At 38.3% G+C, this 69,467-nt stretch overlaps 8 protein-coding genes, 1 long non-coding RNA gene and 2 pseudogenes across 12 annotated transcripts in view; 7 read left to right on the top strand and 4 right to left on the bottom strand.

The window, feature by feature from the left end:
• Positions 1-1,743, bottom strand: part of LOC103405820 (DNA repair protein RAD4) — a 7,156-nt gene extending 5,413 nt beyond the window's left edge. The window contains exons 1-3 of the mRNA XM_008344830.4: positions 1,444-1,743; positions 364-476; positions 1-275 (exon numbers count right to left, since the gene is read on the bottom strand). The exon at positions 1-275 is cut by the window's left edge and continues 25 nt beyond it. Coding sequence (XP_008343052.2) covers positions 1-275; positions 364-476; positions 1,444-1,489 — 434 coding nt within the window. The 5' untranslated portion in view covers positions 1,490-1,743. The remainder of the gene's footprint in view (positions 276-363; positions 477-1,443) is intronic.
• A 1,939-nt stretch (positions 1,744-3,682) lies between these two features.
• LOC103405819 (THO complex subunit 4D-like) lies at positions 3,683-11,573 on the top strand. The gene is made up of 8 exons (XM_029097352.2): positions 3,683-3,979; positions 4,253-4,567; positions 4,891-5,034; positions 5,128-5,196; positions 5,947-6,134; positions 7,442-7,498; positions 10,693-10,868; positions 11,203-11,573. The coding sequence occupies exons 2-8, from the start codon at positions 4,304-4,306 to the stop codon at positions 11,214-11,216; spliced, it is 912 nt and encodes a 303-aa protein (XP_028953185.1). The 5' UTR covers positions 3,683-3,979; positions 4,253-4,303; the 3' UTR covers positions 11,217-11,573.
• A 592-nt stretch (positions 11,574-12,165) lies between these two features.
• Positions 12,166-15,946, top strand: LOC103405816 (protein OPI10 homolog). 3 transcript variants are annotated; one of them, XM_029097354.2, is made up of 3 exons: positions 12,166-12,309; positions 12,518-12,982; positions 15,716-15,946. In XM_029097354.2, the coding sequence occupies exons 1-2, from the start codon at positions 12,207-12,209 to the stop codon at positions 12,976-12,978; spliced, it is 564 nt and encodes a 187-aa protein (XP_028953187.1). In that variant the 5' UTR covers positions 12,166-12,206; the 3' UTR covers positions 12,979-12,982; positions 15,716-15,946. The 3 variants fall into 3 exon arrangements, with proteins under 3 accessions (XP_028953187.1, XP_008343049.2, XP_008343048.2); XM_008344827.4 differs by lacking the exon at positions 15,716-15,946 and adding an exon at positions 13,382-13,940; XM_008344826.4 differs by lacking the exon at positions 15,716-15,946 and having other exon boundaries at positions 12,518-13,096.
• A 10,125-nt stretch (positions 15,947-26,071) lies between these two features.
• On the bottom strand, positions 26,072-26,829 carry LOC103441209 (probable calcium-binding protein CML23). Its single transcript, XM_008379908.4, has one exon. It carries the CDS (start codon positions 26,733-26,735, stop codon positions 26,271-26,273), a length of 465 nt encoding a protein of 154 aa, XP_008378130.1. The 5' UTR covers positions 26,736-26,829; the 3' UTR covers positions 26,072-26,270.
• A 7,172-nt stretch (positions 26,830-34,001) lies between these two features.
• Positions 34,002-36,291, top strand: LOC103441206 (uncharacterized). 2 transcript variants are annotated; one of them, XR_011578339.1, is made up of 3 exons: positions 34,002-34,630; positions 34,817-35,858; positions 35,975-36,291. It is a non-coding gene; the product is annotated as an uncharacterized lncRNA (long non-coding RNA). The 2 variants fall into 2 exon arrangements; XR_011578338.1 differs by having other exon boundaries at positions 35,938-36,291.
• A 2,423-nt stretch (positions 36,292-38,714) lies between these two features.
• On the top strand, positions 38,715-44,308 carry LOC103441205 (probable fructokinase-6, chloroplastic). The gene is made up of 7 exons (XM_008379907.3): positions 38,715-39,153; positions 40,821-41,029; positions 41,375-41,587; positions 42,191-42,388; positions 42,517-42,654; positions 43,052-43,168; positions 43,954-44,308. The coding sequence occupies exons 1-7, from the start codon at positions 39,003-39,005 to the stop codon at positions 44,086-44,088; spliced, it is 1,161 nt and encodes a 386-aa protein (XP_008378129.2). The 5' UTR covers positions 38,715-39,002; the 3' UTR covers positions 44,089-44,308.
• Positions 44,309-45,708: 1,400 nt separating this feature from the next.
• On the top strand, positions 45,709-46,344 carry LOC103441204 (polcalcin Bet v 4-like). Its single transcript, XM_008379906.4, has one exon. The coding sequence runs from the start codon at positions 45,830-45,832 to the stop codon at positions 46,085-46,087; it is 258 nt and encodes an 85-aa protein (XP_008378128.1). The 5' UTR covers positions 45,709-45,829; the 3' UTR covers positions 46,088-46,344.
• Positions 46,345-47,466: 1,122 nt separating this feature from the next.
• Positions 47,467-50,517, bottom strand: LOC103441203 (probable serine/threonine-protein kinase PBL7). Its single transcript, XM_008379905.4, has 6 exons — positions 49,570-50,517; positions 49,228-49,485; positions 48,966-49,138; positions 48,797-48,876; positions 48,543-48,690; positions 47,467-48,047 (listed from the first exon to the last, which is right to left on the bottom strand). Exons 1-6 carry the CDS (start codon positions 50,159-50,161, stop codon positions 47,694-47,696), a joined length of 1,605 nt encoding a protein of 534 aa, XP_008378127.2. The 5' UTR covers positions 50,162-50,517; the 3' UTR covers positions 47,467-47,693.
• Positions 50,518-52,954: 2,437 nt separating this feature from the next.
• LOC103426244 (uridine 5'-monophosphate synthase-like) lies at positions 52,955-55,464 on the top strand (annotated as a pseudogene).
• A 304-nt stretch (positions 55,465-55,768) lies between these two features.
• On the bottom strand, positions 55,769-57,864 carry LOC103426245 (pentatricopeptide repeat-containing protein At1g77360, mitochondrial-like; annotated as a pseudogene).
• A 2,425-nt stretch (positions 57,865-60,289) lies between these two features.
• Positions 60,290-68,358, top strand: LOC114822701 (double-stranded RNA-binding protein 4-like). Its single transcript, XM_029097672.2, has 5 exons — positions 60,290-60,538; positions 60,958-61,235; positions 61,467-61,677; positions 61,797-62,241; positions 67,873-68,358. Exons 1-5 carry the CDS (start codon positions 60,388-60,390, stop codon positions 67,928-67,930), a joined length of 1,143 nt encoding a protein of 380 aa, XP_028953505.1. The 5' UTR covers positions 60,290-60,387; the 3' UTR covers positions 67,931-68,358.
• The last annotated feature ends 1,109 nt before the right edge of the window (positions 68,359-69,467 follow it).

Raw genomic sequence — 69,467 nt, 5'->3', positions numbered from 1 at the left:
ATACGTTTCTTTCTTGTAGAATCTGGTGTCTCATTTAATTCAATAGTCACTTCATGATCGCCAGCGGAATTAGAAATGGGTATTGAACCCTCTTCCCAATCTGAGTCATCCAGTTCTTCCCTAATGTTTGTGGAAGTGCATCCAAAGCCTTCCCCATCAACTTTCTCTTCTGCAGAGACCTTTCGATTTGCATCTTTACTACAACCCTCAGATTCCAAAATATTCCCTCTGACTCTTGAATCGACATCTTTGTCACTTTTTGGCTCGCTCTCAGGCTGAAATATAAACAGCATAAGACAAACCCTCCACTTTTCTAAGTATTTGATTTTCCGAAGTATATGTGCTCATATAAAGGGGACAAACCTTTCCGATTGAATCACATGGACGCAGACTATTGTTAGATTTCCTTTTCCCAGTTTTATTGGCACGCCCCAGAAGTTTGCTGACAGCCTCATGTGATATGTCGGCAAGAGTTCCTGAAATCAAGATTAAGTGCTAACTACAAATCCATGACATAATTTGTTGAGGCTCCCTAAGCAGAGCACAGTTTTAACCAACAATAGCATTAATTCACGGATCTGCATTGCCATTAAATGACTCTAAATGTCTTCTGATGCTTGAACAAGATAGAAATTCCATTGCATTTTCTTTCAACGTGCAATGCAACAAATATACAGGCAGTCACACACACAGCAAAAAACGCAAATAAGAAAAAAGAAAACCAAAAAAAAGGCAACCGGAAGCATGTGCTCATCTCAATGCATATGCACCGCAGAAGTGCAAATGTACTTCAATGCATATGGATCTCTGCCTCCTAAAATCCATTTTCGTACATGTGCTTTATCTCTAGACTCTAATCAATTAATTAGCTTTCTGAAAAACTAAGATAACAACACTCAGCTGAACTCAAACAGGAAGTAGACACTAATGTTTAATTCAATTCCATCTCACTCAAATTCATAAAGTCTTCAAATTTCAATTTCTCCTCCTTTCCGGAGGCATGGGTTAAGCCAAGTTGGTTAGAGCAGTGCGCTTCACTCTCTTCACCCAAGTTCGAATCCCCCACATAGTTCAGAAGAATTTAGTGTAATTATCCTATCATTTGTCAAAAAAAATAAAAAATTCTCCTCCTTTCCTCCCCCACAAATCCTCAGCAACCCAAATAAGCAAAGATTCTATTAAAAAAATAGAAACACCAACGAGCACTCCATAACGAAATCAACCAACCCAGAAGTTTCTTGTGGATTATCTTTCCTCCACAATGCAATACACTGTAATTAAGTATAAAACGACAGCCATTCTAATCGTTGCATCGTTGGTTAACCCCAAATTGAAGTTTATGGCTTTTTCATTTTTCTGCTTATTTTCTCGCAAACCAAACAGAACCAGAAAAGAAAACAGAACAACGAGTTTGTAGGAGCGGAGAAAGCAATGAGAATCTACCTGATGACGATTGTTTGGAACGGTTCGTCTTGTTTTCGCTTCGCATTTTTTGCAGCTTCAACTGTTGAGAGAGAGAGAGAGTGCTCGCGCGCAAAACTGTTGAAGAAAAGGGGGAAATCCTATGAACCCTACTAAATTGGTCCTTTGTCTGGTTAACTGTATTTTTATTTTTCGATATAAAATTTTTGGATAAAAGAATATAAAATTTTAAAATACCAATAACAACTCAATTTATTCATATTATTATTAATTTCTTTCTCACGCTATCTGAATCCGAGTCCGATATGAAGCGGTGATGGTAGAATTCCCGGTAGAAAAAGATTTCGCTAACAAAACAAACTTTAAATATTGCCCTAAATCTCTTAATTTTCCAAATATTTTTACGAATATGGTTTTTTTTTTTTTTCAGGAAATAGAGGTGTGCTTCCTTGGAAGTGCCATTAAAATGTTATAATAGGGTTTTTGGCTTGACTTGAAAGACATCTATTCTTCAAAATCAATTGTTCTTTACTATTTTCTTATCTATTTTTTTTCTCTAATTTAGACTTCAAAAAAGAGAGAGCGGGGTGTTAAAAATCACATAAAATATTAGTAAGAAGGATAAGGTACAATATGCCAAATAGATTGAAGTTGATAAAATAAAAAAAAATATAATACAAACAAAAACGAAAGATTGTCCATCATTTTCTTCATTTTTTTGCCGTGTTACATTTATACATATAATAAAAAAATCTAAAAATTTAATAACCCAACCCTATCAACCACTCGGCCATCTTTCCAAAAGATAATTTCTCTTTTATTTTTATCCCGTATTTTATTTGTATTCCACCCCTAGAACACAGACATGAGTTGATACCATCCTCTAGTCCAAACTTGAACCCGATCAAATACATATACTAAATTATTAATACAATTTTTAAAATCTAGGTTTGTGAGTCCTCTTTATTGGTCTTGTAGTGTCTCATATTTTCTTGCTATTACAATTGTGTGGAATTTAAAAAAAAAAAGAAAAAAAGAAGAAGTTATTTTCTTTGTTATTAGGTTTGTTTTGTTTACATACTTACCTAATTGTTTATTGATTAACTTGGGTTGCATAATCAAATCTTAGAGGTACTATCCCTTGCGGAGGTGGGGATGGAAATCCTCTAATGAAAAATGTTTGAAAACTTTGAGTTTTAATGATAAAGACAAAATAAAGGGTAAAGTGAATAGTACCAGGATTAACTTTTTAGTGTAAAAATGTGGTTTTTCGTTACAATGAACAGTACCAGATGCTTTTCGTTAAATTTCCCTTATAAAAAATGGTTATGGACAACACCTCCCAACCCGCCTCCCGTTGCCATCCCTATTTAAAAGTAACATTAGGATTTTCTTTCAACAACTGAAATTGATTAAAACGCATATTTTTTACAAATTTTAAAATGTATGTCAACATTTAACTTAAAAATTATAAAACTAAAAAACTTATTAAACCAAATACAAGACTGAAGATAGTAATGATCAAGAATAACAACCTGCAGTTGTTACATTTGCTTTCTTATATACCACTAGCATATGGCTGCACAAATTTTATTTTTTATTCACCTCTCCCAGACCCTGCGTAAAGCGGGAACCTTGTGCACTGGGTACGACCTTTTTATTTTAAAAGAAGGATAGAGAAGAGAATGAGGAGAGAGGTTTGTTTTTGTTTTTATTTTAATTAAAAATATGTTAGAGTCACAAGTAAGTGATGCGTTAAAAAAAAGGACAAAATTTTGATCTTGTGAAACTACATTATTACCTATGTTATTTTGTTTATATTCAATTTTGATTAGAGAGAGTTTTTTATTTTATTTAATTTTAATTTTTTTCTTTTAACAAATGATATTATTAAGGGGATGAGATATGGTGGTCTAAGCACGGGTTCACATTCGCCTTTTGACGATTATCAAACCTAAGACTTTTCACTTACAAGTGAAGATGAATACCACTAGATTGTAGTACTAAATGATTGTTTGATTAAAGAGTCGGAATGATAATTTTATGAGGTTTTGGTTGACAATGAATGTTGTTTATATGCCCAAATAGAAAAAGAAAAAAAAAGAAATATAACAAAAAATTGTACAAGAAATAAATAAGGAATAGTGCTATTCACACATTTATTTTTACCTCTTATATACTCTTGCTAATTTTTTATATTAATCTTTTTTAATTTATCTAATCGACGATCGAAATTAGGACAAGTGATGATCTGTGTCCCAATCCAACAGCGTACGAAACAGCGTTTCCCCCTCCAAAATAAGTCAAACACCGCCTTTCCCAGAGCTTACCACAAAACAAGTGAAAATCCCAATTGCCTTTCCCAGAACTTACCCAAAAAAGGGCCTTGGGAAACCCTAATTCCTGTCCTCTGTGTTATAATAAACCTAACCCACTCGTCTTCGTCCCCATCTCACACTTCCCTTTCTCACAGCGCCCAATCTCTCTTCCTCTCGCACTTTCCTCCTCGATCGTTTCTTCGGTTCGTCGGAACCGTCTCTTCTCTAATCGTTCTCTGGTATGTTTCCTTCTCTCTTTCTTTCTGTGCCCTAATTATTTGTTACCGTACACCTTTTAGGGTTTCTGATTTGAAATCTTTGCAATTTTGTAGATTTATTTCTTTGTTCTCGTCGATGCGAAAATTCGCTTTGATTTTAGGCTTTTGCTGATCCGATTTGCCCCTTTTTTGACCTAAATGAGTAATCTTTGATTGCTGTGTGTATAATATGATTCACGAGTTAGATGTTATCGTTATTGATATAATTTTTGTTCTATTTTTTGGTAATTGCAGGTTTAGATCTCATTCGTAGCAAAAGGATTTCAATTGTAATATCTTGATTCGATGTCGACTGCTTTGGATATGTCGCTTGATGACATGATTAAGAACAGCAGGGGTAACCGTGAGAGAAATAGAGAACAACGTGGTAGGGGTTCTCGTGGCCGTGGAGGACCACGTGGCTCCTTTAATGCTGGAAGGATGGCCGCCGGAAGAATTCCAGCTGGAAGGATGGCCAGTGGAAGAATTCCAGCTGGAAGAATGACAGGAGGAGTTCGTAGAGGTCCTCTCACGGTGAATGCTCGGCCATCCTCGTATACCATTGCCAAGGCAAGCTAAAAACTGTAGATGTTTAATGATTTGAGAAATGATTTTAAATCCCAAATACATGAGGATCTCTTAAACACTTAGAAAGTCAATTACGAGAGGATCTGTGACGTATGTTGTTCATGGAGAAGCTCATTTTGGCTCATCTTCTAAAGCGCTATCAACACCCACTGCATATGTACCGTTATCTTCAAGATTTATCTGTACTTGTGGGTTGTTGGGTTATTTTTCTGGGGACTTTGAGGAATGGCGAATTATCTTGTTATCTATTCATAAGCTGACATTTATTTCCCCCATCTGGATCTTTTTCTGCATGCTTTCATCAGTCTACCCGCAGAACCAAGCGTTTCCCATGGCAGCCTGATTTGTTTGAAGACAGCCTTAGAGCTGCAGGGATATCAGGGATTGAGATTGGCACAAAGTTATATGTTTCCAACTTGGACTATGGAGTGACAAATGAGGATATAAGGGTACAACTTGAGCCATGTACTTTCATCTTATGCGCTTTCTTATCGAATTTCTTGTAACGTTCTCCTGAAACATCAACTGCAACTGCAACTCAGGAACTTTTCTCTGAGATCGGAGAGCTGAAGCGATATGCAGTACATTTTGACAAAAATGGTCGCCCAAGTGTGAGTTTTTTTGCTCAGTATTTAAAGTTCTTCCCTCTTATATTCTATCCTAATAGTAATAACAGTTTTGCTTATATTGGGCACTGATTTTTGGTTTAAGATCTTGATATTTGGTATAGATTCTACAAAGTAGTCAAATAAATGAAACTTGTATTTGAAGTCATGGTATTCATTTTAAAATCCTGATATTTGAACAGATTTGAAACTAGCGTGGTTCAATTGAGTTCATCCCTATACAGTTTCCATGTTAGCACGAGTAGACATTTTGGAAAGCATTGCTCTTGTTAGTTTTCTCTTAATAGTTCTAATCCAAACGAGTTCCAACAAACTCTGTATATATCTACACCCCTAACTTCATTTGTTTTTACATTGTTTGAGAGACATTGTGCTATGCTTGTCCATTAGACATTTGATGTTTAATATAGTCTACCCTTCGGGCTGGATGGTTCTGCAAAAGCCAGCTGAGGTGCTATTTCCTCTTGTCATGATGTGTCTAATCAACATTGGTATATGTGATACTCTGATATTTGAGCTCGATTTGTATTTTGATGTAGTTTATTTATGTTTTGACTATTGACATGGTTTGTCCATTAAGGATTGTTGGTATTGTTCGGGTCTCTTGTCTGTGGTTATATGTTTTGCATTATTCTTAACCAGAGTATAATTGTATATGTCCTTTTTACTATTTCATAGACAGGTTACCTTGGTTATCAAGTTTCATTGAGGGAAAATTTCTTCTTGTGTTATCAGGGTTCAGCTGAAGTGGTTTATACTAGAAGAAGTGATGCATTTGCAGCATTGAAGCGGTATAATAATGTTCTATTGGACGGGAAGCCTATGAAGATTGAGATTGTTGGTGCTAATGCAGGGATGCCTATTTCAGCTCGTGTGAATGTGACTGGCATGCATGGAAGGAAGAAAAGGACTGTTGTAATGACGTATGCTTTCTTTTTCCCCTTTCAGATTCTGTTTCTATTATAACTTTTAAGCAGCTAAGGCAATCATGAGCATGTACCCTGTTATGCATAAAACCAGATATTATTAATTGATTAAATTACACTAGAGATATATCAAGTTGTCGACATGCTTGCATCTTTAGGCTACAGGATACAGGACGTTGGAGATGCCCATCACTAATTGTATCAGTATTAGTGTAAATTCTACCAGTTTTTTTGTCTGCAATTATGGACAATGCCCATCTTCCGTTTACATTATCTAATATCTTACGACGACACCAGGAACATTGTCATTTGTTATTTTCTTTTAGATGTTTTGGTTGAATGTGAATATATTAATATTACCAACAAATTTATTTTACTTGGTATGAGTTGATGCGTTCCATTGTGATATCAGTATGTTCCTTTGTCTCCAGTGGGTGGGATTCTCATGTTGTGGGGAGAGGTTCTATCCGAAATCCTCAGAAGTAGAGTCTCAATGTTACCATCTATTCTCCCTTTTGTGAAAGTAGGGGGTGGGGAATCGGAAGAGTGCACCTTTGGGTAGATGGTGGGGGTGTCATCTTTTGATCTTTTTTTCCTTCCTCATTTAGTTTTGAATTGCACTGACTTTGGAAACTTAGATAGTTCCAGTTGTGCAAACTCCTGTTTTCTTATATACCTTTGCATTCAAGTTGCATTCAACTTGTGCAAATCATTTTTTTCTCCAATGGTCACCAGTCAACTGGATCCTCCCTAGGTTGATTTGGCAGGTGGTATCCTGACTTCCAACCAAGGCAAAAATTCTCTATTGGTTGGTTGCACATGGAAAAAAGACCTGTTGCATGTTAATTTCTACGTTGGAGTGTTTTCATCAAGGAGGGGAGCAAGTGGGCCATTTATTTTTTCCTTGCAGATACACTAGACCAATTTAGAACAGATTGTTGCAGGGAATTGGTTGGGTGTGGGTGTGCCAGAAGAAATGTTACTGGGGATTAACTGGGTTATGGTGGTCTGACTGTTGGTTTAGGTGTTTTCTGCGTTTGGTGCTATGAGATGTACTGCTTGTTCATGGTTCTTGTAGTTCCTTTTATATCTTCTTAGTATAGTTCATATTTATGATGACAAATATGTTGCATGTCTCCTGATAATTGGTTGTTTACTTTCCTGGATGTCAGTCTGCATAAAAAGTTTCTGATACTCCATTATTAGTTAGGCTTTTTGTATGTTGTGAGGTGCTGTTACTGTTCGATGAGATAAAGTAAGGATATTTATATCTTTGTTCTCCACTTACACAATTTTTAATGCAGGCCCGGACCTGGTAATGCTGGTGGCTATGCTATGCCTATGGTTAATCGTGGTCCTAGGTAAGATCTTATCTTTTACCCTGTGACGATGCAATTGTGTCTTTTTGAACTATCACTGTCTTATTTTAGTGACGTAATATGTTAGAATTCCAATGTTTGGTGCATTTCTTAAAAAAGAACTATAAACTAAAAATATTAGATGTATATGTTCAGACATCTTAGTTAGATGATGTATTAAATTGTTGGGTAAAAATCTAATTGGCCTCTGAGCAACTATACAGATAAAGTTGGAAGAGTATTAGCATGCTCGTCCATGCGCAAGGATAGTACGCATAATAATTCAATATAAATCTGAAGGCCGGTTTATAGGACAACAGTTTAGGTCATACAAGTAAATTATGTGTTCTATTAACTGTTGAGTTTTATTCAACAGCTTAAAAGTTAGAGCATGGTAATTACTCTATTAAAAGTAGGGTAAAACTTAGGTTTGAAGTGTTTTTTAAGATGGGTGATGAGGTTTCAATTTTCTCATTTTTTTTTTTTTTTGAGAAGAAACAAAACATTTTAAAGAAGAAATGAGAAATACACTGGAGTGGATAAGAAATCCATCATTAACAAGAAACAAGAAAAAACTCTCACTAGGATTTGGCTACACCAACATTAGCTAGACCTAACTCACTTTACTGCTGCTAACAAATCCCACAGTAATTGAGAAATAGAGTAATTATTAAAAACATTTGAGACTGAAGCCCAAAGGGCTGCCCAATATTTTACTCTTCCCCAAAGTACTTCTACCCCCACACCTGTATAATCCTCAAAAATTCTTTTGTTACGCTCCAGCCAAATGTTCCAAAAAACTGCCGAGACCAGACAACCCCACAAAGCTTTAGCTTTCCTCCCACTTCCTAGGGCCTGAAACTTGGTGCTTAGAAGCTCGAAACAACCCTTTGAAATGACCCAACTAGCTCTAACCTCCTGAAACAGTTTCCACCACAGCTGAATCGTGTAAGAGCAATGGAGAAAAATGTGGTTTACACTCTCCTCCTTTGCTTTGCACAAACTGCACCATTGTGGGGATAAGCAAATAAAAGGGCTTCTCCTTTGAATTTGGTCACAAGTGTTGAGCTTCCCTTTGGCCGCCAGCCATACAAGAATCTTAACCTTCGGAGGAACTTTTGATTTCCAAATCTGTGAATGGGATTGGAAGTATTGCATCATCCCTTTGTTACTCAAGAAGGAACAATAGGATTTGCATGTGAACAATCCTGATGCTTCCATTTTCCATCTTCTGTTATCCGTTCTTGATTGAGACAATCGGACCTCTTCCACTTTCTGTAATAATCTAGCCGCCTCTTCTATCTCCGCCTCATTCAAATTTCTCCTGAAATCAAAATTCCAACTTAAAGAATTGGTAGAAAGATCTACAAAGCTTGAAATGTTCTGATTGTGCTTCCTCGATAGCAAGAATAATCTAGGAAATTGCTCTTTCAATGGTCCTCCATCTAACCACCCATCCTCCCAAAACCTCACCCTCTCCCCGTTGCCCACCTCGAACTTACAGCAGTGAAGAAACAATTGGGAACCAATCGATATATCTTTCCATGGGCTACGGCTTGAACCCCTTATCGGAGGAAATGCGTTCCATCCGTTATTCTGTAGCCCATATTTGCTTCTTATCACTTTGTGCCAGAGAGAATGAGGTTCCTTTGGGAATCTCCACAACCACTTAGCAAGTAATGCTTCATTCCGATTCCTCAAATTCCCCACCCCTAAACCTCCTTCCTCTTTACTTTTATAACTATCTCCCATTTTACCAGGTTGTTTTTCTTTCCTTCCTCCACACCTTCCCACAAAAATCCTTTCATTAGTTTTTCTAGGCGTCCAATCACCCCGCAAGGCATTTTGAACAGAGACATGTAGTAGGTCGGCAAGCTTCCCAAAACAGATTGAATCAGAGTTAATCTACCTCCTCTGGATAAGAAGGCCTTCTTCCAACTTTGAAGTCTTTTTTCCATCTTATCTACCACTGGATCCCAAAACTTGAGTGCTCTTGGCCTACCCCCAAGAGGGAGTCCCAAATACTTTATAGGCCAGCTACCTACCTCACAACCCCAAGAATCCGCCAACCTATTTAATTTCTCACAATCTGAATTTATTCCAGCCAAATAACACTTAGCTTTGTTGATTTTCAACCCTGAAACAGAACAGAATAATTTGAGCAGCTCTAATAGATTGTTCCAACCTCTCAATTTTCTCATATTGCACCCTAAGGTTTTGTAATTGTATCATTTTACACCTTTTGTCTATTTGAATGTTTAATTCTCCATTAAATTAATGAGAATTTTAGTCAAATTAGTACAGATGTGGCTTATATTATATCCCAATTACGGCTTCCATGCTCACTGTGTCATCAATTTGATGAAGATTCATTTATTTTGTTAGACAAAAGGCATAAATTGATACAATTTTAAAACCTCAGGATGTAATGTGAAATATTTAAAACCTCATGGCCCAATTTGAAATTCCTAAACCTAAAGGGTGTTAATTGAGTTAGTGCTTTAAAGTGTTATAAGGTCTCAAGTTTTGTAGCATGCACACACGTAAAAGGGTATGGACTGCAGTCATATTTTCTCTACTGCTATCTCTGTATGATGTTCCATGGCTACCTGGTTGCCAAATTGATATTGCTAATTGGGTATTTTTGGGATGTCAATGAGATGACAAGTAGGTGGTGTGGGATCATTAAAGATGGACAAGGCTTCAAATGTTGCATTTTTTTGGGGCTGTTGATGGCGTGCTTAATTGCTGTTTTGTTAATTAACTTTGGAAAACTTATGAGTTGAAAGTTGCAACTCAATAATGACTGCAGTAGCCTGCCTTAGCTTAGAAATGTATGTCACTTAACCACGTAAGAGCAAATCTGTATGATGAATTGAGTTTAGATGGTCGAATTCTTGTTTCTCTGTTTGGAAGAACTCAGTAGACATATATTTTAGGTACTATGAACTGATTTAGTTGTTTATTAGGGACCTAATTATAGTTTTGTCAAGCTGCATTTCAACTTATTTGTCATATCAGAACACGTCTTTCCCTGATTAGACAGTATAGAAATTTCATTGTACAAACTATTCCAATCATTTCTGAATTGTTTGAAGTCTACTTTGAAATCCCATTTTAACCAGAATCTTTTCAATTATCCTCGTGACTGCTATTTCAAGCCGTGATTACAATTACAATGATTTTGGATTTTGTAGTAGGAGCAGTCGTGGAGGGAACAGAAATGGTCGCGGCAAACCGCGTGGGAATGGCAGCGGCAGTGGTCGTGGACGCGGGCGTGGTCGTGGTGGAGAAGGGAGGAAGAAGCCTGTGGAGAAGTCGGTTGATGAACTTGACAAGGAACTCGATAGCTATCACGCAGATAACATGCAGGGTTAGTTCAAAACTGGAGCTGTGGAACTTTGCTTGCTGGTATCAGTCAGTGTTTTAGCTATGGTAGCTGTACAAAATGACGGTTATGATTTTCGGGATATAGACTAATTTCCGCTTGGATGATGTTCTCAAATGCTTTTCATCATAGGCCAGCAAATTTAGAGGAAACGAAGATGTTGGGTTCATTTGGAAGTTGTGTTGTTGGTTGGTAGCATTTTATTTTGTGTAAAACGATGCTTTAATGTTCCTATGATTTTGCTAAATGAGATAAATTAGGTGTGTGTATTGTTTTTGCTAGATCGCACCAATCACCCAACTTTTCGTTTGCATCTTAGACCCAGTTTTATGAGCTACATTATGAATTTACCCAATGCGGGAAATGCATCTGCCGTTCCAAAGAGCTGTGGTATGTCGTCGGAGGAATTTCTTCCCGGTGCGGATGGGTGTGGCCTGATAACCGGTTTAAGGCGTGACGAAAGAGATGAATATTACGAATGGAGAAGAACGGGAGTAAATAAATAATTGTTTTCGTCAAGTTAATGGAGGGCAGAAAGTTGAATGTAAAGAAAACCACTTAGTTTTGATGACACTGGTTAGTGGTTGGCACACTATTCTCCGCAATTTGTCAAAGAACAATACTTGGTTGCTCCTACTTAAAATTTTTCAAAATTATTTATTGTAAATTTATAGAATTTCGTGTTCATAATTAGAATTGTTCATATTATAAATTGCCTTATAAAGATCGTTTCTGTAAAAAATCAATTAAAACTAAAGTCATTTAGTCATCAAATTGTTTAAAACCAAATAAACGATATTGGTAAAAGTATAACGAACCGCTTATGTATTTGCTATAATAGATTGACTAAACGATCTTAGTTTTAATTTATATTTTGCAGATGATCTTTACAATATGATTCATAGTATGAACAATTCTGATCATAAGTATAAAACTGTGATTAAAACACTAATAGTTTTGAGTAGAAATTTCTACTTATCTTTGAGTAGTCAAGTATTGTTCTTTGTCAAAAGAATCTTGCTGTAGGCTACGGATCCCATCCTATAATTTTTCAGTCCATGAAAGGGGGCCCACTCAATTCTTCCAGATTGTACTGGATGCTTCTCTTCTCTTCCCTTCTAATCCCCACCGTTGAACACAAAAGCGCACTCAAATATTCAAACCTCCTCAGCCTTTCCCAGCTCTCTATCCGTCTCCGCCACTCTGCTCCGCTCTCCGCTCTCCACTCTCCTCTTCATCCCAACAAAAGTAAAAAAAAAAAAAAAAAAAAAAACCCTAAGAACACAAATTAAACATTCCAGAAAATAATTTTAAGAAAAAAAAATGTTTGGGGTCGTCTTCCCGAATCGCAGCTTCCCAATGGACATCTCCTCCTTCTCCCAAATCGACACCTTCCACTGGATTCTCGACATGAACACCTTCGTTGGTAAGTTTTCCAAATTTCCCCTTTTGTTTTTATTACGAGCGATATTACTATTCTAATCTAAACTATGGCGATGGAGGGTTGAGCCGGGACGAAGATGAAGACCCATCACCACGGCAATCCACCGCTTTTCTTACCTTTTTTTTTTACTTCCAATATTTTCATCGGCGCAGTTTATCAATCTAACGTATGGTTTTTCTAATGTGCGCAGGGGAGGCGTACGATCAAGTCTGCGAGCTCTGCATATTCCTCTTAAACAACTTCACACTCCCGCCGGACAAAGCCCTAGCCGTCTACATCCAGTCCCCGGGCTCCGCCTTCTTCTTCTGCGGCGCCGTCACCGTGGCGAGGCCTTCGGCGGTGCTTTCTCTGCCCTGGCCCGAGCCCGGCGGCCAGCTCCAGCTCACAGCCGACGCGACGCCGCTGTCGGCCAAAATCGGCGTGTCGGTGGAGGACCTGGCGACGCTTCCGTCGCTGGACGTCACCGCCGAGAAGCGAATCGAGCGGCTGGCGATGAAGGTTGGGGAGAACCTGTTCAATTTCATGCAGTCGTTTTGCGGCGTGGATGGGAGCAAGCTGGTGGTGCCTATGGATATATTGGACCGGTGGTTCAAGAAGTTTCAGGAGAGGGCTAAGCGCGATCCTGAGTACTTGAAAGGCTTCGCTTTGTAATTTTGTAAGCTCTACTCTCTTTTTGGTTTTTCCTTTTTCGAAAGGTTGAATTTTTCGGTTTGTAATTGTAGTGTGTTTTTATGAAAATTACAGCTTGATTTGGGGGGTTTTTGCTCAATCCAATTCCTTCCGATGTGTTAAATGTTAGGTAGAACATAATTTTCGAATGCGAAATCAGTCTGCTGTGATGTTTAATTCCTATGATTTGAATTTGATGGACATATTAGAAACTGTTTATAGCGAAAAATAGACCGCTTTTTTCTTACTTGAAATATGTGTTGTGTGTTGGTGTTTAAGGAATTTAGGCTTTGTTGAAGGAGTAAGTTATGAAACTTATCCCAATTAGTACACTATAAACCGTATTTCCTCACGAATTGAATAGATGGTTATTTTCGGGTGTTAGGCGGTAGAAGAATAGATCACTTTTGGGTTCTGAATTAGAGGCAAGGCAAATTTGTACCAGAATTCGGGCATGGTGTGCGGATGGAGTTGAATGCTGGTGACAACAATGGTAGCTTTTGTTCGAGTGGTGGTTCGGCATGTTGACTGCTAGTGCTGAAAAGTACGGCATTGTAGATGGTGTATACTAGTTAGTTTGAATTTTATTGCGAGAAATCGCCTAATCAGAGATCTGTGCCAGAATTGTTACTTAGGTGGTTTATATTAGTTGGTTTGAATTTGATTGCGAGAAACCGCCAATCAGAGATCTGTGCCGGAGTTGTTAGTCAGAGCTCCGTGCCGGAATTGTTACTTTTATGTTTCATTTAGAATTTACTCAGTCATGTCATGTAATGACAACCATGTTTTGATAAGAAGCTCAGGCAAAAACCCAATGGGATGGAACGGAGTAGAGCTCAGCCAGATTTTAGGATTAGGACTATAATATGGTTGATTTAGGAGACACCAACTGCTTTCAATGTTGTACTACCTGGAGATGAAACCAGTTTTCGATTTGCTTGAAAGGTTTTATTAAACAACGGTCCTGTTTGGTGTCTAGGATTGGATTGGAATGGATGACCCTATAAATTCGAGGTATATTGAAGGTAGAGTTGAGGGGATTAACCATGAAAGAAATTTCTCCTATGTCCTACCGTTTTGGGGAGGAGTGGAATGAACAAGTTTTCTTCTTGAGCATTCAATTCCCTACCTCCAAGTCGCCGCAATTTTTTTTCCCCTTCAACATAATTGCGACTTATCCCATCTAATCCAATCCTCATTTTCCCTGCATTGACGGGAAATGTAACAAATCGATGAACTAGTGGTGCGAATTGGTTGAATTGAAAGAACACATGAACTGAAAGAAAACTAATGGTGTTGGTAAATCGTGGATAATTTCAGAGACTATTTTTCCAAAGACCCATTTGGTGAATTTGCAGAGAAAGTTTCAACTGTTCGTATCAATGTCCAATAAAGGATTATAAACAATTATTAAAGCAATGAGTTTGGTGCTGTGAGTGGAGCTTATATAAGACGCTATCAATATCGCGTAGGGTTTAGTTTTTATCTCACGGGTCAACCATTGTTGTCCGTACAAAGCATTGGTGATGGGAGGAGGGTTTAGTTTTAATCCCAGGTTGACCATTGTTGCCTGCATGAAACATTGGTGTTGATGGTGGGCATTTATAGGCTGTTATCAATAAGGGTAGAGTTTAGTTTTAATCTCAGGGTCAAGCATGGTTGGCCGGACGAAGCATTATTGTCGGGGGTGGGGCATTTATAAGTTGTAGTCAACCCTGAAAGAATTCATCCTAAAGTTGTAATTTTTAAAATAGTAACCCCTCCTTAAAACAAATTTCTCCACCACACTGCAGTGAGCCAAAGAATATCTGTGAAGTCAAAGACTTTTAGGTTTGGCTTCCCTTGTCAAATATTGTAATTGAACCTCACACATGCTCAATCTAGCTTTTAGGATATATTTTGATTATGGGCTGTTGCTACTAGAGTAAATGTGATGTGGCACATTTCATCTCAAAATGTTTGTTTATGCATATGCATTTCATGTTTAACTTATTTATGCATTTTGACTAGTGACCTTGTCTCGTCAAAATTTCTTGATGTTATCCAGCTAGCTAGGCATGCAATTTAAGATAACTCACATGGGCTAACTGACACCTTTTAGACGAGATTGAGCTTTTTACCATTGATCTGCTCATATTGCTTGCACATTTGACAAGTGTCTTTGTACCTTGTTTGCAGCAATCTAAGGTTTTGTTTTAATAGGGTTAGAGGATTTCATTTCCTCTTTGGAGAGAAAGTTTATAATTTTGAGACGGTTTGCTTTTTCCTCTCTATCTCAGATTTCCTTATGAGCATCAAGCATTTTTCTGGGTAATATTTGTCTTTGAATATTTATAAATTCTTCTCTGTAAATGCGTGTTTAAAATCTTCTTAATTGCTCATTTGTTTTGGCTAGAAAATTTTACATTTTCAAAGAGTGTTTTAAAACCTTGTGTTGCCTCTTGTGTTCTTCTTTAGAAACCCTAACCACAAAACCATGTTCATGCATTAAACACCCACTCATTGTAGAATAGAGTTGCATGTTCTTCTTGGTTTTGTTTTATTTTTGTGGTCAAGTTCTTCAAGTTTCAAATCTTTAAACTGACCTGTTTTGGATTCTCGTCAGTTTCTTCTTTTAACTGTTTGACTGGTGAAACTGACTGGTTGTTGAATCCAGATTTTAAATGCATATCATAACATTATATCATTTTGTGATTTGAGTTGATATTGGTGCCACAAGGTGAAGAGCTCATGAGGAGCTGCCACTTCGTGAAGATCGAAAGAGTTCATCTCGTGTAAGGCAATGTTGCACAAAGGTAAAGCTACTCCGTAGCTAAGGATTTGTTGGATGTATTGGTCAATTAGGATTTGTTATTGCAACTACTCTTTATATCACTGATTAACTTGTAACCAGTTGACTAACTCATTAGACTAGTCTACTGTGCATAGTTAAATTTGTATTTGCAGGATATTCCATATGGTACCAATTTTTATATTCGAGTGTGCCGAGCCCTGAAACACACCGAACTCAAGATGTTATTTTTACGGCCTGCTACCATATACTTGTTACTATTCATGATATGCTAAACCCTAAACCTCATGGGCCTCTACTACTTTTGCTGCACCTTAGGCCTTCTCGAGGGCATAAGGTGGGTTGCTACTAGTGCCTGAGCTCAATGGGCTTGGGCTGCTACTGCATCTCCCTCTGCCTAAACCATCAATTTTATTTATTTTTGTTAAAATTTTCTTTTTGCCCTTACCATAACACCAAACTATCATCTTCATGTTTTAGAAAATGTATTTTCGGTGAAAATTGTCTTATTATCCATGTCAAAACACTCAAAAACAAGGATATAAATATAAATATAAAGGTATTTGAATCTAAATAAAGTAACGTAGGAAGAAAAAAAATTCAAGGAAAAAAGAAAATAAATAAATAAAATAGAAAAAGATACGATTGGTACTTTGCTACCGATTGTCCACAAGAACAAGCGAGGTAGTGACTGCACCTTAAACCTATCGCTAGCATAATACCGATCACCCTTTTCATTTTTTTTCATTTTTTTGTTTTTTTGTTTATTTTTGTTAATTTTTCTTTTAATTCTTTTACCATAACAACAACTGTCATATTCAAGTTCTTCAAAATATATTTTTCTGTGCAAAATCTATTATAATTCATACTTAAATACTTGTAATCAACGATTTAAAACCTAAATTTACAGATATTTGAATTTAATATTGGTTACTCAAATAAAGTAAATAAATTGGAATAGGGAAAACCGGTACCACATTACCAATCCTCATCCAGTTGTACTTAAATTATCGTTCAATCTATTTATTTTCACTTTCGTCTCACCGTGAAGTTTTGAAAAATAAAGTGAGACTTTCCATTGAGATTCTTGAGGTTAGAACCCCATTTGACATTATTTTGGGCCTCACTACTGTATTTTTCACTTCTTCTTTTTTATTGTCCACTTAAATATTCTATTAAATATATATTTATTACTCAAAAACCGTAAAAGCGCTCTTAAATGCCTTATAAAGTTTTTTTTTTTTTTAAGGGAGTCGTGGACCCCAACGCTTATTAATTTTGCTTAGGTATAAGTATAACAACCAATCAACATCAGATAACTTGGGAACGCCCATACGTTATCCCAAAATTTGGTTTCCCCTCCAAGATCCTGGGGCCGATACGCTTTTCTTTTTTCGGTATACCGCTTCGCGAGCAAAACAAATGAACATATATCATCATATGAATTAATAACTACGTGCTTTCTCGTTTTCTTTTTAATATTTTTAGTTTCTAGTAGGTTTTTTTTATCGTGTATTTTGTTCAATTCAAAAATATAAATCAGAAAAGAAAAGAGCATTTCACTTATTCTTATATATATATATATATATATATATATAAGGCTTATTTGCGTTTACTTTGTTTCCCGCTTGGCCTTTGTTTTGGTACCTTCTCTTGTCTAATTTTTAATGTATCGGATGACAAATCCTCGGACATACTCAAAACTCTCTTAAGCTTCCCAAAGAATGCGTATCATAAAGCGTGCCACTACATCTTTTAACAAAAGCTAAAAGAATAAATAATATCATGTAAAATTTAGACATTTGTGTAGAAGAATTTCTTCCACAGGCAGGTATACGGAGTGATCAAAATACAAGAATACACAATTTTGTTTCTTCACTCATCCAGGTTTCAAAACCCACGAGACCAACACAACTTTCAGAATCTGCACACACTTCTTTTTACTTTTTATATACCCTTCTCGATTTTTAATTGTTAGATGGAATGAACTTGAGAATATCAAAGAAATTAATAAAAAATGTGAAAAATAAATAAGTGTGTGAATAACACTATTTTTTAATTATAAGATGAAAAAAAAGGAAGGATTTTTTATTAGCACCCACATATTGTTAAATACACTCCACATTAAAACTTATTATTAAATGACTTATATACCCTTATATAAAATGACTATTTAGGCCCCATTAGATTTTAAAAGGAAATTAAAAATTCTAAATACACATCAAATCACTTCCAATGTGTATGACATAAGGCTCTTTCTCTTTTCAAGTTTTCAAAGTCACTATCATCCACTAGTGTAGAACAAAACCCTAATCAATAAAATTATAAACGTGTTGATTTAAAAAAAAAAAAAAAAAAGAAGAAGAAGAAGATAACTTTCATTCGTGATTTATTTGGTTGATATTAGCTTTACTGTTTTGTAGTTGTGTTATGATACCTTTTGTAGAAGAATATATCAAGAATCCCTTCCTAAAACATGATTAAGAGCCCATATGTGGTGTTTAAGAGTTCTTGTTGACAATCGAGGGCCAGGGATGAAAGTGTGGTGCGTAAGGATATATAAAAAATTTGTAGACATCAAAATTTCAGTGAGTTAAATGTTCACTAATGCATTAAAGTTTCGACGTGTCAGGGCATACATGGCATACGCCATGTGTCGTACAAATTGTACACATGGCGTGTGACTCAACAAAATTGGACAAATCACCTCATATTGAAAAGGGGTGCATGAAGGGTATCAAAAGAAATACCCTTGGACGATTAAACAAGATTTTTTTCTCATTTTGGGCAATGACAAGACAAGTACACTTCAATCCATTACGGATCAAAACAAGTTTTTCTCATTTGGACAATGACAGGGCAAGCACACTTCAATTTTAGTGTTGTATTAAGTGGAAAAATTAGGCCATAAGTTAGGCCACTTCAAGTTTAAAATTGTATTAAGTGGGAAAATTAGACCATAAGTTAGGCCACAAATGGGTGGGAAGAAAAAAATTGTGGTGGCGATTCATTCTCAAAGCCTATAAATAGGCTTCTCCATCAAGGTATCAACTATCCCCAAGAATCATACATTCAAAGCAAAGCAACGAGAAAGAAGCAAAGCATTTTTGGCTTCTCGGCCCTCATTCATCCAAGATCAAGTCATCGTGACCCTTGGATCAACAACATTACACATCTACACGTTTCGGACATCAAATCAGGGGATCAAGTTGTAAAGAGATTGTAATCCTGCAAATTCATTAATACACATATTCTTTCTACATGTGTTCTTGCCCCATTTGTCGCCAGGATTTTCATGTTTACAAAAGTATGTGAGATGTATTCGAATAAATTTTAATAGGTAAATTACATAATACCCTCTCAGATTTAAGGTCTATTACAACCCCCATACAACATCTTTAAAACATTTCACTTTCATACCTCACGTACTACTTTATTTCAAAATAATACATCCGTTAGATTTTCCATCCATTGGTCTATTTAATGCTGTTGATGCACAAAACCGGAGGTCTTGGAACAATGTAAATCCGACCGTGAATCTGCAAGAAATGTAAATAACACAAGATGTATCGTGGTTCACCCCAATGTTTGGGCTACGTCCACACTGATTATTGTATTTCTGAGAGGATTGTGAGGGAGAGAATGTGAGAGCCTCTGTAATGAGAGTGAGGCTTTGAGAGGGGTGAGAAGGCTTAAGAAATGACCTCTCTAATTGTGAGGGTGAGGAGTCCTTTTATAGAATAAGGGCTTCTCACTTATTACATATTTGCTCTCTTCCTTTATTACATAATTACATTTAAGTCCCCCGAGTATTTGTACGAGATCTAAATACGGATGCCCTAAATATGATATAAACAATAGTCCCCCAAGTCTTCAGTCAAGAAAGTCTTTTGGCTGGAGACTTGAAATTCAGTCCATGTGTGGGCCGAAGTAACTAGATGTTGTCTTGAACTGATGCTCGATATAAGGCGGTGCTCAATCTAAAATGATGCTCAACTAGAAGTAGCACATGCTGCGAGGCTCATGGCTTATGTTGCCTTGGTTGGCTCGGCTTGTGGTGTTGAAGGTAAGGGAGTCCCTTTTATAGAATAAGGGCTCGCTCCTCAATACATAAATGATGGGCTAGAGTTGATGTTCACGGCGAGGCGGTTGCTCAGTAGGCGGCGATGCTCTCTAATGATGGTGAGGGAGTCCATTTTATAGAATAAGAGCTCGCTCCTCAGTACATGAATAATGGGTTAGGAGTGATGCTCGCAGCGAGGCGGTTGCTCAGTTGGTGGCGATACTCTCTAATGAAGGTGAGAGAGTCCCTTTTATAAAATAAGGGCTCGCTCCTCAGTACATAAATAATAGGCTAAGTCCCCCAAGTATTTTTCATGAGGCCCAATATATGGTACATAATATAGTCCCCCAAGTCTTTGGTCAATAGATTCTGTTGGCTAGAGACTTCAAATTGAATCCATGTATGGGTCGAAGTGGCGGTTGTTCGGAAGTGGTATTTGTATACCCTGCACTGAAGCTTTGTACTTGAAGCTTTGCAAGTGAAGCTTTGAAGCTGAAGCTCTGTAAATGAAGCTTTTGAAGCTAGAGCTTTTGTAAATGAAGCTTTTGAAGTTAGAGCTATGTAAATGAAGCTTTTGAAGCTAGAGCTTTTGTAAATGAAGCTTTTGAAGCTAGAGCTCTGTAAATGAAGCTTTTGAAGCTGATTGACATGAGTGATGCTTATGAATGTTTATGTTGATTGACATGAGTGATGCTCATGGATGTTGACATGAGTGATGCTCATGAATGTTTATGTATGATTGACATGAGTAATGCTCATGTATAATTTGAAGTACTAGGCGTACTTTTGATCACCTGGTTGGTGGTAATAGCGGCGGGGTGCCGAATAATTTTTTGTAGTACTGGGCGTACTTTTGGTCACCTGGTTTGTGCTATTATGGGCTTATGGACCTGCGCCCTCCACAACATGCCAGCCCATTTATTTTGGGTTTTGCCGTTTTTTTTTTACCCTCTGTTGGGGTTATACAGATATCTGCGAAAGATAAGAAAAATAAATTACATCATTCAAAACAAAGGTTTCGACACAAAAGCTTCGACAGTTGCAGATCGTTGGTGCGTTGCTTTTGCTTTTGTTTTCTGCTATGCTTTTGCTTTCGTTTTCTGCTTTGCTTTTGCTTTCTTCTTTTCTCTTTCTGCTTTGCTTTCGCTTTCATTTTTCTCTTCTTCCTTTTGGCATATGGCAGACAACACAAAGGAGAATAATAATAGAAATATTGTAAGAAAACTTATCTTCTTCCTGTTTTCCACCGCACCTTTCTCTCTGTTCTGTCTATGAGCTGAGAGGAATGAGTAGCGTAAAGTGATAACGTAGAAATTGAGGTGATCCAAAAGATGGGCTAAACCTGTCACTATGTGCAGGAAGGGATATGATCACAAGCAAAGAAATTTCCAGTCTCCAGTCTCCTTGATCGTCGGTGGCATGGAATATGTATGTATATATATGTGTGTGTGGAGCGTTTGCGAGACTCAATTTCCCAGCCATGGATGTAGAGGCCGTGTCGCCCGTCGATCAAAGGCTCAGCTCCGGTGGCTTTTAGCTCATTTCCATCGAGCACGGCTTGTCTCTCTGTCTATCTCGAAATCTCACAACCCAGAACGCGAATCAGAAAAGCCTGATCTCAGCCTCTCTCCCTAACCCCACAAGCTGCTTCATGCAAAGCTCCTGGTAGTTGTCCTTCAAAATCTCCATCGGTGTCTGAAACATTGGCCGCTTGTTGAAGTACTCCACCACCCTGTCCCGGATTTCCCGGTGCTTGCCTTTCATGCAGATTGAGAGGCTGCTCGTGTCCACCGTCAGCTTCGCCGTCTTGGAAGCGCACTCCATCAGTTCAAGCTGCTGAGCTGAGTAGTTTCGGGGAAGTGTGTAATCAGAGGAAGTGTTGAGGAGGTGGCAAGCGACGGCGTTGGTGTGGAAGTGTGCGGAAGTGACCCATAATGGTGGATTTACGCGGAGGAGATGGTAGGCGATGGCGCTGGTATACGCGTCTGTGCGCAAGATGAAGGTTTATCATCATTGACTGGGAATGGTGTGATGACGAGCCTGTTGTGGGTTTTAGACCCGAATGAAAGTCGGAGTTTCAAGACGGAATCTACGTTTTTGTCCAACCATCCAACATCAGGATAGCACGAGCGAGCGCTGAAACTCGTACGGTTGTCGGGGCCGTCCGCCGTGGCCATTTGTTGGCTGCTTCTTCCGTCCGAGCAAGAAGAAGATGAAGAGGAAAAGCACGTAGCGACCTACCTGCCATGTGGTGGAGTACGGCGTCGTTTCGGATCCCAACGGCAAAGGCTTCGCGAATCTCCAATTCCATTACTGTTTGCAATGTTTGTGGATTTTGAAGGAGGAGCCGTTGCCGACATCGTTGTTGGAGGTGGTGGTGGTCTTGAAGGGAGAGTTGCGATGAGGAAGCTGGGGAGTTCATTTCCTGCATTTCTCTGCTACAAGGCTGCATGGGGTGGGAGATGTCCTTTATGGTAGAAAAGACGTGGGGGATTTTATGTACAGAGAAGATGACCTGGAGAAGCACACGAGGAGGAAGTTTATGCAGGGAGAAGATAGGTTATGGAGCTCTGAAAGTCGTTTTGCAAGCTGTGCGTTGTCCTTTTCCTCTTTCCATTCTCGCCTTCTGTCGTCCCTTTCAAATCTCGCTTTGTGTCCATTTCAGCTTTTTGTTTCCTCACTCAACACCGTATCAGTGTGGCTGAGAAGTGTTGCACTGCTCCGGATTCCTTTTGTTTACAACCTCTTAGGAAGTGGTGATTGTCGTCCTGCGCTCTAGCAACTATAAAGGACACAGCTTTAGGTACACTTACTCTCTGATGAAAATCTCAAGCTTTTTTTTTTTTGGAACAACCCAAGGAGAGAGGTTCTGGGTTTCTGCAGATTCATGGCGGAGGTGAAAAATTGAAAGAGAACCGACACAACTTTTCATATCAATTCCCACAGACGGCGCCAAATGGTGATGCACAAAATCGGAGGTCTTGAAACAACGTAAATCCGACCGTGAATCTGCAAGAAATGTAAATAACACAAGATGTATCGTGGTTCACCCCAATGTTTGAGCTACGTCCACACTGATTATTGTATTTCTGAGAGGATTGTGAGGGAAAAAGTGTGAGAGCCTCTGTAATAAGAGTGAGACTTTGAGAGGGGTGAGAAGGCTTAAGAAATGGCCTCTTTAATTGTGAAGGTGATGAGTCCTTTTATAGAATAAGAGCTCCTCACTTATTACATATTTGCTTCCTTCCTTTATTACATAATTACATTTAAGTCCCCTGAATATTTGTACGAAATCTAAATACGGATGCCCTAAATATGGTATAAACAAATGCTAACATGGCTGCCACATTTGTGCTGATGTGGACAGGGGTGGGTTCAAAAATCGAAAACCGAAAAAATCGAATCGAAAAAAAAACCGAATCGAATTGAAAAAACCGAACCGAACCGAATTCTTTTGGTTCGGTTTCAGTTTTAGTGATCTAGAAACGAACCAAACCGAACCGAACCGAATTAATTAAATTAATTTTTTATTTAATTATTTGTTTTGGGTATTATTTTCTAAACCTAATTTGTAAGTTAAAATGTGCTAAACCCAATGTGTTGCCAAACTTTGAGCTCAAAATATTAAAAAAAGGCCTATAAAAACTCTAAATCCTAACGTATTATTTCTCCCCCATATAAGGTTTCGGAACCAAACCTCCTCCTGAAGTACCTACATCCATCTACATAGCACCGTCTACTTCTGCCCCAGCTTTCTTTTCTAAATCTACTCTCATATAATATGTAACAGAATCTATAAACATTTATTTTGGGTAGATTACTTGCGTAATTTGTGATGGAAAAGAATCTAACACACACTAAATAAATCCACCCACGCATTACTTTTACTAATCAAGTTGTCAACATGCAGTTACAAGCAAACAACCCTGATCTTTGAACAACATCATGCAATTTAACTTTTCTAAGTCATTTGTACGATTTTTGTGTTGTGAGGTTGTTAGTTTGGACTTTGGAAGACTTGATTGATGATTTTAGTTAACTTTAAATGTTTATTTTCATTGTCTTTGATTCTAGTTAGAATGTTTATGTTATGATTGTGTTGGAGATGTTAAAATTTAAAATTTCAATGTTTTTCATTTTTTGAAAAAAAAACAAAAACAAAAAACCGAAACCGAACCGGAAAAAACCGAACAGAAAAAAAAAACCAAACCTAGATGTGGCAAAAAATCGAACCGATTTGAACCGAACCCACCCCTAGATGTGGCCGCCACATGGCAAATTTTTTATTTTTATTTTTTATATACAATAAAAAGATTATAACATTAACCCTATTTAAAAAAAAACAAAAAACAAAAAAAACCCAAACCCAGATCCCCTTCGTTCCCCTCACCTCTTTGCAACTCCCATTTACAAAATCCACCACTCAGCTCGCAATTCATCCCCATTAAAGCACTTCCATACCTGATTCTACCCACCAACCAACCCGTTTACAAATTAGGAGATGAACAGCTAGAGGGATTGGATTTTAGTCATTATTTTACAGTTAAATTGCTTAAACATCACAATAACAACTTTAAAAAAGTTTCAATCTTTACGAGAAAAATTACAAAAAATAAAAATAAAAATATCACATAAATCTGGAAAGATTACTGTAAAAATAGAACCTTTATACGTTCATATGAAATTTAAGCAAAACCAGAAGAAAAAAAAAAGTAATGAGATTTAAGAAAATACCTATGAAGGCAGGCCTCATGTGAGGCGGCATTGAGAGACGCAAGCGAAAGAGTGAGTTCCCGATCATCGGCCAACTTCTTTAACTCCTGAGTGATCGCAAGATGGAATAGATGCGGATGATTCTACAAGATGGTGCAGAGGTCCTTTCCGGGTCAGGTTCGGGGGTCAAGAGGCAAGTTGAGGCTGCTGAACTCGCAGTGGCTCGCCCCGGCTCCGGCAACGACGGTCAACGGCCTCAAGAACCGATCAGCGGTCCACGATTAGACGGCGGGGTGGGAAAGAGTGAAGACGGTGGTTATGCGGAGCTTGAGGGTTGAGAAGGCAAGACGATGGTCCATCAACAATGGCTGGAATTTGGATTTTGAGAGTGGGAGTGAAAGTTAGGAGTTTTTTTTTTTTTTTTTGGGAGGGGAGAAGAATATATGGAGAAATTTGGATAGGGTTGTTGGAGTGGTTGAGTCAGGACGGTGTAGGTGAAGCGGTTGGGAGGACGGTGTAGGCGAGGCACTAGACCTCAAAAACCACACTCGCATCACAAATTCCACATTTTACCGAGGAGAGAGAGGGAAGGAGAGAGATAGGTCGAGGTGGGACCCGCGCTAAGGGGTGCTCGGGTGGAGGGGATGGAGGGGTGGAAGGAATGGATGGACGGGTGGAGGGGATGGACAGACGGGAAGGAAGAGATGGGTAAGGGGGTGGGGGTGGGATGTGGGGTTGCGGGGAAGGATTTCTATGTTTGGGTTATTTATTTATTTTTATTTTTTTTAAGTAGGGTTAATATTATAATATTTTTAATGTATAAATTTTTTTTGCCACGTGGCAGCTACATTAGCATAAATGTGACAGCCACGTCAGCATTTAACAGACCAATAGATAGAAAATCTAACAGATGTATTATTTTGAAATAAAATAGTATTAAGTGAAACATTTTAAAGATGTTGTATGAGGTTGTAATAAACCTCAAACCTAAAAATGTATTATATAATTTATTCAATTTGAATTGAAAAAGTAATTGTAAGATGTATTCAGTATATGTAGTGTATTCAACCATCTGTAAAGTGAGAATAAAACAACCCACAAAAGAAGAACAGGCAAACAAAGCAAGCAAAAAGTCCAATTCCGCGTTGAGGTCAGCAAAAAAGACAGGACACATGACCGCATGTGTATTTATATTTCGTACAACCACCGTTACCACCTCAAACACGGGAACATCATCACCCAAGTTTTATCAATACCAACCACCCTTTTTGTTACTCCCACCCACTTGCATAATAAATCTACCAATACAATAAATAAAATATTAAATAAAAACCAAATATAATAATTTAATTTTCACCAATTTTTCTTCAACTGCAAAAACGTGTGGAAATCAAATTTAACGACTAAACACATTGAAATCACTCTAAATTTTGCAGTTGAATTCAACAAAGCAAACAAACCATTAGCCGTAAAATAAAATTAAAAAATTAAAAGAAGATAAAGCAAAATAGAACAAACCAGAAGAAAAATATTTGAAAACGCGAACAATTAGCACCAGTAATACTTCAATAGGTTTTGTATACCTTAAAATTAACTACGTCAATCTCTAAGATATTTAAATCCAAATCCCTAATTAAACTCTAATTTTATACTAACTAATTTTTTGTACTGTTATGTTGCTTTACCGATCCATTCGCTTCAATCGCTTTATTTGCGAGTCATCATCTTCTTGAACTCGGCGAAGTTGACGTGGCCATCGCCGTCGACATCGACGGAGCTGATCATCTTCGCGCAGTCCTTGAGCGAACACTTCTGCCCCAACCGCTTCAGCACTTCATGCAGCTCACTCGTGGAGATCAGCCCGTTCTTGTCGAGATCGTAGAGGTCGAACGCGTCGCGAAGCTCCTTGGTGGATCCGCCATTGATGATCTCGGCGAACTCCTCGATGTCAATGTGACCGTCGCCGTCCTTGTCGAACTCAGCCATAATGCGCTGGACCTCCTCCAGTGAGGCCGTCTCGGAACCGAGATCGCCGAAAACGCCCCTGAGCTCGTCGCAGGAGATCCTGCCGTCGCCGTTCTTGTCGAACTTGTCGAAGACCTTCTTCAGCTCCTCCATGGAGCCGGCGGCGCCGTCTCCCGAGCCTTTGGAAACCAAATCGCTCTTTGACATCGCAGCAAACACAGTGAGAGAGACTTTCTAGAGAGAGAGAGAGTGATGAGAGAGATTTGGAGCTTTTCTGTTTCTGTTTGATAGCTTTTGACTAACAACAGATGTATATATATAGGCCATTCACACGTTTTTGAAAATTTGACGCGTACATCTTGCGGCGGCGGGGATCGGGTGCGTGCCGACCTATTACAATTGGGATCTACAAGCCATTTGTTTGAAGCTGTGGGCTGTCAACAGCGAATAAGATGTGGAAACGTGGAAAGAGATAGTGAGGTGGGGCGTAGGGGATTTGTATGGAAAAAAGGTGAAGATTTGTGCTGGCCTGAAAGGGGAAAGTTAAAAGGATTCGAATCCGTAACGATACAAAATACAAATACAGTTGGGTTTGGGGGAATAGGATTACCGGTTACCTGATTTCGCGCGTGGATTAATTAAGTAAAATAAAATTTTTGTTTTCAAATCGGATTTGGGATTTTGTTTCCCGAATTTTGATGGGAGATGAAATCGCGTAGATAAATATCCAAAACAAGTGATGTATATGCATAGGTCAACTATTTAAATAACTGAGGTAAGCACCCATGTCTCATTTTCTTGTTCTAGAAAAAGTTTCGTGTAATTTATGCTACGAAATGGGTTCAAATTTTGACCCATATTAAACATAGTTGTTTTATTAAAATATGTTCGATTCTTTGAGTTTAGGACTATTTTATTATTAATAATCATCGCTTTAAAATGTAGCATACGAATTCTCCTTCTAATTATCTCTTTAATTATTTCTTCTTATAGCCCTATTCATATATGTTATTTCTTAATTGTATTTATCTACCAATATGACTTTTTTTTTTTTGTAATCAAACATGTATTCATGGACAGAGCCACCATGGGTTAGGGGGGGCAGATGCCCCCACTCATTTGGTTGCAAAAAAATGAACATGCTTGTGACATTAGCAAAGTGTATCACTAGTTTATTTGCTTGTGATATTAGCATTAATTGTTCTAATTGATACTGCACATTTTCGCCCAAGAATTTTGGAAGAATAGATTGAGAAATCAGATAGGTGACTAATGGATGAATAATAACATGATTATTTTTCTATAGATAGAGAGATATTTGATTGTGTTAGTAATGAAGTTGTCATGCAACGCTTTTAAAATATGAAAATGAGTCGAGGGATGTTGTAATGAAAAATTTTATGTATTAATATATAAGTATTTTGTTTAGTAATTCTTTAGCTCTTTTAATTTGTGATTTTATTGTTTAAGTATTGCCCCCATCCATTGAATCTTTGGCTTTGTCTTTGCATGTATCACAAATTAATTTTAATAAGAAGCGCTATGTAGTGTGTCCTTCTCTTTGTTGAGAATGTCTAAATAGCCTCATTATCTTTCCACTAAATCTCAATTCGCTTCGCTTTGTTGAAAATACTGCTAGGTAGTGAATGCCCACAGTACCTTGGAAGACTTTCCAATTCTTACACAGAATGGGTTTTCAACTTTGGCATAAGTTTTCAATGCCCATGAAAATGGAAATTGACTTTGGATGCAGGAGATCGTTTTTCTACATTGGGTGTTGTAAATGTGAAATTGTAATAATACGAGTTGCTCTATAAATAGAGCACTCAAATGCAATAAAAAAAAACATACAGAGAGACTCACGGTAGAGAGAGAGAGGAAAGAAGAGAAGAGGAGATAATAGAGAGAGTTATCTTTGTACTCTTATTATTGCAGATTACAATGAAAGCATCACTGCTGCCCCGATGATGTACTCCAGTCACACTGACTGTAGAGGAACCTCGTAAATTTTGTGTCCTGTTTATTTATTCCACTACACCCACCGTCGATTTTACAACACGTTATCAGCACTATAAGCTCTCATGTCAGTGGAAAGCACAACGCCATAAATCCGGTGAAACATTACCTACCTCCCACCTCTGCTAGCCAAAAATCTCACATAATAAAATGTGTGTCCATTTTCTGTATCTCCCACCGCGCCAGAAGCACCCCACCGAATTCCGGTGAGAATTGAAATTTACAACGACCTGTAGTCGTCACAAGATAAGAAAACTCGTACCTGACAACTGGTTTCCAGAGATCCAGAAAAATCTCATCAGGCTTGGAAACCCAGATCGCGTCGTTTTCGACGGATCTCGAGAACTCCCATGAATACTCGGTTGTCTAAGATGGTGATGGCAAGACTGACTCCACATAGGCCTCCCTCTCTTGTACCTCCATCAACCCCGCTGTCATCTATGTTCCTGTATGGAGGTTCTTACTTCGCGATGCTATGTTCTCTAGGCCATGCAAGAAAAATTGAAGAAAACACGGGAATGGGAAATGGTATATGTCATACCATCTGAAAAGAAAGAAGAAAAATATATATTTATTTATGTGAATTGGTGTTGGTTTAAAACCCTTTCACAATATCTATTTACTTTAAAGCAATTTATTTATCATTGACAGTTTTACCGCCTACGGCTTTAAGTTTTGATTTATGTGAATGGTGCTAAATTAAAGCCCTTTTCACAAGCTTTATTTACTTAAATGCAATTTATTTACTATGGCTGGAATTACCGCCTATTGCTTTAATTTATTTATTGTACGTATATTTTGTTACGATGAGTATAACAAGGACCCAGAGTTCCTTGATTAGATCAGAACCTGCAGTTTCTTGATCATCATCATATAAAAATGATTGGACATGAAGTTCCATCATACAAAAAGGATCGAGCATGAAGTCCCTTGATCCTCAAGATCAAGACATAAAGTTCCTTGATAAGTACCGTAAGTTTGAAGTGCCATAGTGCCTCAATTTAATTGTAATAAAAGCCATAAGAGTCTCAGTCTACAGACTATTAAATAAGAACCAGAAGTTCCTTATGTCCATACTCAAAATGGTTTAGCAGAAGCATTTATTAAGCGGATGAAATTGATTACTCGCGCTCTACTCATGAAAACGAAATTACCAGTTTTCTACATGTGGACATGTCATTTTACATGACGCATTATTAAGTTCGGTTGATACCAGTTGCCAACCATCAATATTCCTCAGTACAACTCGTGTTTGGGCACTAGCCAAACATTATACATTTACGAGTTTTTTGTTGTGTTATCTATGTGTCTATTGCACTGCCATAATGTACTGAAATGGGCATTGATGTTGAACACCATCTATCATTTAATATTTAGAACCCTTAACTGGGGATATATTTATTGCATGGTTTGCGGACTGTCATTTTGATAAGACAATTTCCCCGCCGTTAAGGGGAGAAAATATCATTCCAGAAGAATGACAATAAAGGATCGTTCCAGAAGAACGAAGAGAATTTGTCTTATTTTGATTCACGAAGCAACCAACATGAAAATGAAGTAAGAATAATTGAATGATGCAATGATGTGTCAATCAAATGCCAGATGCCTTTAATGATGCAACAAAAGTGATGAAATCACATATATTTGTTGCAAATGTGCTTACAAGAATTGATGTCCCTATTTGGACAAAATAATGAGGCAGTAAATGAGTTATATGTTACACACCTGAAGTGTGACAAACCCTCAGACTCAGAAGATTCAGTCTTTTGAAAGAAGAAGAATATGACATTACTGAATTATTACATTCCCAAAGCATAACTGTTGCATGCTAGAAGCATGACAGTTGCCGCATGGATTCACATCCCAGAAAGGACAATTCGCGGACATGGGAATGTTGATGTCTTATGCATGAAGCATGATAGACGTATAGGTTCCAATGACTCAACTCCCGAAAGTGGAGATTAAGATCCAAGCTCTATAATGCTCAAGAAGAGGTTATGATACGCATTCTCTAAATTACGACTATCCTGGAAGAGATAGTGTAATACCCTTGAAGAGGCAATGGATATCCAAAGAAATAAAAAGCTTTTATGCATGTGCATGCACATGAGAATATGAGATCATAGATTGATGATAACCAATGGTAATTTTGGTTCTTACAAATAGCTACTAAAATCATCAATGAGTTGTGTTGATATTGAGTCTCGTTCTTTTCAACGAAAAACAAAGATGGAGAAAGGAAATTCCATTACAATTTTGTAAGAACGTGAAAACATGGACCTATATATTTGAATATAATACAAATAGCCAAAAGATGTTGAACCAAGGAGGTTACATTGGGCATTTGTAATACAGTGAAATACACTCACATGATATGACACAAGGTTGTAAACGAGTTCATATGAATGGAGAATTATATACGAAGGGTTGTGAGTCGCCCACATCATATCTCCATAAGTAAATCCTTCAATTATACATGGGAGCAAGTTGCTCTGTATAAATTCCAAAGAAAAATGTGTCATGAAGTGTAGAAAATCCCTGAAGGATTCAAATTGCTTGAAGTAAGCATCCGAAGGGTAAAACATAAAATATGTACTCAATACCAATGAGTGGTATAATTGCCTTAGTGAGTACTATCATTATGATATTGTTGCAACATACTAAAATCTCTTGCAAGAATTGATGACATTAAATTAGAACTCCTTAAGAGTTGATGATGTTAAATTGGGATTCGTGAAGAGTCAAGAAAGATTATAAAGTGTTGAGAGAAATATTGTCTCGAACTGCAGATCGAACAATATGCCAACACGAATCTTATCCATGATGTTTATGATATTAAAGAACCATATGGATTAAAGATTATGAGTTGAATACTCAAATATTTAGACACTAAGAAAAATCATTCATCTTCGTGAGCGAAAAGTTGAATTGATATTTGGTCCAGAAGTACCACATCTTAGTGCAATATATGCTTTATTATATTTGACACAATACATTGAATGAAATAAAGCTTATCTATTCATATCTCCGAGAAATTACAAACATACACATGAAAACATGAGGGAACCTTCACAAAGGTTGCTCATGTGAAGCCTTAGTACTCGGAAGTACTCCAGAAGGGGGAGGCACCAGAGGTTGATTATTTGGAACCTCAGTACTTGGTGAAACTCCAGACGGTTGAGACAATGGATGTCTTTGGAATAAAGACCTGAACCCTTGATTGTCACTTTGCGTCCGACTTTCGGATTCTAGTAGCTGATCGAGCTTTCTTTTCATGCTCGTTGAATAATTATTTGTAAGCATGTGTAACACTCTATTCTGGTGCTTGAGCCCTCTAATCTCTTGTTTAAGACTTGCCACCTCAGCCATCAATGATTCAACTTGGCGAGTTTGAGCAAGTAGGCGTTGGCCCATATTGGATACAGAGCCTGCACATTGAATACTGAGAGCCAAAGAGTCTTGAACGACAGCCTCATCAGATCGGTTTGAAAAGATTCTGTTATCCATGGGAGTGAGAAGATTCCTAGCTACCACTGTAGCGGTTAGGTCATTCTTCATCACAGAGTCCCCAACCGTAAGAGGATCATTTGAAGATAAGAAAGACGGGCGCCATATATTATCCTGATGGGGCTCGCCTTTATTAGTCTTAAGACTCAAATCTAAGCAAATGTTAGATGGGCAAGCCATTTTCAGAAGTTGATGAAAGAAAAAGGTTGGATATAGTGAAATCTTAGAAATACAGCAGAGACAATTTTCACAAGTGGGAAATCTTCAAAGTGTGCAAATTTGAATACAAGCAATACCTCTATAAAAGAAGAGGCAATATAGCCACTTGTTCAGAGACCGAAGAAGCACAACTCTCTGAATTTCAAAAGCCAGATTTTCCTGAATAAAGTTTGTTGGCATTTTTCAGACGCAATCTCAACTTTTGGATATCACATACAACTTTGTCAAAGATCTCTGATAAAGTTGAAAACGCGTGAATTTCACTATTTCAACTACAACACTGTTGTCGACAAGCGTGGATGACAAAGTCACATCCACACCACTACCTACTATTGGGGAAATCCTTATATATGTCGACTTTCATCCTCCATGGCAAGACACACATCCAAAACTCCTAACTCTCTCTCTCATTGCCGAAGATGCATCTGCAACCAAACCTCTCAACATACTCAGTTTTATTCCTTTCCGAGAATACCTCTTCAAACAAGTCACACCAGAGCAAGAGTATCTCATATCTTCAGGGACGAGAGCAAGAGTATTTCATATCATGCAATCTCCATGTCCTTTCCTTTGTCCTTGTTCTTACCTGCAAAGACAAGGATAAAGAAAGCAATATGTCAGAACCTCCACTCAAACTCCAGGTAAGGAACCGACTGCCTGGAACCTTTCCTGATTGCTTACTTAGCTCTCGAGCAGTCATCTTCAACTGTTGTTGGAGCTGGGTCTCCAGTCACCAAGAAGTAATGAACCATCCAAATACAAGGGTTGCATTCCACTACTGCATCAGAAGGCAAATACTGCAGCAGAATATGCCACACATGCATGGGGGAAACCCAGGGAAAATACTACTTAAGCAAGGGGATTAAGTAAGGAAAGTGAAAATGATACATTGAAGCATCCCCGACAAAACCGAAGATCACTTGCCACGTGAAGCTCCTCATGGTCCAATTTCATTCAAGATCAAGCCTCGAAGGTCCTTGAAGAAATCACAAGTCCGATTCAAAGTCAAGTGTCCACCACCCTTGAATAAAATTCAGCTTCAGATAAAAGGAGTAAATTCAAACTTTTGAAGCAAGTCTAGCAGAAAGCCCTCCAGCTCAGTTCAAGAACAAGCCTATGGAAAGTTAACAAGTAAAACATCTCTTTCGGCAACTCTTCTTAGTAAGAGACTGAAGCAGAATGATCAACGATCAACTTAAATGATTTGAAAACAGGGGGAGCATCCAAAACAGATCAAGATCTTAACGAGGTAACTAATGTTGATATGTGGGCATCCAAGGGGGAGTGTTGAAAATACTGCTGGGTAGTGAATGCCCACAGTACCTTGGAAGACTTTCCAATTCTCACACAGAATGCGTTTTCAACTTTGGCATAAGTTTTCAATACCCATGAAAATGGAAATTGACTTTGGATGCAGGAGATCGTTTTTCTACATTGGGTGTTGTAAATGTGAAATTGTAATAATACGAGTTGCTCTATAAATAGAGCACTCGAATGCAATAAAAAAAAACATACAGAGAGACTCACGGTAGAGAGAGAGGAAAGAAGACGAGAGAAGATAATAGAGAGAGTTATCTTTGTACTCTTATTATTGCAGATTACAATGAAATCATCACTGCTGCCCCGAAAATGTACTCTAGTCACAGTGACTGTAGAAAAACCTCGTAAATTTTATGTCCTGTTATTTATTCCACTGCACCACGATCGATTTTAGAACACGCTTCACTTTTTGACCTTTGTTGGTCCTTCCCGTATTCTCCCTTATTAGCGATGTCGCTCATTGGATCTTTCTTCCTTTGTTTCTGAGTGACGATCGTTTTGGTGGTCCGTGGAGGATGGTGCGGCCTTCTTCTTCTTCAACTTTGGTTTTCTGGATGGTGATGGAGGCTGGTTCTGGATGGTGATGGAGGCGGGCTTCTCTATGCTTCGTTCTGAGGTGTGTCAGCGGTGGAGAGAGGTTTTACAGTAGCTTTAGAAACTTGTGTTTGGTTGCCACCAATAGCCTTCACTGGACTAGACTGGACTAAAATTTAGAGCAATACCTTGTTTGTTACGCAGCAGGACAACCTTTAGTGGGACTAGCCGGACGTCGCTAGACAGTCTTAGCGAGTCCCATCGAAAAAGCATCGGATTGCTAAGACCTTCGCTGCTTCACTTCATCTGCTTCTCTTCGTCCGCTTATCTCCCTTGCTCTATCTATCTGCTTCATCTGCTTCTCTCTCCCTTGCCCTATCTATCTACTTCTCTCTCTCCCTCCATTCATCAAGCAGGTCGAGATCGGCGTCCCTCTCAATTGCTTCTCGGAAGCCAGAGCCGTCGAGCACGTTCGAGTCTTGGCCCAAGAGATCGACGACCGCCAGGTGAGCTCACTTTTCATTGCCCTCACTGCATTTTTCTCCCTTTTTTGTCCAAATTGAAAGAAAAAAATTGGGATTTTTCGCTGGGTTTTATTTGAATTCCCCATTGTAATTGCTATTGGAGAGATTGGGGACAATGTTTTGTTTTGGGTTGAGGTACTTATTCGCAATTTCCCAATTTGTTGATAGGAGGGGCGTCCTGGCTTGACGGAGGTTGCTCAATACATTACAGGGCAATTGGAAATGATAAAGTTGATCTTCCATTGATTCATTACTTGGTGTATTCTGTATTTTGATTGCATGTGTTTGTTTTTGCTTTGGGTTTTGTCCGTTCGGTTTATTGTGTTGTTTTTGCTTCAAATATTGATGGATTTCTGACCGATATTGTTATATGTGGGTCTTTTTACACCCGGTCTTGGTTGTATGCTTGTGATAATATGCATTTGTGTGCTGCTTTATGGATTTTCTGGTTTTTTGTTATGGTGAAACTCGAATCACATGAATGTAGCTGTTGTTATTGTTTAAATTGATGGTCTGGTGCGGAAAATCCTTCGAGATTGTTAATTCATGACTGTAATATTGGCCATTGTCGGTGTCAGTGAATTGGGAATGCCATTTATCAATTATACACATCAGAATACAACAGTTGACTTCAGCGGGGAGGTGGTTAGTCTTACTTTGCATGTTTGTGAATTCTATGACATAATTCCCTTTAGTTCTTCATGAATGCTAGCCAATGACAGAAACTTGTTACTGGGAATTTGTTGTTCCTATTCTCGTGGCCACTCAAGAATGATTTCTTATATGGTGGCTTATGTAAAACATGTGTTAGCTTTAGTGGGAGAATGTAAGCTTAATTAGAGCTTATCGCTTGTTTTACACGTGCTTAAGGGATTGAAGTCATAAGAGTTTGGGATGAACTATACTTGTAAAGCTATCAGGGAATGTATTTGGATTGATACACAGCTATAAGTAGTCTCGGTTTTCAATAAGTTAACTATTCTGATATGATAACTTTGGTTTGCGGTGATAAGGATATTTGTTTATATGATTGTATTAGGATTACATGATGGGAAGTAACCTAATCAAATACCACCACTGAGGATATATAATAGGGGTCCTGCATTCACACTAATTACGCAAAAGAACAAGCCCCATTATTTGTTAATTGCATACAGTAGTGTCGAGGGTAGAAGAGCTCTATTTTCTTAAGCTGCAATGGTTTCGCAAGGTTAGTGGGTAATTGTATTTGTGTTCATGTTTGTTTCCGCAATAATAATCTTACACTTGATGCATTAGTTTAACTTTAGGTTCATAAATGCCAATGCATTGTTCTTGTGAGCCCAGAAGTTTCAGATGTCAGCAGCAAGCTTGGTTCTTTTTTTCATGGGTTTACATATTCTGGACACTCCGTAGACTGCGCTGTTGCAATTCAAGCACTCAAGACGTAGACAAGTGGTTGAAGGGCACTGAAGAATATGTGAAGGAACTCAAGTTTAAGCACTAAGTAGTTGCAATTTGTAAATGTATTGGTGGCTGACAATGATGAAAAAATATGTAGACTTTCATGTAAAGCAAATGAATGGTATTCTGAATGAAGCATCTTCTCTCTTGAAAAAAGTTTTTGACAAGAAAGTGGAAGTTTTCATAATTAAAAAAGTTTAGTCTGGGCCAGTCCGGTACTGCACCAAACGTTTCACAATTCTAGTACTGCTTAGTTCATGCGAAGCCAATCCATGTCAAACTAATGCAACTTAGTTTTTGAAGTTAGTCCAGTGTTCATGCCAAGCCAATCCAGTTTAGTTCCTGAAGTTAGTCCAGTCTAAGATAGTCTGATGCAATAAACACACCCTTAGGGTTCTGTTTTGTGGTTCGTGGTTTGTGTCTGCTGGGCTACAAAACCGGTTCAGGCCAATTTAATTTTCGATTTGTAGACAATAAAAACCGAATTCAACCGCACTAAACCGGGAAATTAATTAGATGTTTTTATTTATTTTTATTAAAATGGACCTCAACACTCATAAGGCCCAATGAATTCCTCTTTAGGTCGAGTCCACAAAAGGCCTAAGGTCCAATTGCTATGTTTTTTTTCGGTAAAAGCTCATACCAATTCAATGTGAAAGATTTTCTACATATATACATACATACATGCTATATTGGTATGAACGGGTTTGGTATCACTTAGATCAACTCCATCCATGGAACCCTTCCCCTGGCAATCCACTATTGAATCCACCATATTGAACAGTAACTGACTTTAATGAATAGTAACTGCCATTAATGAATAGTAATTGTCATTTGCATCTCCACCCTTGGAGCCCTCCCCTCTGGCAATAGACAATAAAATATTAGTTTTTTTTTGTTTGTTTAAATAATACAAAATAAAATTATTTGTAATTTCGGATAAGATTTTTTAAATCATTCTCGTTGCGCCACGTGTCATTTTATAAAAAAAAAATTCAGATTTTTTTACAAATTTTTCGGATTTTTTAAAGTTTTTATTCAAATAATTAATCTCTGCCGTTGGATTTAAAAATTTTTGAATTCTAACACTCCAAATTGTGCCACGTGTCACAACGGTAACTTTTATTAATTTTAAAACTATTTTTTTTTTAAATTTATAAAGCAGATTAATATCAACCGTTGATCTCAGATCGAACGGTTGATATAAAATCAACTTTTTTTTTATTACCGTTGCAAATCGGACGGTTCTTATTAAAGAACCGTTGGGATCGAACGAACCGTGGGAAGCCACGTGGCTTCCCAATGATAACTGGGATGTCTGAGCGCGCGGGCCCTCCCCCCTGAAATCCTGTCGGACGACGCGCCCCCACTCGCGAGTGAGGGACACGCGCCTGACACAAAACAAATAAAAAAAAAGGCCGGACCCAGCCCTTGCGTCAGCGTGACGTCACAAGGCTCGGGGACCAGACCTGTCAATTTTCCACGGGCCTGCAACTCGGGCTCCCACCCTCACTCGGACCCTTCACCGCTGGACCTCCTCCCACCGGCCCTCGGGCCCTTTCCTGGAGCTTGTCCCCCGAGCAACAAGGATGGCTGGAGTTGCTCTTATGGTCGTCTAACTGACTCTCAATGATTAATGATTATTGTCCTTGTTAAGAGAGAGAAAGAAAAAAAAGTGGTTTAATTCACTAAAACAATTGGAATCGCACTCTAATATTATATAAAATTGAACACGTGCCGAATATAGTTAATTAGATTTATTAGTTTTGAATCTAATAAGTTAAATTAGTTAATTAATCATATCGGCATTTAGGGGTTCAATTTGAGCCTAGTATTATTTTTGGGTTAACGAGCCACGTTGGGACCGAACCCATTGGGATTTGTATTAAGTCATAAAGATGATTTAAGTCTTAACTTAATTGTGCATGATGTATCATAGTAAGGGCGAGTATGTGGCGTGTTTTGTTACAACTTACTCACTCTCGTTATGACACAATAAGAAGTACTTGACAGTACTTGATTTTCCAGCTCCTTCTGTGTGGGTGTGGTATTGTTGGAATTTTCTCCGTCTTCATCGTTTCCTGAATTCTTCCCGTTCTCATAGTCTTGCGCTAAATTGGTGTATAAAATTCTTACCATAGTATAGCCATGACGATGTTTGCTATGATGTAGGACAATAAGAACATATACGAACTTAGTCTATGTTTGGACTCGCTCATGCTTTTGACATCACACCAAAAGTGCATTGTAATCATTTCAACACAGAAATTTGACATATTTTGCCGTAACACTAACTTTTGGTATCACAACGATGGTGCTACATTTTTGTGCCTCGCAAAGAAGCATGAAATCAAAAATACCCTTCCCTAACACTAATTTTAAAGGATCGCAACGTAACTCCCTTTGTAACACTCATTTATAATATTGACTACTGCATCAAATACACCGGAGTACAGGAGTTTAAGGACAAGACGATCTAGATTACTGAAATTAAATCTGACGATTCTTATTAACTCATTTCGTTGTCTCATCTCACGCAATTAAAAAAATTTAGATTTTTTATAGAGCTTTCATATAAACAAAAAGTCCGAATTTTCTGATCTTAAATTTCGAACACTATGGTCCGCAGAATATTCAAATTATGCGATGGAATGCCCGATTCAAAATCAAATTTTGTCTGGTGAGAATAGAATAGACGATGGAATAGATTTCGTCACACATGGCAACAAAACAACGGCTTCGGGGGGACCAACCATTTAGAACAACATAGTCCATCGGCAGTCCAAAGAACTTTGACGAGGCGACAAACATTACGACTACGCTACTTCTCTCCCGCAAGAGCTTCAGAGTAAAATCGAATTTGGAAGATCTCAACTGGTTCGAATTCTCTTCTGGGTCTGCGATTGTTTTGATGGCTCTTCATTCTACTGCTTTCTGCTTCGGCGGGGTGGTTTCTTTGCCTCGCAATTCAGTTTCTTTTAGTCAACGGACAGTCAGAGCCTCTGCATTTGCTTCCCCACCACCTCTCAGTTCTTCCTCCATTGCCAGATCGAATGTCCAAGGTAATGCTTTGGTTTCTGAGTTCTATCAGCCTCTTTGGAATACTGGTTTTGTTTGGTTTATCTATCTGATTATTTTGCTGAATTATGACGTACTTTGTGGGCGTTTGTGTGATGTTCCTGAATTGGATTGAAGTATTGTATGAATTGTTCATTTGGGGGAGTTTGTGTGATGTTCCTGGATTGGATTGAAGTATTGTATGAATTGTTCATTTGGGTATTTGGAGTTTGTTGGGCATTATTTGCATTTTCTGGTCAAATTTTCGTTTGGGTATTTGGATCATGAATGTTAGAATTGCATTGTTGTGATTGGTTCTTGTTGGCTACATATGTGAGACGTCTAGCTCTATAAGTGTCCCGATTTTATCTTTATCTTTGGCAATTGAAGTGAAAGCTGCAAGCGATGTTTCGGGACCTTTTAATTGTAAAATAAATGCAAATGCAAAATGTTAAGAAATGTCATCCAGCTTAGGATTTTAGGATTCCGCAATATGAGAAGGAAACAAGAAGGAAGGATATTGGAAAGTTCCGAGGTAGAGACTGGAGAGCAGTGCATGCTGGCATCGAGGAGAAATGTTCTAGTAAGGATTAAAACAATCTAGGCAAAGCAAAACAGATTCCAGCATAATATACCAGATAACTTACGTCAGTGTTCACACTGAAGTCCTCCATTAGAGAAGAGGTGGGGAATCCACTAAGCATCCAAAACCTAAAAGAGATGTTTCGATTGGCCATGGGACAGTTGAGAGGAGCATCACTCCCTTGGTATTGCTCTCTTCCGAGAGTTATAGGAGCATTTAGGTTCAAACAGAGCCAGCAGCTCATGGTCAACATGTCAAATACATTTGAAAGTTTGATTTTGTAAAGATAGTTGAAGGGGATAATTCACTGGTAAAAGACCCTTGTGCACCGAAAAGCTGTGGTAGCTGAGTTATCTTGGTCGACTGCTGAAATCTTTGGTTGACCAGGGGTATCTGGTTCCCCGAGAAAACCTTTCAGCCCACTTAGAGGGTGGCTGGTTGACCAGCCAATGTCCTTGTCTTCCAGGACAGCTTTTAGGCATCCTGAATGTTAATTTAGTTGTGATTTTTTGTGTTTTGACTTTTTATTGTGCCTAATGTCTATTCAGTTTTTAGTTACTCCTAAGGATCTTAGTCATATCCTATTCTAGACTTCTCGGCACATGCTATCTCTATGTTTGTCGCTCGAAGAACTTATCATAGTTCAGTCTCTTTAACCCTAACCAAAACCCGGAAGTACTCTAGAGGTCAGGTGATGTCTTGATCTACTCGTAGTTGTCTTGATTCCATCTTGATTGTCTTGACTTTGTCTTAATTCCACCTTTACTCCTGATGCTCTTTAGGCATCCAAGTTGTCTCATTTTATAATGCACTGCAAGTTCTATTTTGACGTCACTGTTCAGTAAATGTGCACACCATGAAATTGCCAAACTAAATTCCTGGATTCTACACATTGTTCTTGGATTGCTGTAATTAGGACCATGAGCTTGTGCTTTCTTAAATTTCGCTATTTGTGCAGAACGTGCTTTGCATATGACTTGAATCATGAGTGACATTACCATACAGCTTTTGGTCTTCTGCTTACTTAATTATCAAAATTTCTGTTGTTAAAAACTGAGCCTTTCACTGCCTGACAGTAAAATATTTTAGGAAAAGCATTTGCAGGAGATGTGCTATCGGACACAAAAGAATCCTCCCTTGTGGTTTGTTTCGGGGAAATGCTGATTGATTTTGTCCCAACTACTAATGGACTTTCATTGGCTGAAGCACCTGCATTTAAAAAAGCTGCTGGAGGAGCCCCTGCTAATGTTGCAGTTGGCATAGCTCGTCTTGGTGGCTCATCAGCTTTTATTGGAAAGGTATCATTTTAAACATATGTATCCATATTATTGTTGTTCTGGTTTCTATATGAAGTCCACAGTTACTTAATATTTTGAGTCATTAACTAATAATTTGACCACTTTCAACATAGCGTACCTTGCCTATCATAGTTGCATTGTGCATGCTTAGACACTTTCAACCTAGTTTTCTATTGTATTTCTTAGCTGTATTGTTGCATCTGAGTTCTTCTTCTGCATTAAAGTAGCGAAACAAAAACAAAACTAGTTCTCTTGTGTTGTGCCAATTTTTTACTGTTTTATAAAATCTTAAGTTCAGGGCAATCTTATCCTTTCAGGTATTTTATATTTATGCAATGCCTGCAGGTCGGGGAAGATGAATTTGGATACATGCTTGCTGATATACTAAAGGAGAATAATGTGAACAATGAGGGATTGCGTTTTGATCCTGGTGCACGAACTGCTTTAGCATTTGTTACATTGAGGAGTGATGGGGAACGTGAGTTCATGTTTTATCGTAACCCTAGTGCTGATATGTTGCTTCAAGAAGCTGAACTTGATTTTGATTTAATTAGGAAGGTATGAAACAGTTGCTGTTGTTAGTTAAATAACACTGAAAGATTATAATTGTAAAGAGTCAAAAGAAGGCAAAGATAAATATTAGTTATAAAGGAAATGTCTAGAGAACTAATATATCATCTGATTAAAGACTGGTAAACCTAAACCAACTTTTCAATATCACATAGTACACCTCACATGAGAAGGATACTTAAATTTGAACTCTTTATTCTAGAATCCAAAGTTCCAAACCCACTTACATTTGTGCATCTGTGACATCATGACGGCTGCAGACTCCAGTATCAGTGTGTTTAATTTTGGTCACCCCATTTTGGGCTCTTCTTATTGTTGGATATCAACTTGCATGCGTGTTTGACATGATTTTATTTTGCAGAGTTTTGTCCGTTTATTTTTTAAGGTGGTGCTATCCACACACCTCTTGTTAATTTCTGTCCTTTGATCTTCTTCAATTCATTCAATCCATTGGCCGGAAATTGAGAGGGCTGTGCTGTGCAGAAAGTAAAAAGGGGTGGTGTGTGGATAGCACCACCCATTTTTTATTTGACTTGTTAGTCATTTTCTTTATAGTAATGTTCGGAATCTGTCTTGACCATCCTGTGGCAGGCAAAAATATTACATTATGGTTCTATAAGTCTTATCACGGAACCATGCAAGTCGGCTCATATTGCAGCAACAAAAGCTGCAAAGGACGCTGGTGTAGTTCTGTCCTACGATCCCAACCTCAGGCTTCCACTGTGGCCTTCCGCAAAGAGTGCTAGAGAAGGAATTTTGAGTATATGGGACTCTGCTGATGTTATCAAGGTAATTAAACCTTTAACTATGCAGGTTCATATTTGATTTTCATTGCCCCTTTTGTGAAAATGGTAAAGGGGAAGTGCTAAAAGAAATTGGAAATATTGTGTCAGAAAATTTGATTATTTGTTTTTCAGATAAGTGAAGAAGAGATTTCTTTTCTAACGGAAGGAGAAGATCCATATGATGAAAATGTTGTTCGAAAATTGTACCACCCAAATCTTAAATTACTTCTGGTCACTGAGGGCCCTGATGGTTGCAGGTACTACACCAAGGTAAGCTTTCAAATATGCTGTTACACATTGACTCATGCATTATAACGTCTGAATCTTAGAGTATTATTAATTTAATAAAAAAGTAGTTCAAGTAATATCATAAGAGTGTTTGAGATATGTTGAAAGTTTATGAAAAAAAATGATGAATGTATTAATTGCACAGTTTGATATTGATGATACTATAAAGTGAGTATATATCAATTTTGGTGAATTAGTTTGATTTTATTAGAAATCTCAGTAAAAGCAATTAATTTGATTCTCGTGTGAATACCAAGTAGGAGCAATTTAGACTGCTTGCTTCTCTTTGCGCATCTTTTTCCAAACATTTCTGAAACCGCAATATACTTCTCTTCCTAGCGTTTGTGTATCTGAAACCGCACATTTTATGTATTTGCAGGAATTCAGTGGAAGAGTCAAGGGTATGAAGGTAGATGTAGTGGACACCACTGGTGCTGGGGACGCATTTGTGGCTGGAATATTATCACAGCTAGCTGTTGATCTTTCTTTGCTTCAGGTACTGCATCTCGGACACAAAAATTTAGAGAACTTTGGGGCTTGTTTGATACGTAGGATTGGATTGGGAATGGGTAAATCCCTAATCTCAAGGCATGTTGAGGGGAGAAAAGAAAAAACTATGACCAACTAGAGGATAGAAGATGGATTACTCATGAAGAAATCTATCCATTCCAATCCTATCCAAAAAATGGTAGGATTAGAATGAATGAGTTTTCTTCATGTCTAATCCTTTTCCAATCCCCTCGTCTACATACTAGGGTTATTTTAGTGTTAGTGGGTTACATTGTTAAATGTTAGGGAGGAGGGGTATCATTGGGTTAAATTGAAAAACGATAGCCTAAACTCTCTACGTACTAGTTATCTTCCTTGGAAATCCTTTCCTAATTAACTGGGCAACTGTGATCTTGCCTCTTGAAGAATAAGAAAGTCACCTTTATTCCAGACGTTGCTAGAACAGAGTACAGGTGACAATTGCTTTTTGAGTTGTAGAAGATAATTTCAACATTATATGTTTTTGACGTATTTGTTATTCATCATATGACTTGGGAACTACATTTTTTTGTTGAAATTCTCAAATTATAAACTTAGTGTTGGATAGTGGTAGAGCTTCTTTATTAAAGACTTAGATTTAAGCATGTACTGCATTTAAACCGTACTTGTCGTCCATTTTATTGACTGAAAATATAGCGTTAGAAGTTATATCCTACATTATTATGTTTTTTTTTTAACAATAGATTATGCCTGTCAACCTAAAGAGAGTGGCCATCTGGATTTGAAATGCAGGACGAGGACAAACTGAGAGATGCGCTCCTGTTTGCCAACGCTTGCGGCGCATTGACTGTGATGGGGAGAGGTGCTATTCCGGCTTTGCCAACTCGAGAATCGGTGTTGAATGTCCTTCTCAAGTCTGTAGCCTAGGTTTTTTCAAGTAAGTATAACTACCTGCTTTCCAATAAATGTAAACTTCAGATCTACTGTCGTAGCCAGTTCGTGGTGTTGTGAGGTAGACCTCAACCATTTGTAGCAAAATTAATTGGTTCAAGGAAATAAGTTGTTGATTGTATAACACCATGTCACTGTAATTCAATAAACGTTCGTTCTGAGGTACGACATTAATAACATTCTTTTACTTTTCTCATGTTTCTGATCCAGATATTTTCATCGTTTATTTTACTACGCATTTTTGTTCTGCCTACAACTTACCATATAGCTTTGTATCGGGTATATTATCAGTTCTAGTTTTTAAGTGACCCCCATACAAAGTCGGGGACTTGTTAAAAGTTTTTATCGAGCAAGCATGTAATTTTCGTGGACTAAAAGCAACATGGCTGCATTGTTACGTGGTGTTACTGTCTCTAGAATGTACAAGCTATGTTCTTGCAAATCACTTGTATTGTTTGCTTTCTATAATCTTCTCTTTTGTTTCCTTGATTGTGGAATCCATTTGTTAGGCTTGATTACCTAATCTTCTGGAACTTCCATTCTCAAGCTCATATGGGACTTAGAACCGAATATTGCCGGAAACAAGTCCTTTCAGTCAATCGTCCTTTGTTAGAGCACGTCGTTTCGAAACTTATGGCCACTCTGTCTTTTTCTTTTTTCATACATACGATATTATTTATACTAACAGTGAGATACTAGGTCAAGCCTCACAATTGACTAACCATAATAATTGGGTTGGTTCGAATTTGCCCTTGATAAGAATTGAACTTAAAATCTCTCAGCTATAAGTAAAGAAGAAGACAACTAAACTATGGTAGAGCCGCACTGTTAAGTGGTGGTGTTATTAATTTCGATGTTTATAATATGGGTGTACGACACTCAAAATTGGCTACGTTGCTAACACATTCTAATACAAGTGAGCCTAACAAAGTAAGGCTCATGTGTATTAAAATGTAGCAATGTGATCAATATTATGCGTTTAATAAAAATTAAAAAATATTTACCAAAAAGAAAAATAAAAAATAAGTTTAAAAATTATAAGTAATGTGACAGTCAATTAAAAGAAAATCTCCCAAATCACATAATCCATTCAACATCATGATTCTCATCTCACCACATGTATTTGACGCGTGGAATGCACTTAGTGGTCCCTTCAAGAACTTTCCATTTTTGGTTAACACATCGATTAGTACTATTTCACCGAACCATGGCAACTGTCTTTTTCTTTAAATAGTAATAAAAATGGATAAACCACTAAAACATGTAACCAATCCTCTTACAAATTGACCAAAAATTATCCACCAAAACAAACCAAATATATGTCCACGTTTCTTTATTTATGCAGAAAAAGACACCTGCATTTATTTTCTTAGACGCTAGATTGTAAGAACAAAAATGACTAGTGAGGATTTATGTATTTCCCGAACAACAAGCTCTACAACAAGTTATGTTAGAAAAATTCTTTTTCCTTATTTGGGTAAAACTGTTGAAAGTTTCATAGGCAAGTATCCGCAACTCATTTTCAAACCCCTAATTTGAAGGACTACCTTACCCTTTTAGAAAACCATCTCTTTAAGAACCAAACTTTTTATCGGTCACTTCATTCATTTATCGCAGAACAATATTTGCTTTTACATCTCAATTTCACATTCATTAATCATCAAGAAACCAAAACTCGACCTAGAGAAAACACATTTTGATCTAACCATTGTAAAAAATGGCTGAAGAAGATCCTAAAGAAAAGGCTGATCGAGAGAGAATTTTCAAGCGGTTTGACACCAACGGCGATGGCCTAATTTCTGCAACCGAGCTAGGAGATGCATTAAAAACACTAGGCTGTGTTCAACCAGATGAAGTGAAGTTTATGATGGCGGAGATTGATACCGATGGTGATGGCTTCATTTCGTACAAGGAGTACTTGGATTTTGCTCTAGCTAACCGTGGTTTAATTAAGGATGTTGCCAAGATATTTTAGTGGCAATGTTCATCTTCAATTTTATTAATTTGTTTATGCCATTCTCTTTAATGTGTTGTGTGTTTCTGTTTTAATTCAATTTTTCTTGAATAGAAATGATTTGGTAGTTGGACTGTAAACTTCTTATTTTCCCATACCATACATATGGTACCATTTGTTTAAGTGTACACATGCCAAATGATATCTTGGTATATTTATTTATTTATATATGAGTTGTGCTCGCAAATGAGAAACTGAAACACATGATTTTGAAACTATGAACGAATGCTTTTAATCACTTAAACTGCAAACTCCACTTTATAATTATTTTCATATATTTTATATAGGCAAAAAAAAAATTACAAGTTGTTTACCATAATTTTCATCAAAAAAAGAAAAGAAAACAAAATGTTGTTTGCTTGTGTGTGTGTGTGTGTATATAAAATGCATATGACCCCAAATTCAAGTGTACATCAAAAAATGTATAGGAAGTCAATGTATCTACATATCATGTTACATGTGCATGGATGTTAATTTTATTTATTTGGAAAATGCTGCCTGTAAATGGCAAAATTTGGCTAAAATCTGGCAATTGGCCAATAAAATCACGTTTGATGTGACACTGTAACCAAAAACCAGTCCACATATCCTATTTATGAATACCATAACCAAAAACCTTGAGACTTGAATTAATGGCACTTCAAATATCAAATGTTCCAGCTAATTGCCATCAAGGGTCAAATGTTATACACCATCTCTAAATGAGATACTAAATTTTAAGTGGAACGCTACGCAATCAAATTTGAAGATACGAAGAAATTTCAATCGATATGTCAATTCTATTGTCAAATTAGGCATTTAAGAAAAGGTGGTGTCGATTAATTTTTTTTAAAATATTTTATTGTGTAGATCTTGTTAATCCACAAATTATAAATCTTGAAAATTTATTTTTATTTATTTATTTTTAAAAATAGGTCTTACAGATAATATTTATAACAAAGAAAATATATGGGCTAGAGGAAGAGAAAATCTGACATTGTCACATCAGCCATCAAATTAACATTTGACATTTATTTTTTGAAATCTCCATCGAAGATGCTCTGAGAAGTTAGCTTTCGAGTTTCAAGGCTTAATGGTTGTCCAACAAGATGCCATAACCTTCTTTGCAAGTGAGAATTTTGAGTTTAATAATAGCTTCAGTTTTGGAGAACTAGCCATTGTTCAACGAAAATCTTAAAAATCATGTCTAACTCGGGCCAGTTTTCTTCTTACGAAATCTCTCAAGCAAACGTGAGCTGCAAGCGTCGTTCTTCGTACCATTGTGAAAAAGGAATTCATAATGAACTCACCCTCCACGAGATTTGAAGCTATGATATTTCGCTTACAAGTTAAGATGACAATGACACAAAATCTTTAAACTAAAAAAAGAAGAAAAATGTGTTACAATTTTCCTGTTAGAATAGTTGGATAGGGACAGGTACATGGAAGATATATACACAGCAGACTCCTATTCCTACCTACAATATCAACTCTCGTACTCACTTCTAGCATACCACTCTGTTCAGAGTTCAAGCAAGCAACAACAAATCTAAGAACTGAAAAATCCAGATAGTTCCGGTGCAATGTATCAACAAGCGCAAAGGTGATCATCGTCTTCAAACTCGGAAACTCCTAACATAGCCAAAGCTAGGTGATTCTGCACCTCGCTTTTCGTTTGCTGTAACTGAGAATGACAATCAATGACCAGTCCACTCCCCAGAAAACTAGGCCTCTTCCTCTTGGAAACGATACATTCTTCTTCACCTTTAAGTATTGCCATTATCTCACAAATGCTCGGTCTTCGGGATTCTTCACTCGTTATGCAGGCAGCTGCAGCTTCAATCATCCGGGCTATTTGATTTGAATTTCTCGAAGTGCATTTTATATGTGGATCAAGCAGCTCCTCAATAGCTCCTTTCCCTTTACACAAGAGGGGCTTTGCCTGATTAAAAACGGAAGTTGACACGTGTGAGTTATAACTTATAGCAACCATACATCGTTCATATTTTAAACAAGAAGTTTTGGTGACTTGCTCTAAACACCATACAGAAAGTTTACAGAATGATTCAAGAAATTTGATTCTCAGAAAGTGATGTGGTTGGTAGACAAAACCCTTGCCAAGCAAAGTGTCTATCCAAGGGAGTAAGCAACCCGATTGAATGAATGAATGTTTTTAAAAAAGTTTATAATAAACTTCTAAGGAGACGTGGGTTAGGCCAATTAGCCAGGATAGTGTGTCTTCCCCTTACACATGTGTTTGAATCCCACTTCCTATAAATTAGATTAGAATAGAATATCGCTTTGTCATAGAAGAATAAGCTATTACAAGAAAAGAAACTATGTCAAGCATGAGAAGCAATCAAGGGCCCATCAATTCACCATCACATAGTAAAAAAAGAGCTAAAGGCACAAAAAGAAGATAGAAAGATGCACCTACCCATAGAACCAAGTTTTCTTCTCCTTGTGGCCTTCTTTCTTCAATCGGCTTCCTACCAGTTATCAATTCCAGCAAGACCACCCCAAAAGCATACACGTCAGTTTTATCGGATATTTTCCCGTGCTGGAAATACTCAGGAGCCAAGTAACTGCACATGCCATTTAAAAATTGTGCAATGAATAAAAAAAAATCTTCATGGAACAAGCAACAGGAAAAAAGTGTTTCTTTATGGTCAAGTTTCCTCAAGATCATACCCAAATGTTCCTTTGACAGTTTTGCAAAGGAAAGGGACGGAAGGTGCGGAAGTCCAAGTGGCTAATCCAAAATCACATAGCTGCAAGCAATGTCGATAAACCGCAGTCAATCAATCAAAAGATTCAATTTCAAACCAGAATGAAGTCCATAAAATTGCTCTCCATTTACCCTGGCAGTTTTCTTGGACGAAAGGAGAATGTTCGAGGGTTTGATATCTCTGTGAACAATACAGCGTTCAGTTCCATTATGCAGATATGCAATTGCCTCAGCAATTCCAATAGCAACCTTGTGCCTTACGAACCAAGGAAGTGTTGCAGAGCCCTTAACTCCCCTCTTTTTCTCTGTAAATGTGTATGTGCCATAAATCACTAAAAAACTCACCAAATTCAAATCAAATTCGAGTTCAAAAGACCGAAGCAAGAGAACTCACCATGTAAATGACACTCCAAGCTTCCCCCGGAGACATACTTATAAACCAAAAACAAACCCTCCTCTGGATCGATGCAAAATCCCGCAAGAGGTGTTACATTTGGGTGGTGAAGAGAGCAAGAAATCATCAGCTCTCTACAAAATGCCTTAGCAGACTCTTTATCTTCCTTGTCTAATCGCTTGATCGCCACAGCAGTTCTCAAAATCCCAACTCTGCCTCTAAACACACAGCTCAAAGCTCCTCTCCCTAAAACTCTACCTATCCAGAACAACAAATTCCATTACAATCTCATACAATAAAAGATCAAATTTTGATTCAAACAAAACAAACGCATTTGATTACCTTTCGAAAAATTACGAGTAGCTGCGAGAATTTCACCGTAGCTAAATCTGATCAGCGTGTGAGCCACTGGGGATATGCTCCTCTCCAACGACTCAAATCTCCTCCATTGCATCTCTTTAGCTTTGGATTCAGACAACCCATCTCCCAAATTCACCATTAGAACCGTTGCAGCGGCGGAGGAGCTCATGTTCATGGATTCCAGCTCGACCTGAGAGCAGAAGCTGAACCTGAAAGAGGAGTGAACCGATTGGGGATCGGCATTTGCCAACTCCGCCCCACACCCGCCGGACTCCGCCAGCAGCCACGCTTTGTTGTGCTCTAAATTTATCTTCTTGTTGTTGTTGCTGCTGTTGCCGCCATTGTTGCCGTCGTCATCAAATGGGGTCTTCTGGTTGGTCGTCCTCCGGCGAGGAGGTGGGAGAAAGCAGGCCAGACCAAGCTGCCTGAACATTTTCTTTACAAGGGTTTTGAGTCTGTGGTCATTGTAGTAATGGTGATGTATGGCTAAAGAGGAGGAAGTGTGTAGAGGAAGAGGAGGAGGAGCATTGGGTGGCTCTCTGGAGTAGGTGAAAGTGCCTGGGGAGTAACCCATTTTTTAAGCAGATCTCAATGAGTAAAAGCACACAATCCCAGAAACAAGAGAGAGACCCACAGAAAAGGTGAAAGCTGCTTTTGCTTGCAGGGTAGGAGAGAATTTCCAAATGAATGTGGGTGGACAGAGAGAGAGAGAGAGAGAGAGAGATGGAGTATCAGAGACAGCAATGTACTATAACAAATGGGTTTTTTGGATTAAAGAAAGGTTGGATTAGAGTGGGAGAAAGTGCAATCTGTGAAAAATATTTGGCAGGAGAGAGACCGACTGACTCAGAGGAGGAAGAAGGAGGGTGGGTGTTGTTAATTTTATATGGTTATGGGGTCGCTTGCTTACTTTTGGGATTGTTTTTTCCCTTTACCAAGAAAACTAATGGCAATTATTTTAAGTGGGGGGAGGGAAAGCGTGCGTTGATCCCATAAAAGAGAGAGATTCTTCCTGTTCACCCTAGTGTGGGACAGCCAGAATTAGAGGGGGGCTCGAAAAATCGAAAATCGAAAAAAATTGAAGCGAATTTTGAATTGAAATAAAAAAAAACCAAATCAAATGAAAATCAAATCGGAACTAAAAAAATCAAATTGACCATAAAATTATTGGTTCGGTTTGAGTTTTAGTGGTTCAAAAATTGAATGGATATGTAAATTAATATTTTATTTATTTTTGTTCAGCATTTCTTTTTTAAACGCAATTTCCAATTAACCATTAGCCTAGTTTCAATCCAAAACTAGTTAAACCAACTTGAAGCCCAAATATGTTGAAAGAAACGTAACTAAACAAGTAACCTCTATAAGATCAAAAGTTCGTGCATGTTAACACTTTCTCTTTTACTATTGAACCATCAATTTTTTTCTTGTTAACTACTATAAAATATGGTTTCGTTTAATTAGATTTTAACTAAACCTACAAAGTGAAATCGAACCAAACCAAGCTACTAGTGGCCCATTGGGTGTTTGGTTCGATTTGGTTTAGCAGGTTTGGCTTCCATTCAGTTTTGGACAATATAAAGATTTGAAGGATAAATAAATTTGAAAATATGTTTAAGAAGTGAACATTTTAGTTGGCTTGTAAGCCTTTTGATTATCTAAAAAGTAAGGACAGAAATTATGGTAATAATGGCTTGAAAGGGCCAATGAGTAGGGAATGATGAAATGATTTGTGAAATTTGTGTGTGTTAAGGGTGAAATGATTTGAGAATTAAAATTAAGAACAAATGAATAATGAATAAATAAATGATTCCAAAAAAGATTTTGCACATTGGTGACCTCCCAAATACCATCCAACAGCCGACGGCCCAACTTGAGAGCCCAAATTAGCTATAGGCTATATAGCCCAACTTCATCAGGGACTTGGGATTTGCCTACCACAACTTATTGATACATTAATGGCGCGTTTACTAATCCGTAATCATATTGAGAGGAATTAGATTGAGGAGGAATTGGATTGATGAGGAATTGAAATGAAGTGGAATCAGAATCAGATTCCTGTTAAAGTTGTTTACTATAATTGTCTGGAATCGGAATATGAATGATGTTGAGTTCATATAAGTTATTTACTAATTCACTTCAATCGGAATTAAAACTAATATGAGTACTAAATTGCCTTTACATAAATAAATTATTTTCATACTAATTAATTAAATTAAATTACACCCAACAAATCTCCTTGCTCGGTTCCCAATCACCCATAAACTCTTCATTTTTATTCTTTCTCGTAAACTCCGCACCGCCCTCATACCCCAAAACCATCTTCAGCGCCCTCATACCCCAAAACTACCTTTAGCTTCCCCCTCTTATTTTTCCGCTTCCCCCTCTTATTTTTCCATCTCTCTCCAACCACACAGCCGAATATACCCCACAACCACCATAGCAGTGGATCCACCACCACTGCAGCTTCAATTCCAGGTGTTAGAGTGTAGTGACCACCACTGCCGCTTCAATTCCAGATACCGAACGCGTCTCAAATCCTGGCACAAAATCATCCAGAATCATGATTAAGCTGGTGAACGAGCAAGGGAGTCGGCAGATTGGGCAAAGAGAGTCACAGGTACGAAGGGGGACGTAGAAGATGCGGGGGTAGTTTGGGTATAAAAGTTAGATTATTGGAAGAGCCTTCTCCCCGGAATCCAAATACCACCTCCATCTAGGGGATCCGATTCCGAGAGATTTAGGGATCCAATTCCTGATTTTAAGTGGACCCCATCTTGTTTTTTATTCCGGAAATGTTAGTAAACAGCTTGAATGCCTAGAAAAAATCCAATTCCGTTTCTTGCCATTCCATTCCGGTTTCGTAAACACGCCATAAGGGTTGATTTGGGATTGTGGTACATTAAAAAAAAAAAAAAAAAAAAGTTTATTAAAAAGTGTTTGGTAAAACAAAAAAAAAATGTTTTTTTTTTTAACTGCTATCAATTAAAGTAGAAAAGCAGAGGTAGTGTCTACCATGCTTCTAAAAAAAATGATTTTTTTCTTTCAAAACATTGTAATCAATGCTCATTTAATGAACTTTTCAAATGAAAAGTATACTCCCACATGTTTTACAAAATTACTATTTTTGTACCTACATTATTGTTTTTGACAATTATTATATCACATTAAATATTATTTTTTTAGTCATTTAACATATTCAAAGCAATTTATATAAAAATTTACCAAACACTCAGATACTATTGTTTTTTTTTAATTTTTATTAAAAACACTTTTACAAAAAAATGTTTACCAAACACTTAACAACTTTATTTTACAGCTGTATATTCTCACAGCAAAAACAGTCATCCGCCGCCACCGCCTTATCAGAATGGCGTCTTTGTCGTCTATCGAGTCCATCATCCTCAAACTCCACGAAATCGCCGCCGTCAAGTTCGGCAACTTCAAACTCAAATCCGGCATCTTCAAATTCAAATCTGGCATCTTCTCCCTAATCTACATAGACCTCCGCCTCATTGTATCATACCCCTCCCTCCTCAGCCAAATCTCCTAAATCCTAATCGCCAATGTCCCCTCCTCCACGCGCTACGACCTCATTTGTGGTGTGCCCTACACCGCCTCCCCATCGCCACGTGCATCAGCACGTGCCATGACCTTCACATGCTCATGCACCACAAGGAGGTCAAGGACTACGGAACCGCCAAGGCTATTGAAGGCATCTTTAAGCTCGAACAAGTTTGCCTCATAATCGAGGACTTGGTTACAAGCGACGCGTTGATTTTGGAGATGGCTGCGCCCTTACGCGCCGCAGGGCTGAAGGTCCAAGACATCGTCGTTTTCATCGATCGGGAGCAAGGAGGTAGGGAGAATTTGGAGGAGAACGAGATTCGATTGCACTCGCTGTTTCGCCTGAGCGAGATGGTGAAGGTGTTGAAGGAGAATGGGAAGATCGCGGAGGAGACACAGGGGATTGTTTTGAAGTTTTTTTAGGAGAATTGGAAGGTGGCGCCGCCGCCGCCGGTTGTTTCGACAAACGTGGAGAAAGTTAGGGTTAAGGGTTTGTTGTTTGAGGAGAGAGCGAAGGTGTCGAAGAATCCCACAAGGGAAACGGCTTTTCGAGGTGATAGTGTAGAAGCAGAGCAATCTATGTGTGGCTGCCGATGTTGGGACTGCCAAGGAGTTGCTCGACATTGTTGAGAATGTGAGATTTTCTTGGAATTTTTTAATTTTCCCTAAAAATTTATGAAAGCATCTGCTGATTTGAATTGTATCGTTTGAGACAAGAAGTTGACCTCTTTGATACACGTGGGCATTACCAAGAAGTTGGACTATGAACTGCCATGCAGGTTTGGAGATAGACGAATGTTACATCATACGGATGAGGCCAATTTTTATGACACGAATGAGATTTCCAAGTATACTTTGTAACTGTTAGATATTCGGTCAAAGATACAAAGATCAAGATCTAATGGTTAAACACCTCGAAGTATAGAATGGCGGACCATCATAGAATTTTTTAATACAGATTTGAACTAGGGAGTGGGGGATAAATGAATATCTATGATTGTGATGGTTACTGATGGTATACTCTATACATTTTAATGCAGGTTGGGCCGAAGATATGTTTACTGAAAACCCATGTCGATATATTGCCCGATTTAACTCCAGATTTTGGCTCTAAACTTCGCTCGGTATATCTCTAAACTTGTTTTTTTTTGCAATGTACAACTTGATATTAATTATGATTGATGACTACTGGTTCATATGGATTTTATAATTTCTTAATGGCATTGATATGAATATTGCTGCAGATTGAGATAGTAAATTTTTATCTATTCTTAATTTCTGCTTAAGTTTTAGTTAAATCAAGCAAAGCTTCTGGAAATTGTGAAGTTATAGCTGATATGTGCCTTGTCCAATTGAAGATTGCAGAGAAACATAATTTCCTAATTTTCGAAGATCACAAGTTTGCAGACATTGGTAACACAGTAACAATGCAGTATAAAGGGTGAGGTTTAGGCTCAGGCTCATTTTTTTCTTCTTCTTATTTTTCTTTCTATTAGTATCATTTCCCTTCCTTTAGCTTCTCGGTTCTTCTGTTTGTAGGGGTATATTCCATATACTCGACTGGGCTGATATTGTCAACTGTCATATAATCTCTGGTCCCCGGATAGTTGACAGACTAAAGTTGAAGGTTTATGCAACTTTGAACTGATGGATCTCTCTGCATTAATTTTGCTCAGATAATTCATTTTTCCTAACTGTTTACTGCTTTTGTACTTTCTCTCTCATAGGGTTTGCCACGTGGCAGGGGCCTATTGTTCCTTGCTGAAATGAGCTCAGCCGGTAACTTTGCAAAGGGAGATTACACAGTTACCGTGGTGAAGATTGCGGATGAGCATTCTGATTTTGTGATTGGCTTCATTTCAGTTAATCCAGCATCATGGCCAGGGGCACCTGTAAATCCAGTTTTCATCCAGGCAACTTCTGGAGTACAATTGGTGACTGGCAGTGATGCTCTTGGCCAGCAATATAACACTCCAAACTCTGTAAGTTTACTATATACTACACTACTTTCGTATCGGTTTGGCAACCATAACTTAAGAGATTTGATGTTCACACCATTCTTCGAGGGATCGCTCAAATGGGCTTTTATATCACTTGTCTATATTTCGACCTGCATTTCATATTACTCTACTATTTTATTAGCCAGCCTTGTGCCTGAAACAAATTTTATTCCAGGTCATCTATGATAGAGGTAGTGACATCATAATTGGGGGCCATAGAATCATAAAAGCCGCAAACCCTGCTGAGGTCGCTCGTGAATACCGTCGTCAAGGTTGGGATGCATACTTGGCTAAATGCAGCAACAACAGCTAAGATATTTGTATTAGGCTGGCTCCCCTGCTTCACTCATGTTTACATTATTTCTAATTAGCGAAAAGTGAGTGAATTATGATTCATATGAATGAATGTGTGGTTTTGTGAAACCAGAGGATATGAGGTTTAGGGTATTACTATCTTTTTGGTAGTTTGAATGGGGAGCCATTACATTCAGAAGAAAATAAGTAATATCGTCATTATCTGAAATTACATCTATCAGTTGACACAGCATAGATGGAATACGAAACTAGAGCAACTATGTCGCAAACATGTGTAAGTCTAAGTATTTCTAACCTACCTATTAAGCTTTCCATTTCCTCAAAAGTTCATCGTACACGTTTTCCTTCCTTGCTTGGAAGAGGTTCTGTTTCAGCTTTGACAAAGTTGAAAACTCTAACTTGATTCCTCTTGCAATCATATCATCCGCGTACTTGACTGCTTCCGGTACCCTATTCAGATCACATAGCCCTATGACCAACAAATTCCCGGTATCCTCCAAGCCAGAATGGTAATTCTCCATCATGCACTTCCAAACTTTTATAGCAAAGTACAGGTCCCCAGAATCCAGGAAAATCCTTACTGTTGTGTCACAATTAACGAGCTCTATAACACACTCATTTTTAACCATCTCAGTAAACAATGTCGAAGCTTCCTTTAACTTCCTATCCTTGATTAAAAACTTAAACACCGTGTTATATATTTGTGAATTCGGGAACGGCCCATCGTACACCATCTCGTCCAATATCCTTTTCGCTAAATCTACATTGCCATCATGACAATGTAAAGAAATCACCGCATTGTACATACTTGTATCAGGTCGGAATCCAATTCTCCCTATCATTGCTCGCCAAAAATTGTCAGCTCCCCTAGCATCGCCCTTATTGACACACTCATCGAGCGCAAGCCTGAAAAAATTGATCCCCGGATAACACCTCATATCTTTTAAGGTCTTAAAGAACTTCACCACCCGCGGATCCCATCAGGTCCCTTAAGCAAAGTATTCAAGAACAAATCATAAGCCAGCACATTGTTTGGATCCCAACCAATCTTAATCACCATCTTAGAAGAAAAAAGCATGCCTAGCACAATCTACGTTGCCTTCACTTTCCAAACCCTCCAACAAAATGGCATAAGTATCGGGGTTCGGCCTAATACTAACATTGGCAACACGCAAAAACTAAAAGGCATCAACGGCCTTGCCATCTATGCAGATTGCACTCAAAAGTGAATTCAAGGACAATGTCCCTAGGACAACCATACTGGCTTATACACTTAAAAGTCGAAATAGCTTCTTTGATATGATTGGCAACTGCGTAACTACTTAAAACAGAAGCAAAAGTGGCCAAAGATAGTAACCTTTCTTTTGTCATGGCACTGATGGCGTCCCACATTGCATCAAAGGAGCAATTCTTGCCCAAAAGATCAACAACCAAGTTCCAAGCATAGGGGTTGTGCAAGTCATTCAGCTAGCTATCGACCCACCGGAAGAACTTCACGGACGAGCCCGGGAACCCGTAGGACAGTTTGAGCACCTCTTCAACATCTTCTTGGGTCACTCTAACACCAGTCTCCTCTAACCGTTCCTCAACAGAAATAGTGTGGGTTTTCGCCAATATTTCGCAGAGAATCTTGATTTTAAGAGGCAGATATGGAGTGTCGAGGTACAAGGAGAAGGTTGGGCGTTTTGCTATTGGGGTTTGGGGATGTGGGTTCGCCGGCAAAAAAGATGCAGCTGAAGAATTGTTGGTTTTGTGAACAAGGGTTGGGGGATTGGGGATTATGTGAATTGGGTTGGAAGAAGATTGCAGTTTCTTAGAGGGTTGGCGTTTATGGTGATTTGGGTTTGGAGAAAAGGGATTGTGGGGAAGTGGGTAGCCATGGCGTCATTGATTGCTGGTTCTGGCCATATGAATATTTGTAAGAGGAACTCAAGGGAGAAAAATTTACAAAGCTTCGGGAACCTAGATTAGCATTTGAAAACAGACGCAGGTGGTGAAGCGGAGGATGGTATCCCTTCCTGTCGAAAAACCGATGGGAAGAAGGGAAGGAAAAAATCTCTTTGTATCGGATTCTCACGTGCGCAAATCAATTTTACCTTTGTACCTTTAGCGTTTGGGTGCTTTTAATTGGCCCTAACATAATTTAATCTATTTAATTTAAAATAAGGATTTCTCTTCGTTTGTAGGTGAGAAGTTTTAGATTCGATTATCGTTAAAGATGAATTTAAACAATATTATTGCTAGTCCATTGTGAAGTTAAGCTCACATTCCTTTAGTGTAAATAATATCATTTGTTAAAAATATATATAATAAAATAATCAAGGCTAGTTATTTATTGCCTTAGTTCTGTAAATAAATAGTCCGGCAATTGGTATTAACAATTATTTTTTAAACCCATTTTATCACTAGATCTTCAGTTAGCAACATCATGTGGTTACAAATGTAATGTAAGGAGACAACTAGCAATTGGTTAAATAATTGCATGTGAGGTGATGGAATTGGTTAAATAAGTGCTTGTGGAGAGATCTTCAGTTAGTTTTTTAACAAATTTCGTAAGGAGACGACTAGCAACATGTCGACGAAAGAGGGGAAGAACAATTAGCAAGTCAAATAAGTGCATTTAGCGCATTAAATGCAAAGTTACAATTTCAAAATAAAAGAAATTTAAGACTTAGAAAATGACCTATATAAGGAGGAGAACAACCCCTTAGAGGCGTAGAACAAAGTACGAGAGAAAATCATACTGTTCTAGCTAAGTGCTGTTTATAACTCTATTCTCCATTAATCTAAAGAAACTCAGTGGATGGAGCCTAATTTTGAGAATTGAACTACTTAAACTTTGTGTTATTTCCATACTTGTAGCAATGATCCTGTAATTTTTACTCAATTGGAGTAATGGTTCCTCAATTAAAAATCTATTATCATTGGTCCCTCAACTCATTAAAACATGTAACTATGGTCCCTCAACTAAAAATCTATTACCATTGGTCTCTCAACTTTAATCTAACTGGAGTAATGGTCCCTCAACTTTAATCCAATTGGAGCAATGATCCCTCAACTTTAATCCAATTGGAGCAATGATCCCTCAACTTTAACCTAATTGTAGCAATATTCCTTCCAATATAACTCATTTTGACAAAATTCTAATGAATTTGACGAAAATGACCATATGTACATATTTTGATGAGTTGTGGAACCAGTGGTAATGAATTTTTAGTTGAGGGATCATTGCTCCAATTTGATTAAAGTTGAGAGACTATTGTTACAATTTACTCTACAAATAATGATAAATGGTGAAAAAGTTAGTAATTTTGTAATACTACAGGGGCTAGGCTTGGAAACGACGGTGTCTTGGCCATTTTGGTTGATTGTTTCCTCCCATTTATGTTGTTTTGGGTTTCCGACTCCCTTTCCATCTTCTTCTTGGATCGGAAATAGTCGTAAGAAAAATTATAGGAATGATATCTCTTATCTATCTTTTATTTTTCTATGAATTTATCCACATTTTCAACTTTTAATATTAAGCAATTTGTCGTATTAATTTTCTTAGATATTAATTGTCATCTGCATTCTAATTTCGTTAAATTTCCTCTATTTTTAGTCTGAAATAACCCTAAACACATGCTTATTTTAGATGAAAAATTTAAAGAAGTTAGAGTGAAATCACAAAGTAATAATTTTAGAAAGTTGATATGACAACTCCTTTAAAATATTATTTTATATAACAAATTAAAAAGGGAACTGTTATTAGCACTCCAAAAAACTCATTCTATACTCCTCTCAATTGTATTTTTCTTTCTAATTGTAGAAAGTTTGGAGTGCCAAATGAAATTTTAGGAGTGCTAATAACAATTTCCATTAAAAAATGTAAAAGTTTAGGCGAAATTAGATTAATAGTCCCAGTGGTAATAGGGTAATTGGAAGATATCCCACGTGGTAAAAAAATTGGATTTAAACCTTTGTGGTAAAAATCTTTAGGATTATGAGTCCAAAATTACTCTCTCTGTTAACATTCCCCCCACATAGAGACTTTCGACTTGCCTCTTCTCTCTCTCTTTTTCTTTCTATCTCTCTAGCTCTTCATCTTCCCTTTGTTGTTCATGCCATTGTTGATGAATCCTCAGATGAGAATGAGCGGCAATAAGATTTCAGGTCAAATCCCTCCGAAGATTGGGCAGTTGAAAGTTGAAACAACTGCAGGTTCCGAGCCTGAGCAGGAACAACTTGACAGGTGATTCCAAAGAAAGGATTACTGAGTTTTGGCTGGTTCTGTTTTGGATGATGAATTACTGTCATTTGTTAGATGTTTGAGGGTCTGGGGTCATTGAGTAAGTTGACTTGGCACTATTAAGCAATACTTTCTACATCTGGTGGCTATGCAGATTCCTATGAAAATAACAAACAAGCAATCCAATTAAAGCTCCCACATAAGTAAGGATAACTAAAGTTTTCAATTTTACTTGGATTGGCTAGTGCTGCATAAAAATAAAAATAAATCTAGTCTCTTTGGTGGACAAAAGAGTTTTGAATGAAATCAAAGCATGAAGCAAAGGATTCATATCCTTGACTGAACGGATTTTATGTTTTTTTAATTTTTTTTTTTCTCTTTTGGTTATGAAGAAAGAATAGGTTAACGGAGAGTTTGCCTAAATGTTAATTTTGGGCTTAAATCCTAACGGACTTCACTACGAGAGTTTAAATCCGAATTTTTTCACCACGTGGGTTACATTTCGATTACCCTATCAGCACAGAGACCATTAATCCAAAAGTTCAATGGATCAAGTGTCTATCATTGATGGGCTTGGGCTCCTAAAAAATATTTTTAAAATTTCCCCCGAAATAAGTAAACAGAACCACCGTAACAGAAAACACGTTTCAGAACCCCTAGAAATTGAAGCAGAAGCTTCTTACACCTGTGGAAATGGCGGCTTCCGATTCCAATGTCCCTCAGCGCCGATCGCAGCCCTCAAACCAACCTCCACCACAAAACCCGACTCCGACTCCGGTTCAGCACAAAGTTACGGCTCAGCATCCGGCTTCTTCTGCTTCTCCATCAGCTTCTTCTTCCAAGAGTAAGTCCCACATCGTTCTACCTATAATTTTCTGTATATTTCACCCAAAAGATTATAGAAACTGTTATGTCTGGTTTTGGAGAACAAACTAGTTTTGTTGTGGTTTACCTTTCGTTCTGTATCTATTCGCGGTGATATGATATGCGACTTATTAATCATGAGGTGGGATATCGCCGCCGGGATTTAATTGAAAGAATCTCTTTGGGTGTGTGGATAAAAATTATGATTCCAATCAAAATTATAAATTGTGTAGCTCTAAGTGTTTTCTACTTTACTCTGATTTCATTTTTAATCTGAGAAATGAAATTTAGCTCACAATTCTGTAAAGTTCACGTTTTTTTTTTAATAATGGTTTTGAACTTGCAAAAGATTGGATCTTTGGTAGTTCTTATACATTTGAGTTCATATCGGCTTACCAGGTCACCTGACGCACAAAAATCAGCTGCATGAATATGCCCAGCGAGCAGGTATTTCGCCTCCTGTTTATCGGACTGTTAATGAAGGAATGATAAATAAACCAGTCTATAGGTCTGCTGTGTTGGTTGGTGGAGTTTGCTATACTTCACCCGACACATTTCCTGGGCGAAAAGCTGCTGAACAAGATGCAGCGAGACTTGCCATGATTAGTTTAACGGAGAAGATAAAGGATGAAGTTCCTCCTATTCCTAATATTCCTTCTGTTACTCCTGTTCATGAGGTTCAGTTTTCTATACTCAAAGTTTCTGTTTGGGTACAAATTTTTTGTTTTAACATACTATATGAATTGTCAAAAACTTGTTTTGTCAAATTAGCTTGCAACTCTTTTTTGGGGCATCATCACTATCTAAATGAAATTTTTGCTTGCTTGTTTTACACTTTGCGTTTACCATGCAATATAGAAAGGAATGGAAGATATTAAATTTCACTACATTCCATTGGTTATTTTCAGGATCTGATGTTGTGCAAGATCATCCTGAATGATTATAGAACGAAGAGGAATATTGAACCACCTACATACCACACTTTTCAGGGAAAAGCGAGGGTTCCATTTTTTGTATCTTCTTTGGTTTTCAATGGTGTGACTTATAAAGGGAAAGCTGCAAAAAGAAAGAAAGAGGCTGAACAGTTGGCGGCTCGTGCTGTTATTCAATCGCTTCTGGGTATTGTTTTTACTATTTTAATTATACATATTTGTTTAAAGTAATTTAAAACTTATTTGTGAGTTAATGTGGTGCATGCACTTATTTTCTTGTGGCTGACTAATTGAAGATAAATTCAGGTGACTCTGAATCAGCGCCCATTATGTTGGAGATCCTTAGGTCTAAAAACAAACTTGCACATAAGAGTAAGGAGCCAGACTGTTCTCATGCCAGTCTTGCTACTTCAGCAGTAAACGCAGGTCAAAGTTATGGAATCTCAACTGACACTCCAATAGCTGCTGCACCTGAGGCATCTTTGGGAATGCATCCTCCACACCATGAATTTATCAAACGGAAGCAAGAGGAACCAGCTTCTCAAGCAACCCCCCAGCTTCCCATAACTTCGTTGGCTGCTGCTCCAACTTCTTTGTCTACTGCCCCAACTTCCTTGGTTGCTGCTCCAACTTCCTTGCCCCCTGCTCCAACTTCTTTGGGCGTCTCTCCAACTTCTTGTGCTGTTCTTCCAGCTTTCAAAAAGCGGCGTAAGAACATGAAGGCTGAAAAGAACTTGCAGAATAGTGCCCAGTAAGTTATATCTTATTGTTATTTTTTTATTTCTCTTTTTTTTTGTTTATGTTTTGACCTGTGCTTTCAGTCACAATAATAACTTAACATTTTTTATATTCTCATGAAGACTAAATAATCCTCTGAGCAATATGAAACTTCCTATTGCTGGAGTATATGTATGCACATGTTGCTTTTCGATTTGAAGAATTTTGGGTATAAGGCAAAATTTTCCTTTGCTTTTGTTTTCCACAGTACCATGTTTAGGGTTTTTTGTATTCCTTAATTTGCCATGCTGAGTAGTCATAAGCTAATATATCTGCTAGATCGTTTTGTTTTCCGACTTTTCACAACAACAACAACAACAACAAAGCCTTTTCCCACTAAGTGGGGTCGGCTATATGAATCCTAGAACGCCATTGCGCTCGGTTTTGTGTCATGTCCTCCGTTAGATCCAAGTACTCTAAATCTTTTCTTAGAGTCTCTTCCAAAGTTTTCCTAGGTCTTCCTCTACCCCTTCGGCCCTGAACCTCTGTCCCGTAGTCACATCTTCGAACCAGAGCGTCAGTCGGCCTTCTTTGCACATGTCCAAATCACCGGAGCCGATTTTCTCTCATCTTTCCTACAATTTCGGCTACTCCTACTTTACCTCGGATATCCTCATTCCCAATCTTATCCTTTCTCGTGTGCCCACACATCCCACGAAGCATCCTCATCTCCGCTACACCCATTTTGTGTACGTGTTGATGCTTCACCGCCCAACATTCTGTGCCATAAAACATCGCTGGCCTTATTGCCGTCCTATAAAATTTTCTCTTGAGCTTCAGTGGCCTACGACGGTCACACAACACGCCGGATGCACTCTTACACTTCATCCATCCAGCTCGTATTCTATGGTTGAGATCTCCATCTAATTCTCCGTTCTCTTGCAAGATAGATCCTAGGTAGCGAAAACGGTCGCTTTTTGTGATCTTCGCTAGATTGCTCCGGTCATTAGTGTGGATAAGTATATAAATGGATAGAGATAGGAAAGCAAACACAAGATGTACGTGGTTCACCCAGATTGGCTACGTCCACGGAATAGAAGAGTTCTCATTAATTGTGAAGGGTTTACACAAGTACATAGGTTCAAGCTCTCCTTTAGTGAGTACAAGTGAATGATTTAGTACAAATGACATTAGGAAATATTGTGGGAGAATGATCTCGTAATCACGAAACTTCTAAGTATCGGAGTGTGGTGTCGTCTTGACTTGCCTTATCTGTCTCATAGGTAGATGTGGCATCTTCTCTGGAAGTACTCTTCCTCCATCCAGGGGTGGTATCTTTAACTGGTGGAGATGCACAAGGTAATGTATCAATTTCACTTGAAGCTTACTTGTAGTTTCAGGCTTGGTCAAGCGCGATACAAACCATGTAGTAGGAGTCCCCCAACTCGCCGAGCTAGGGGGTCTGCTGAAAGAGGTGACAGACAAGGTAAGCAATCAGAGCTCCGACTGATTGTTCACCTTCTCCCCATCTTGCAGCAGCATGAAGGATAAAGAGAAGAAAAATGAGAAGAGATGATATGAGATACTTTTGCTTTTGAAGAAGTAACTTTCCACAGGCTTATTCTTGAACTGAGCTGGAGGGTTTTCTGGTTTCCTCCAGAGTATAAGGCCGACTGAAGAATTTGAGGGTCAAAACAAGTCCATCAAATCTAGAGTACGTTCCACCCTGCTGATATAGGATACTTTTGCTTTTGACAGAGTAATGGATGTATCGGCACGTGTGCTGTTACGCTTGTCTCCACATGCTTCCTTGTATCCTTCGCACTTGCCCTATCTGTTCCTCAAGCAGATGCGTAATCTTCCCTGGAAACATAACATGTTGAAGATGAGTACTCGAGAGCAATGCCAGGTAAGTAATCAGGTAAGGGGTTCCAGGCAGTCAGTTCCTGGCTGGAAGCTTGATTCCAAGTGCTGACTGATTGCTCTCTTTCTCCTTGTCTTGCAGGTAAAAACAAGGCCAAAGGAAAAGACAGGAAAAAAGCATGATATGGGATACTCTTGCTTTTAACCCTGATGATATGAGATTCTTGCTCTAGTATAGCTTGTTTGCAGAGGTATTATCGGGGGGAAAGAAAGCTGAATATTTCGAAAGGCTTCGTTGGGAGTGCCCTCTTAGATATGATGAAGGGTTGAGCATTTTTGCAGGTCTGCCTGTCCGTTGGGGATGGAGGTCGACATATATAGGAGTCTCCCTAACAACAAGTAGTAATGCTATTCCTTTACCCTGCTTGGTCATAGCACGGTAGTGGGAGCTGCCAGTTTCACATGTTTTAACTCTGTCAGAGCACTTTGAAAAAGTGGTCTGTGGTATCTGACTCTCGAGATTCGGAAAACGATGCCTCTTCGATTTTTGAGAAAGCAATCATGCTGGGGGTCTGGCTCTCGAAATTCGGAGAGCAGTGTCTCTTCGATTTTTGAGGAAGTAATCATGTTGGGAGTCTGGCTCTTGAGATTCGGAGGGCGGTGCCTCTTCGATTTTGGAGCAAGCAATCCTGTTGGGAGTGTTGTCTCGAATGTGAGTAAAGGTTGGGCATGTTTGCTAGTCTACCTTGCCACGAAGCACAAAGGTTGACACACAGGGACTTTCCAATTATCCAGCAATGGTACTGTTCCTTTACCCTCTCTTCGCTTTTGAGAAAGTAGTCATGTTGGGAGTCTGGCTCTCGAGATTCGGAGGACGGTGCCTCTTCGATTTTGGAGCAAGCAATCTTATTGGGAGTGTTTTCTCGAATGTGAGTAAAGGTTGGGCATGTTTGCTAGTCTACCTTGCCACGAAGCACAGAGGTTGACACACAGGGACTTTCCAATTATCCAGCAGTGGTACTGTTCCTTTACCCTTATGGGTAATAATATGGTAGCTAGACCTTCAAAATTTATGTGTCTAAACTTTGTTAGTGCTGTTTCTTTGCTATTCTTTTACCTTTCTTGGTCAGAGCGATGTAGTGGGAGCTGCAAGCTTCACGTGCTCAACTTTGGCAGAGAACTTTGGCAAAGTTATCTGTGGTACCCATGAGCTATTGTTGCGTGTGACAGGTGCTGACAAGGCTAGAAAAGTAGGTGCCTCTTCGATTTCTGAGATCGGCCCTCGTGGTCTCTGAGCAGCCCAGCTTTTGAGAAAGCGAGTGCCTCTTCGATTGATTCGGAGAACGATGCCTCATCGACTTTTGAGAAAGCAATCATGCTGGGGGTCTGGCTCTCGAAGATTCGGGAAGCAGTGTCTCTTCGATTTTTGAGAAAGTAATCATGTTGGGAGTCTGGCTCTCGAGATTCGGAGGGCGGTGCCTCTTCGATTTTGGAGCAAGCAATCTTGTTGGGAGTGTTTTCTCGAATGTGAGTAAAGGTTGGGCATGTTTGCTAGTCTACCTTGCCACGAAGCACAGAGGTTTGACACACAGGGACTTTCCAATTATCCAGCAATGGTACTGTTCCTTTACCCTCTCTTCGATTTTTAAGAAAGTAGTCATGTTGGGAGTCTGGCTCTCGAGATTTGGAGGACGGTGCCTCTTCGATTTTGGAGCAAGCAATCTTATTGGGAGTGTTTTCTCGAATGTGAGTAAAGGTTGGGCATGTTTGCTAGTCTACCTTGCCACGAAGCACAGAGGTTGACACACAGGGACTTTCCAATTATCCAGCAGTGGTACTGTTCCTTTACCCTTGTGGGTAATAATATGGTAGCTAGACCTTCAAAATTTATGGGTCTAAACTTTGTTAGTGTTGTTTCTTTGCTATTCTTTTACCCTTCTTGGTCAGAGCGATGTAGTGGGAGCTGCAAGCTTCACGTGCTCAACTTTGGCAGAGAACTTTGGCAAAGTTATCTGTGGTACCCGTGAGCTATTGTTGCGTGTGGGAAGTGGGTGATTGAACAGTAAGATTCATGTGTTTTCTACTTCCCCAGAAGTCTTCGACAGAATGCCCATAATTTCCGCAAAGCTGAGTGTGCGTGTGACAGGTGCTGACAAGGCTGGAAAAGTAGGTGCCTCTTCGATTTCTGAGATCGGCCCTCGTGGTCTCTGGGGAGCCCAGCTTTTGAGAAAGCGAGCGCCTCTTCGATTTCTGAGATCGGCCTTCGTGGTCTTTGAGCAGCCCAACTTTTGAGAAAGCAAACGCCTCTTCGATTTCTGAGATCAACCCTCGTGATCTCTAAGCAGCCCAACTTTTGAGAAAGCAAACGCCTCTTCGATTTCTGAGCAGGCGCCTCTTCGATTTCTGAGCAGGCGCCTCTTCGATTTCTGAAGCTCCGTCGAGTGCAGATTTTTATAGGGGCTGGCATTAAGTTTCAAAGCACACTTGAATCTCCACCAGTAGAAGCTTCATTCTTGCACTTCTAAGATCTTGATTTGTCCGACCTCTTCTCTCTTCAACACCTTTGAAAATGTCTAGCCCCTCTGACCGTCGTTTTGACTTGAACCTTGTTGAAGAGGCAGCCCCGCCTTCTCCAGACAACATATGGCGCCCATCCTTCGTCTCCCTTACTGGTCCTCTTACCGTTGGGGATTCCGTGATGAAGAATGATATGACCGCTGCGGTGGTGGCCAGGAACCTTCTCACTCCCAAAGATAACAGACTACTTTCCAAACGGTCTGATGAGTTAGCTGTTAAGGATTCGCTGGCTCTCAGTGTTCAGTGTGCAGGTTCTGTGTCTAATATGGCCCAACGCCTATTTGCTCGAACCCGCCAAGTTGAGTCATTGGCGGCTGAAGTGATGAGTCTCAAACAGGAGATTAGGGGGCTCAAGCATGAGAATAAACAGTTGCACCGGCTCGCACATGACTATGCTACAAACATGAAGAGGAAGCTTGACCAGATGAAGGAAACTGATGGTCAGGTTTTACTTGATCATCAGAGATTTGTGGGTTTGTTTCAAAGGCATTTATTGCCTTCGTCTTCTGGGGCTGTACCGCATAATGAAGCTCCGAATGATCAACCTCTGATGCCTCCTCCTTCTAGGGTTCTGTCCAGTACTGAGGCTCCAAATGATCCCCCTCCGGTGCCTTCTCTTTCTGAGGCTCTACCGACTGCTGAGACTTCTCCTAAGCAATCTTTGTGAAGGCTCCCTCTTGTGTGTTTATTTTGACTCATGCATATGTACATATTTGTAGCTTATCGGGGAGTTTTCCGACTTTTCACAGTTGCTTAAAATTAGTACGTGCATATGGAAAAGTAATCAACCATAAGATGTACTTGATTGAGCAGGGAAATATACTATGAAATTAGTTGCCACTCGGTGGAATTTGTTTTTCTCCATTCTACATATTGCGTTCGAATCTTGTTCCTCTCTTGGATTCTTATAGAGGTGAAGGGGTAACAATGGGTTTCCTTTAGTATATCAATCATCCATAAAAAGGTTCTCAATCTTCAACTTGATTTAAAATCGAAACAAAAACTTGTTTGTGACTCTGTAGTAGTTTCTCGGTTTCTAGGTGAGGGGAGGGTATATGTATGTGTACCATGAATTCCTGTGAAGTTATATAAGGTATAATAACTCCTGTTTGGCCTTCGTATATAAAGTATAGTAAATCCGATTTGCGAAAGCTGTGTGTCTAATTGTTGCATTTTAATCTGTATTCGCCGCTAGCTTAATTGAAGTTTATTCTAAAAACTGCAGGTTGCCAGTTGGTACGCTGAACGTGAATCAACCAGCATCTTGTTCAGTGTCGCAATGAATACGATAACCGCATGGTATTCGTTGCAAGGTGTAGGTCAGGCTCTTATGTATTTAGATTTTGTTGGACATTTTGACTGCTGCTGCAAGATAACACATTGCGGTCGCGTGCTAGGAAATTGGAAATGGTTCAACTCCGACCTATGTTTCTCTCTCTTTGTGTGGACTTTACAAAGTTTACATTGCTATCGACGGCTTATATCTTTTGCCATCAATTACAAAATACCAATTGCCAAGTTTTTTTTGGCAATATGGCCAACGAAAACTTGCAAAGTCGTTCCCTTCTCGATAAAAAGGTTTTTAGCAACGGGAAGTGTTTTCCGCACTCATTTGTTACATATGCACTTTGTTTGTAATAAAACAGAAAAAGGATTCGAAATCAGACTGTTGCGTGGAAGTTTTATAAACTCTTTACTTCGATTGACATTACGCAAAGGATGTATACTTTTCTGTAAGAGTCTTTGCGCGACGAGTGTTATTTTTGGTCGCGCAATCCCTTCTTGAGCGACGAACTTCAAGATCCTTCGTGCAAGGAATTTTTTTTTTTTTACTAGTGTGTTTAAATGATCAAGGATTGATGTACAAGAAAGGTTTTGGCTACAGTCTTGCCAAAAACATTTTGGTTGTCGAGTGTTTGTACAAATATCCTAGGTAGTGGGTGTACGACCAAGAACATATCACATGATGAAAATTGAAATCTCAATCTTCGCAAAAGTCTACCAAGAACGAGTAGTGATCATTCCGAGAGGAAAACTACGAAGTATCAAATATTGTTAGAATTTAATAGAAGGATAATACTTGCATCCTCTCATGCGGAAAGTTCGCATATCCTACTCTTTACGAATAAGGTACCTACACCATATAAAATTTATAGATGGAATTGTTCAATTTCTTCATCTTCATTTGAAGATCACTCTTACAAAAAATCATTTGAAATGGAGATCGTTTAGTCATCCAAATGTTTGCTATATTCACAATGAACCGTCTATTTATTGATACATTTTGATAGCCAGACAACCTCTTATTTGAATATTTTTTTAATGATGATCTTCAAATAAAGAAAAAAAAATTGTGGGCCTCTGCTTCGTGTTTGGGCCCAATTTTGTATTTTGAAATTTTAACACTTCTCTTCTTTCTCTCATGCATGACTCATTTAATTTCTCATTTTCTCTTTAATTCGTGTCGTGTTCAGCTTAATTCACCGCCTCACTTTTTAATGTAGATAATATCGTGTGTATTTACGAACAAAATTCTCCTTTCCTCTTCACTTCATCGTAACGTTCACCTTAGCTACTATGAAAGATTTTAAAATCATCATTTCCCCATTTTTTATCGTCCGAACTAATACTCAAACGAATTGCTGCCCAATAAAATAATGGAAGTAAGTGGATCACTAAGCAGCTAAATTCTAAAAAAAATAAAAAATAAAAAATAAAAAAAAATCATTATTGGTTGTCCAAGACCATTTTTTGATAGACAAAATTATTATTTATTTGCTAAATAGAAAATGGGCGGAAAAAAACCATACCTATGCTCAA

This window comes from Malus domestica, chromosome 17 (genome assembly GCF_042453785.1).
Source record: "Malus domestica chromosome 17, GDT2T_hap1".
In the NCBI taxonomy this organism is placed as follows: domain Eukaryota; kingdom Viridiplantae; phylum Streptophyta; class Magnoliopsida; order Rosales; family Rosaceae; genus Malus; species Malus domestica.
The sequence above is the reverse complement of the archived record's forward strand: the minus strand, read 5'-3'. Positions and strand labels throughout refer to the sequence as shown.

Bases quoted from the DNA above. Each gene is read 5' to 3' on its own strand.
- LOC103405819 (XM_029097352.2), top strand. From the start codon at position 4,304: ATGTCGACTGCTTTGGATATGTCGCTTGATGACATGATTAAGAACAGC. The intron at 5,197-5,946 runs GTGAGTTTTTTT...TTGTGTTATCAG, and splicing joins ACAAAAATGGTCGCCCAAGT to GGTTCAGCTGAAGTGGTTTA. The intron at 7,499-10,692 runs GTAAGATCTTAT...TGGATTTTGTAG, and splicing joins ATGGTTAATCGTGGTCCTAG to TAGGAGCAGTCGTGGAGGGA.
- LOC103405816 (XM_029097354.2), top strand. From the start codon at position 12,207: ATGTTTGGGGTCGTCTTCCCGAATCGCAGCTTCCCAATGGACATCTCC. The intron at 12,310-12,517 runs GTAAGTTTTCCA...TAATGTGCGCAG, and splicing joins CGACATGAACACCTTCGTTG to GGGAGGCGTACGATCAAGTC.
- LOC103441209 (XM_008379908.4), bottom strand. From the start codon at position 26,735: ATGTCAAAGAGCGATTTGGTTTCCAAAGGCTCGGGAGACGGCGCCGCC.
- LOC103441205 (XM_008379907.3), top strand. From the start codon at position 39,003: ATGGCTCTTCATTCTACTGCTTTCTGCTTCGGCGGGGTGGTTTCTTTG. The intron at 39,154-40,820 runs GTAATGCTTTGG...AAAATATTTTAG, and splicing joins TGCCAGATCGAATGTCCAAG to GAAAAGCATTTGCAGGAGAT. The intron at 41,030-41,374 runs GTATCATTTTAA...CAATGCCTGCAG, and splicing joins CATCAGCTTTTATTGGAAAG to GTCGGGGAAGATGAATTTGG.
- LOC103441204 (XM_008379906.4), top strand. From the start codon at position 45,830: ATGGCTGAAGAAGATCCTAAAGAAAAGGCTGATCGAGAGAGAATTTTC.
- LOC103441203 (XM_008379905.4), bottom strand. From the start codon at position 50,161: ATGGGTTACTCCCCAGGCACTTTCACCTACTCCAGAGAGCCACCCAAT. The intron at 49,139-49,227 runs GTGAGTTCTCTT...ACACATTTACAG, and splicing joins CTTGGAGTGTCATTTACATG to AGAAAAAGAGGGGAGTTAAG. The intron at 48,877-48,965 runs GTAAATGGAGAG...CATTGCTTGCAG, and splicing joins CGTCCAAGAAAACTGCCAGG to CTATGTGATTTTGGATTAGC.
- LOC114822701 (XM_029097672.2), top strand. From the start codon at position 60,388: ATGGCGGCTTCCGATTCCAATGTCCCTCAGCGCCGATCGCAGCCCTCA. The intron at 61,236-61,466 runs GTTCAGTTTTCT...GGTTATTTTCAG, and splicing joins CTGTTACTCCTGTTCATGAG to GATCTGATGTTGTGCAAGAT. The intron at 61,678-61,796 runs GTATTGTTTTTA...AGATAAATTCAG, and splicing joins TGTTATTCAATCGCTTCTGG to GTGACTCTGAATCAGCGCCC.